General features: G+C 53.5%; 3 protein-coding genes across 6 annotated transcripts; 1 reads left to right on the top strand and 2 right to left on the bottom strand.

Moving 5' to 3' along the window:
• Positions 1–737: 737 nt before the first annotated feature.
• LOC118659651 (ubiquitin D-like) lies at positions 738–3,308 on the bottom strand. The gene is made up of 2 exons (XM_036315911.1): positions 3,152–3,308; positions 738–1,747 (listed from the first exon to the last, which is right to left on the bottom strand). Exons 1-2 carry the CDS (start codon positions 3,176–3,178, stop codon positions 1,277–1,279), a joined length of 498 nt encoding a protein of 165 aa, XP_036171804.1. The 5' UTR covers positions 3,179–3,308; the 3' UTR covers positions 738–1,276.
• Positions 3,309–14,236: 10,928 nt separating this feature from the next.
• Positions 14,237–16,809, top strand: LOC118659652 (ubiquitin D-like). The gene is made up of 2 exons (XM_036315912.1): positions 14,237–14,395; positions 15,800–16,809. The coding sequence occupies exons 1-2, from the start codon at positions 14,369–14,371 to the stop codon at positions 16,268–16,270; spliced, it is 498 nt and encodes a 165-aa protein (XP_036171805.1). The 5' UTR covers positions 14,237–14,368; the 3' UTR covers positions 16,271–16,809.
• Positions 16,810–40,702: 23,893 nt separating this feature from the next.
• Positions 40,703–65,128, bottom strand: GABBR1 (gamma-aminobutyric acid type B receptor subunit 1). Of its 4 annotated transcripts, XM_036315904.1 has the most exons (23): positions 64,801–65,118; positions 64,421–64,520; positions 63,753–63,956; positions 62,866–63,051; positions 61,672–61,692; positions 60,320–60,480; positions 57,234–57,368; positions 56,748–56,918; positions 55,644–55,745; positions 55,275–55,340; positions 54,675–54,866; positions 48,721–48,963; positions 48,104–48,167; positions 46,398–46,475; positions 45,117–45,267; positions 44,593–44,725; positions 43,682–43,798; positions 43,501–43,608; positions 43,124–43,217; positions 42,537–42,664; positions 41,957–42,085; positions 41,664–41,807; positions 41,090–41,263 (listed from the first exon to the last, which is right to left on the bottom strand). In XM_036315904.1, exons 2-23 carry the CDS (start codon positions 64,518–64,520, stop codon positions 41,090–41,092), a joined length of 2,901 nt encoding a protein of 966 aa, XP_036171797.1. In that variant the 5' UTR covers positions 64,801–65,118. The 4 variants fall into 4 exon arrangements, with proteins under 4 accessions (XP_036171798.1, XP_036171800.1, XP_036171797.1 ...); XM_036315905.1 differs by lacking the exon at positions 64,801–65,118 and having other exon boundaries at positions 40,703–41,263; XM_036315907.1 differs by lacking the exons at positions 63,753–63,956; positions 64,421–64,520; positions 64,801–65,118 and adding an exon at positions 62,101–62,162 and having other exon boundaries at positions 40,703–41,263; positions 62,866–62,881.
• Between the last annotated feature and the right edge of the window lie 3,886 nt (positions 65,129–69,014).

The raw sequence follows: 69,014 nt of genomic DNA, 5'->3' as shown, positions 1-69,014 counted from the left end.
GTTGGGAAACTATTCTTCAAGGAGGTGGTTCTTGAGCAAGTTTTAAAGATAAGAAGGGACCAGACTAGTGGATAAGTAGGTGGACATGGCTCAGGTGGTGAGAAAAACATGCATGTGACCAGTAAAGTAACATGAGAGAGGGACAGTAAGATAGAGGATTGAATGAAGGGTGTAAGATGGAGAAAGGGATATGAGATTCCAAGAGAGAACCAAGGCGAAGGAAGCAGAAAGGAAAAAGTTCTATCAGCCAGAAGCTGGGCAGAGTGTGGGTGTCAATCCGGGGACCAGCCCCTAGACCAGTGATGGCGAACCTATGACACGCGTGTCAGAGGTGACACGTGAACTCATTTTTTTGGTTGATTTTTCTTTGTTAAATGGCATTTAAATATATAAAATAAATATCAAAAATATAAGTCTTTGTTTTACTATGGTTGCAAAGATCAAAAAATTTCCATATGAGACACGGCACCAGAGTTAAGTTAGGGTTTTTCAAAATGCTGACACGCCGAGCTCAAAAGCTTCGCCATCACTGCCCTAGACCCTTTACCCAAACTGACACCCCACCGCCAGAGACACGAGCTTTCTAGTCCCCAGCGAAAACATGTATCCATGTCCGCCTTAATCCCAGAAGTAAGAGCCATGGGATTGGGTATGGGACAGAGGGAGCAAGAGGGGCATGGCACCAGGTTTCATTTTATACCAAACAGCTTTGAATGAGGAGAGGAGAAGCAGTTTAATTGAATTTCTAAATTCTTTATTAATTAAACTGTGATCACGTCAGAGTAATTAATTCACTTCATAAGAAATCATTTCATTGTTCCCTACAAGTAGAAATTCAATGTGGTTCAACAGTCATCTAGTGATATGATAGATAGCGCACTGGCTTACACATAGATGAAAACACAGAAATTAGAACATTGATCCCAGCCTAGAACTGACTATGTTGTTAGATAGGAAAGGAAATGGGGGGTTGTCTATAAATCAGGGAGAGCCACACAGGGTCACACTCACGCTGGCTTTGAGTGCTCCCTCATGAGCCTTCACAGTGTTGCCTTGTGTCCTCAGTTGCACACAATCCTGCCACTTAACTACGCGAGAATCAAAGCGTCATGGAGTTAAAAAGTGTTCTGCAGCCTACCACCCCCCTCCAAATCTCCTCTTCCTCCTCATCTGTTTCTCACTAACTGGGAGAAGTCATCAGCGCTGTGGTTGGTGAGTAAGAGCTAAGAGGAAATAAGCTCTCTTTTGCTCCTACTATCACCTCTCCCCAGGATGGTCACCCCCCGATGCAGTGGGGTGTCAAGAAGAGTGAGGTGCCCCTCCTGATGCCATAACGTGCCATGGTCTTCCCATCTTCCAGCCTCTTTCCATTGCAAGTCACAATCTGCTTCTCGGGGGGCACCGCGGTCTTGGTCTCGATCATCTCTTTCACCTGGGCCACTGAGCTGGACCTTCGCACCTGGAGGAGGTGCCTCTGCCCCTCGTCACCCGGCTCCACCAGAACTAAGGGCAGCTCCTCGTCACTGGGCTTCACCACCCGCAGGGTGAGGTGGATGGTCGTCTCGTGGTCGATGCCATAAGATGACAGCGTTCTGTGCGGCTTCAGCGGCTTCGAGCCCAGCAGAAGGACCTGGTCCTGCACGGGAACGTGGGTCTTAGATCGGACGTGTTCGCCGATCTTCTTCACTCTATCCTCCAGGTTGGCAGTGAAGGTCATTGAGCCCCACTCCTCAGAGTGCACATTCACCTGGTCAAGGAAGCCAAGAGACGGTTGCCAGGAGTACCTGCCCTGTTTCCCGCTCCTCCCCCTCCCCTGTGTCTTCTGCCCGTCACTGCTGTTAGGTCCCCCGGCTCCTTCATCACAAGTGGTGTCCTTCCCTGCCTCGAAACGTCTCTTTTGGAATCCCCAGGTTATAACACAAAGACAAACATCAGTTTTATTTCTTATAATAATCACACCTCTTATCCATCCCCAAACTGTCATTAACAATCTCCCACCATATATACCTGCTTCCTATCCAGATAAAGTGTGTCAAATGTCAAGAACTAAATACAGCCCTGGCCAGTGGCGCAGCTGGTTGGAGCATCGTCCCGCACACCAGCAGGCCACAGGTTCCATCCCGGTCAGGCCACAGACGGGAGGCAACCGACCAATGTTTGTCTCTCACACTGGTGTTTCTCTCTCATCAATTTTTGAAGATTATCCTCGGGTGAAGATTAAAGAAAAAAACTAAATACAAGTACAAAGCACCCAAAGGCGTACACCAGACTCTAAAAACAACTTCCAAATGGAAATTCCAAGATTTGGCAGCGTCGTCATCGGGCGCCCACGGGCCTGCCCCGCTTGAGTGCTGTAGGAGGAACCCTGGGGAGGACACAGCCTCTGTGCTGTGGCTTTCTTTTGGAGGCCTTGTTGCTTTATAGTAATAACACATATTACAGCGACACTACATTCGACGCTATTTGTTCGTCTGCGTTTCCTGTGTTTCTCTAGCTACCTGTTGTAGAATATGATCTCTTCCTGTGATTAACACAGGGCCTCACTCACAGAGGGCAGGGCTCTACCTGACGTGAGCCCTGTGCTGTAGCTTGAGAGCCTGGTGGCCCTCCCTCATGCTCTGTCCAAAGGAAACATCTTCCCGACTGAGACTCCCGGGGCTCTCTCCCTGCCCCGCAGATCTGAGCGAGCGCTGCCCTCGCTGGGCTCTCGGGGGGCCTCGCCGGAGGGAGCGCGTTCCCACAGAAGGAAGGCAGCAGGTCGCTCACAGCTGAGGGGACGTGAGTTTGTGGACCTCTCTTTTGGGAAGAGAAGGAAACAGGTTTGAGAGCCCTGGGCCCCTAAACAGGATAAGGGAAAGGGCTCGGGCAATATTTCCATCGTTTTCAATGTTGCCAGTCCCATGGGCACAAAGCCCAATGCCACCTCTCACCATGAATCCCTAACCGTGGCCAGCCCAAGGCCTGACACAGAAGGAACTCGGGAGCCAAATGATCAGCTTTTCTTCCCAGAACCTTCCTTCACACCCTCCTTAGAGACGCCTTCCAGCCACCCCTCTCTGAGCACTGCCCTCACCCATCCCTGAGACCCCCATCTCTTGGAGGTGCCTTCCCTCTCCCCGCCCCTCGTCCCCTTTATCAAGGCCCAACTCACACAGAGGCAGGCAGCATGGGCAGCCATCGCTGCAGCCGAGGGAGCAGCAGAAACAGCCTGAGAGCAGGAGCAGCGCCAGCACCCAGCGTCCACGCAGAGAGCAGGGCAGGAAATCCCCTGGGTGTCTGCTTTCCGTGCCCTTTATTGTGGGTCTCTGGCTCTCTTTCACTTTTGCTGCAGAGTCCACACCCAGAGAGGACTTCCTGACCACGCACCTCCGCAGCCAACCCACGGCCTCCTTCTTCCAGACCTGGGAGGGGCCTCTCTGCTGAGAATCTCTCCTGATTGACAACGCCGCCCCAACCCCCCCCCCCCCCCCCCCGCCCCAGTCCTGACTTATGACTGTCCAGTCTGTAGCCCTGGGCCCTCAATGGCTATAGCCCTTGAACACTTGGTGGTCTGTGGGGAAGCACGGGACTCGGTTAGAAGGTCTGTAAGGAGGATTCTCCGAAAGGTCGGGGGGCCTCTAGGGGGACCTTGCCGAAGGCGGCAGCCCCTGCCTTGACTTTTCGAAACAAGCCCGAGCCCCCGGGTGTTTTGCTGGAATCTGTATGCTGAGTCTTTAGACCCGACCTTATAGACGCATGTGCCTTCTCAAGGGTGCTTGCCCTGCTGATTGTATCTAATAGTTAGTTTACCTCAAGCTGTTGTGACAATAAAAGCCTGAGGAGGCAGGAGAACGAGGCTGCTTGGTGCCTCCTGCCAAGCAGTCCCTTCGCCTCTCTTTCATAGAAACATGTGTCAGAGTCATCATTCATCCGACGCTCAGGGTCTGCTGGTCAGTCCCGGCAGTGGTCCTCTCCTGCTGCTTTAGGAGCCCCATCAGCTAGGCCCTTTCTGAGAGCAGGGCCCCAGGAGCAGCCTGTCCTCCCTCCAGACTGGAGGCTGGAGGCGGGAGGCGGGAGGCGGGAGGCCTGCCCCAAGACATAGGAGACATGACCCTGGCTCAGTCCTGGGTGCCGCCTGCTACATTACCGTGGGCAGATCTGTTCACCGCCTTAGATACTGGTTTTCTGGCCCATAAAATGAGATGACTGGAGGGAACTCCTAGGTGTCTGCCAGCCTCAGACGACATGTGTATAAAATGTCCTTTCTGCGGCTCCCCAGTCCTCCCCGATCCTGTGCCAGAACCTGCAAACCAAATCCTCGACTTGAGAGCAAGCCACAGCCAACAGTGGAACGCTGACCCCGGCTCCCACACGCGGAAGCAGGCCCGCACCCGCTCTGAGGGCCGGGGCCTCCACTCCCCCCACCCTCACTCCCCACTGCCCTGACCCCAGCGACACCTAAGCATGCGCTGGCTCCCTGGCTCTGCCTCCCTGCCGGGAGCTCACCCAACCACTCCCACCCTCCTCCATGCCCCAGGAGTCACTCCCGTCCCACACTCTCAGGGCGCTGCCACCGAACCCACCTGAAAAGGGCACAGCATCGGGCTCCAGATGTTCCCAAGGAAGAAGGCTGTAAAAGGCCAAGTTATCCTTTGTGTCTGCTGTGCTTCCCGCCGCCTTGGACTGCGACTTCATTTCCTGGTAGATCTCAAACCATCTCACTTTATTTCAGGGCTTTTGCCTCAGGAGAGCTGGGACCAGCGGAAGTGCCCACACAGGGCGACGGGGCCCAGGGGCTCCTGCCAACATCCCCCAAAGCGGAACACAGACCGCGTTCTTCCACTGAAGCTCTTGTTGCTCAGCTAATAAAACTGGGAGAACGGACTATGATCGACATGCATTTTGTGGGGTTGGGCACATTCCTTTAAACACACAGGCCCGGTCGGAGGGGGGCCTCGGTGGGAACGCCGCCGCTTCCCGCTCTTCTGCGTGCAGAGGCCTCTCCGGGTCCCGTGGCTCCGGGTGGAGCGACCGATGCTGTGGCCTCTGGGTCCGCACAGCAGGGCGGGCTGCTCTGCACCCCGTGTGCACTAGGCCCTGGGTTTGCTGAAGCGTCACCCGCCCTCCCGCGGGCAGGCAGAGAGTCTGAGGGCAGCTGCCAGGGACAGAGAGCAGAGGCAGGGGCAGGGGCAGGGGCAAAGGCAGGGGCAGGGGCAGGGGCAGGGGCAGGGGCAGGGGCAGGGGCAGGGGCAGGGGCAGGGGCAGAGGCAGGGGCAGGGGCAGGGGCAGGGCCAGGGCCAGGGCCAATGCCAGGGAAGCGCAGTCCCGCTTCCCACTTGTCCGCACCCACTGCCATCTCAGATCCTCAGCCACTTCTGGGAAAGGAAGGTGGAGAGAAAGTGGTCAAGGCTGCTTAACAGCAAACCGCCCTCTTCTCCTTCCCTTTCCTTCTTCACCATTCTCGCCTCTGCAGCCACGCCATCTTGGCGCCAATGCCTTCCTTCTCAGGGGGCGCGAGACCCTCAGCCAGAAGCCGCAGGAGGCCTGGGCTGACGCTCCGGGAAGGGTGTCTGCCCGCTGAGGCCTTTGGCCCTGCACGTCCCAGCCCAGGTGGAGCTGCAGTCTGGGTGTGAGCTGCTTGCACACACGGGTCCCTGCTCCCTGCAAACCCTGCACACGGGCGCCCCCTGCCCCAGGTTACCTAGTGCACCTTTCCCCAACACTGCCCACACCTGAGAGTGTCAGAATGGGCGTCGCAGGCAGCACCTCCTCCAGGGAGCCTTCCCCAACGCCCTGGTCCTGCTCCCCTGTTCCCCTCTGCGGGCTCCGTGCACATTTATGCAGAGGCAGGACCATCCGCTGCTCCTCCTGGGCCCACGGCGCAGAGCAGGCCTTTTGAGGGTCTTGACTATGTCTCATTTAACTGGTATCTTTATTTACTGAATGAGTGAATGACTAAGTTATGAATAAAAGTGGAAAATATCCACTGAGTATTATGTTTTGGGAATTGCACAAGATACTTTTAAATGGTACCTCACTAACCATTTCTCGTACTCTAATGAGGGAAATATTAGTATTCTTATCGGTGAGCAAGGAGCTATTCTAGTAGCTATTCTAGTAGCTGGTAAGCCAGGGTTTCAAAGCAAATGTCTGTTTCCGCAGGCCTTGTCCTCTTGCTACATACATTGTGCTTCAGTGGAAAGAAAAGGGGTGCACGCATACGAAGGCCTTGTTTCCACGGGAAAGGTGCACGGGAACAGACAGGCAAAGGAAAGCCGGGATGCAAGGGGCCTTGGAAGGAGTGAGAGCAAGGGGAGTTTGGGGGTCTGTGTGTTGGCAGGAGTGTCCCTGGGTGGCACACCCTGCAGGGCCACCCTACACTTCCCTGCTCGGCAGAGGTGAGCAAAGAGGCTGTGAGGGCAGGAGGCAGGGCCTGGAGGAAGGCCACCGCCTCCCACAAAAGCCCTGAGAACCACTCTCCCAGGACGGAGTGCTCCAGGGCCCCGTGAGGCAGCTCCACAGGCCGGGGCGGGCGATGCAGGAACTCCCCTGGAGCTGGGGATTTCCACCACAGAGTCAGGTCTAGGCACCCGAAAGCAAAACTAAGTCGGGGGATGCCCTACCCAGGAAGCATCTGGATTCCGAGAAGCAGTGTCCCTTCAAGTAACAAAAATAACAGCCCTGGACTCTGACCTCTGCCCTTTCCCTCTGCCTGTCCTCTGTGAACGTCCCTCCCAGCCCAGAGCCAGGGCAAGGGCTACCCCAGGTCCTGTGCCCTCTGCTCCCCACAGCCAGGCTCTCTCCTGGGGGCCTCACCTCCTCCTGGCTTCTTACCACACATTCCACCTTGCCTGTCTGTGTCACAGTAGATCGCTTCACAAGCAGAAAGATGTCTTCTGGTTTGCCCCTCTAACAGACTCAGAAAACCAGCCGAGGTCAAACACTGTGCTGTGAACAGCCTGCCAGGCTGTAGAACAAAGGCCAGCCATCTGCACACCTCTCCACCTGGCCCTGGCTGGTGGGGCAGCATTGGGCTGCTCGCTGCCCCCGCCGAGCCCTCCCTGGGCCAGCAGCCCTTTCCCATCACTTTACCAACAGCCATGAAAGACTTTGTAAAACTACTTTGAGATCTAGAATATTGGTTCAGAAAGGCACACCAATTTCAATCAAAATGCTACTGTGAATTCTCATTTATTGATGGTTGTTGGAGGCGTGGGGGGGAGTCTTGTCCACTCTCAGAGCACAATTTTGCAGGACCTATCAAAATTAAAAACAGATATGCCACACTAAAACAACCCAAACGCCTTTAATTATAGGGAAATACAGCCCTGACCAATTTGGCTCAGTGGATAGAGCATCGGCCTGTGGACTGAAGGGTCCCGGGTTCGATTCCGGTCAAGGGCATGTACCTTGGTTGTGGGCACATCCCCAGTAGGGGGTGTGCAGGAGGCAGCTGATGGATGTTTCTCTCTCATGGGTGTTTCTAGCTCTCTATCCCTCTCCCTTCCTCTCTGTAAAAAATCAATAAAATATATTTTTAAAATAATTATAGGGAAATACATAACTAAATTGCAGTATATCACTGCAATTGATACAATAGATGGATTATACCTGCAATAGGGATCACTATGCTAGAAACCTATATCTATATATAAAAACTAAAGCGTCCATTCGTTGACCATTGTACTGGTCGCTATGATGCGCGCTAACCACCAGAGGGTAGAGGCTCAACACAGGAGCTGCCCCCTGGTGGTCAGGCAGCTCCCACAGTGGGAGTGCCGCTCAGCTGACTGGCCTGTCCCAGTGGCCCACCAGCCTGGCAGCAGCCACTCACTCCCTCAGCAGTCCTGCAGGTCCAATCTCCAGAGAAGGAGCCAGGCAGAGGGACCTCTCCCTTCCTCTCTGAAATCAATACAATAAAACAAACAAATAAGCAATCTAACGGAGAGACAGAGATAGAGATAGGCTACTTTGAAATTCAAAGCATGCTAATTTAAAAAAAATAATAATGAGAAAGCCCAATGTAAATGCTGACGTGAGTTACTTGAAGATATTGCGTGGAGAATAAGGCCTTTGGAACCTCTGGCCTCTCATCTTGACATAGTGAGAGTCTACAGTTTAAGAATGGCAACTTAATATTTGGTGAAAGTATTTTATCGAGTGGCATGAATGTATGTTACTTTGTTATATAACTTAGAGATGTATGTGGACTTACTCTGTTAAAAGTAAAGTAATGTAAATAAATAAATAAATAAATGCAATGTTATGGCCTGAAACATAAACGCTCTACAGGGAAATAAACACAAGCAGAACTGAGCAGCAGAGTGTTCAGGACTGTATATGTGTGCAATGAAGCTACTGTCAGATGTACCAGCCCTGAGTGTCGTAGGTACACAGTCATGCTCTAGAGTTGACCATTTTGCAGTACCTACCAAAATTAAAAACAGATATGCCACACTAAAACACATATGTTATATATATGTTACATATATTCACTTGTGGTATCAAAGTTTGTGATAAAAATATAATTTTAAAAGTGTTCATGTACATATCCTCTAACTCAGAAATTCCAATTTAGGAATTTATCCTATTAACATAGCCATATATGTATAAAATAAGCTAATTATGAAATATTCATGTGCCATTACTTATAATAAAAAATGAAAACAATATATGTCGATAAGGAACTCAATAAATGAACGTATATAGAGTGGAATTAACTTTAAAAATCAAGTTGCAAAAGTATATGTATAATATTCCGCTATTTAGAAGAAAAGAAAATCTACAGAGATACTGAAATATCTCTGAGAGGAGACATTGCCTCTGGGGAGGGAACTGAACTGCCTACGGAACAAAAGCGGGAGAGATATACTTTTTTACATGCCTTGTCTTATTTTCTTATTTTTTAGTTTTTCACCCTGTGTATAACTTACCCTGCATCTGGCACCCGTCCCAAGGCGGGAGGGAGAGGCCCGGGATGCGATCGGCCCTCCAGGTGGGCGGTGGGACACCTTTACTGGTCTGGGATCCAGACCCATCCCGCCGACGTTCACGCTGGTTGTCAGGAGTCACCTGGCAGACACTTTTATATCCTTTCTTCCTTGTGGAGCATCTACAAAGGGGAAGTGGCCCTGGTGCCAAGGCCGACTTCCAGCAGGCTGGCAGTGCTGACGGATCGTGCCGGTGGCGCCAGGTCCCTCTGCCTGGCTCATTCTCTGGAGATTGGACCTGCAGGACTGCTGAGGGAGTGAGTGGCTGCTGCCAGGCTGGTGGGCCACTGGGACAGGCCAGTCAGCTGAGCGGCACTCCCACTGTGGGAGCTGCCTGACCACCAGGGGGCAGCTCCTGTGTTGGGCCTCTGCCCTCTGGTGGTCAGTGCGCATCATAGCGACCGATTGACTGGTCAACTGGTTGGTCACTTTGGTTTTTATATATAGACTAGTGGCCTGGTGCATGAAATTCGTGCACATTAAAAGGGGATTAATTAGAGGAAATATTTTAATATTGCTATTTGCCCTTTCTCTATAATAGAAGTGTCAGAGATGAAAGAAAATTAGTAAAATGTATATGAAAATCTTCCTCCTGTCAGAGTCTGAGGTGCACCACGGGACGCAGAGTCAAGTCCCCACCCACCCATGTGTGCCTCGAAATCGTGCAAGATCCAGACCCAGCCAGTCCCCCCTCATTGGACTAGATCCAGACCTGGCTGGTCCCACCCCTGTCAAGCCCCACTGGGTGGGGGCACAGCCTCAGGTCCCCTGGCCCGGTGACAGGGCAGGCGGTGTGGCCTGAGGTCCCCCGTCAAGCCCTGCTCAGTGGGAGGGCGCAGCAGCGGGTCCCTACTGATTGCTCCTTAAGGCTCATTATGGGAACTAGGCCTCAGCCGTGGGTGCAGCCATCTTGGGGTGGAGGGACGGTTAATTTGCATGTTTCTCTCTTATTATATAGGATATAGGTTTCTAGCATAGTGATCCCTATTGCAGGTATAATCCATCTATTGTATCAATTGCAGTGATATACTGCAATTTAGTTATGTATTTCCCTATAATTATTTTAAAAATATATTTTATTGATTTTTTACAGAGAGGAAGGGAGAGGGATAGAGAGCTAGAAACACCCATGAGAGAGAAACATCCATCAGCTGCCTCCTGCACACCCCCTACTGGGGATGTGCCCACAACCAAGGTACATGCCCTTGACCGGAATCGAACCCGGGACCCTTCAGTCCACAGGCCGATGCTCTATCCACTGAGCCAAATTGGTCAGGGCTGTATTTCCCTATAATTAAAGGCGTTTGGGTTGTTTTAGTGTGGCATATCTGTTTTTAATTTTGATAGGTCCTGCAAAATTGTGCTCTGAGAGTGGACAAGACTCCCCCCCACGCCCCCAACAACCATCAATAAATGAGAATTCACAGTAGCATTTTGATTGAAATTGGTGTGCCTTTCTGAACCAATATTCTAGATCTCAAAGTAGTTTTACAAAGTCTTTCATGGCTGTTGGTAAAGTGATGGGAAAGGGCTGCTGGCCCAGGGAGGGCTCGGCGGGGGCAGCGAGCAGCCCAATGCTGCCCCACCAGCCAGGGCCAGGTGGAGAGGTGTGCAGATGGCTGGCCTTTGTTCTACAGCCTGGCAGGCTGTTCACAGCACAGTGTTTGACCTCGGCTGGTTTTCTGAGTCTGTTAGAGGGGCAAACCAGAAGACATCTTTCTGCTTGTGAAGCGATCTACTGTGACACAGACAGGCAAGGTGGAATGTGTGGTAAGAAGCCAGGAGGAGGTGAGGCCCCCAGGAGAGAGCCTGGCTGTGGGGAGCAGAGGGCACAGGACCTGGGGTAGCCCTTGCCCTGGCTCTGGGCTGGGAGGGACGTTCACAGAGGACAGGCAGAGGGAAAGGGCAGAGGTCAGAGTCCAGGGCTGTTATTTTTGTTACTTGAAGGGACACTGCTTCTCGGAATCCAGATGCTTCCTGGGTAGGGCATCCCCCGACTTAGTTTTGCTTTCGGGTGCCTAGACCTGACTCTGTGGTGGAAATCCCCAGCTCCAGGGGAGTTCCTGCATCGCCCGCCCCGGCCTGTGGAGCTGCCTCACGGGGCCCTGGAGCACTCCGTCCTGGGAGAGTGGTTCTCAGGGCTTTTGTGGGAGGCGGTGGCCTTCCTCCAGGCCCTGCCTCCTGCCCTCACAGCCTCTTTGCTCACCTCTGCCGAGCAGGGAAGTGTAGGGTGGCCCTGCAGGGTGTGCCACCCAGGGACACTCCTGCCAACACACAGACCCCCAAACTCCCCTTGCTCTCACTCCTTCCAAGGCCCCTTGCATCCCGGCTTTCCTTTGCCTGTCTGTTCCCGTGCACCTTTCCCGTGGAAACAAGGCCTTCGTATGCGTGCACCCCTTTTCTTTCCACTGAAGCACAATGTATGTAGCAAGAGGACAAGGCCTGCGGAAACAGACATTTGCTTTGAAACCCTGGCTTACCAGCTACTAGAATAGCTACTAGAATAGCTCCTTGCTCACCGATAAGAATACTAATATTTCCCTCATTAGAGTACGAGAAATGGTTAGTGAGGTACCATTTAAAAGTATCTTGTGCAATTCCCAAAACATAATACTCAGTGGATATTTTCCACTTTTATTCATAACTTAGTCATTCACTCATTCAGTAAATAAAGATACCAGTTAAATGAGACATAGTCAAGACCCTCAAAAGGCCTGCTCTGCGCCGTGGGCCCAGGAGGAGCAGCGGATGGTCCTGCCTCTGCATAAATGTGCACGGAGCCCGCAGAGGGGAACAGGGGAGCAGGACCAGGGCGTTGGGGAAGGCTCCCTGGAGGAGGTGCTGCCTGCGACGCCCATTCTGACACTCTCAGGTGTGGGCAGTGTTGGGGAAAGGTGCACTAGGTAACCTGGGGCAGGGGGCGCCCGTGTGCAGGGTTTGCAGGGAGCAGGGACCCGTGTGTGCAAGCAGCTCACACCCAGACTGCAGCTCCACCTGGGCTGGGACGTGCAGGGCCAAAGGCCTCAGCGGGCAGACACCCTTCCCGGAGCGTCAGCCCAGGCCTCCTGCGGCTTCTGGCTGAGGGTCTCGCGCCCCCTGAGAAGGAAGGCATTGGCGCCAAGATGGCGTGGCTGCAGAGGCGAGAATGGTGAAGAAGGAAAGGGAAGGAGAAGAGGGCGGTTTGCTGTTAAGCAGCCTTGACCACTTTCTCTCCACCTTCCTTTCCCAGAAGTGGCTGAGGATCTGAGATGGCAGTGGGTGCGGACAAGTGGGAAGCGGGACTGCGCTTCCCTGGCATTGGCCCTGGCCCTGGCCCTGCCCCTGCCCCTGCCCCTGCCTCTGCCCCTGCCCCTGCCCCTGCCCCTGCCCCTGCCCCTGCCCCTGCCCCTGCCCCTGCCTCTGCCCCTGCCCCTGCCCCTGCCTCTGCTCTCTGTCCCTGGCAGCTGCCCTCAGACTCTCTGCCTGCCCGCGGGAGGGCGGGTGACGCTTCAGCAAACCCAGGGCCTAGTGCACACGGGGTGCAGAGCAGCCCGCCCTGCTGTGCGGACCCAGAGGCCACAGCATCGGTCGCTCCACCCGGAGCCACGGGACCCGGAGAGGCCTCTGCACGCAGAAGAGCGGGAAGCGGCGGCGTTCCCACCGAGGCCCCCCTCCGACCGGGCCTGTGTGTTTAAAGGAATGTGCCCAACCCCACAAAATGCATGTCGATCATAGTCCGTTCTCCCAGTTTTATTAGCTGAGCAACAAGAGCTTCAGTGGAAGAACGCGGTCTGTGTTCCGCTTTGGGGGATGTTGGCAGGAGCCCCTGGGCCCCGTCGCCCTGTGTGGGCACTTCCGCTGGTCCCAGCTCTCCTGAGGCAAAAGCCCTGAAATAAAGTGAGATGGTTTGAGATCTACCAGGAAATGAAGTCGCAGTCCAAGGCGGCGGGAAGCACAGCAGACACAAAGGATAACTTGGCCTTTTACAGCCTTCTTCCTTGGGAACATCTGGAGCCCGATGCTGTGCCCTTTTCAGGTGGGTTCGGTGGCAGCGCCCTGAGAGTGTGGGACGGGAGTGACTCCTGGGGCATGGAGGAGGGTGGGAGTGGTTGGGTGAGCTCCCGGCAGGGAGGCAGAGCCAGGGAGCCAGCGCATGCTTAGGTGTCGCTGGGGTCAGGGCAGTGGGGAGTGAGGGTGGGGGGAGTGGAGGCCCCGGCCCTCAGAGCGGGTGCGGGCCTGCTTCCGCGTGTGGGAGCCGGGGTCAGCGTTCCACTGTTGGCTGTGGCTTGCTCTCAAGTCGAGGATTTGGTTTGCAGGTTCTGGCACAGGATCGGGGAGGACTGGGGAGCCGCAGAAAGGACATTTTATACACATGTCGTCTGAGGCTGGCAGACACCTAGGAGTTCCCTCCAGTCATCTCATTTTATGGGCCAGAAAACCAGTATCTAAGGCGGTGAACAGATCTGCCCACGGTAATGTAGCAGGCGGCACCCAGGACTGAGCCAGGGTCATGTCTCCTATGTCTTGGGGCAGGCCTCCCGCCTCCCGCCTCCCGCCTCCAGCCTCCAGTCTGGAGGGAGGACAGGCTGCTCCTGGGGCCCTGCTCTCAGAAAGGGCCTAGCTGATGGGGCTCCTAAAGCAGCAGGAGAGGACCACTGCCGGGACTGACCAGCAGACCCTGAGCGTCGGATGAATGATGACTCTGACACATGTTTCTATGAAAGAGAGGCGAAGGGACTGCTTGGCAGGAGGCACCAAGCAGCCTCGTTCTCCTGCCTCCTCAGGCTTTTATTGTCACAACAGCTTGAAGTAAACTAACTATTAGATACAATCAGCAGGGCAAGCACCCTTGAGAAGGCACATGCGTCTATAAGGTCGGGTCTAAAGACTCAGCATACAGATTCCAGCAAAACACCCGGGGGCTCGGGCTTGTTTCGAAAAGTCAAGGCAGGGGCTGCCGCCTTCGGCAAGGTCCCCCTAGAGGCCCCCCGACCTTTCGGAGAATCCTCCTTACAGACCTTCTAACCGAGTCCCGTGCTTCCCCACAGACCACCAAGTGTTCAAGGGCTATAGCCATTGAGGGCCCAGGGCTACAGACTGGACAGTCATAAGTCAGGACTGGGGCGGGGGGGGGGGGGGGGGGGTTGGGGCGGCGTTGTCAATCAGGAGAGATTCTCAGCAGAGAGGCCCCTCCCAGGTCTGGAAGAAGGAGGCCGTGGGTTGGCTGCGGAGGTGCGTGGTCAGGAAGTCCTCTCTGGGTGTGGACTCTGCAGCAAAAGTGAAAGAGAGCCAGAGACCCACAATAAAGGGCACGGAAAGCAGACACCCAGGGGATTTCCTGCCCTGCTCTCTGCGTGGACGCTGGGTGCTGGCGCTGCTCCTGCTCTCAGGCTGTTTCTGCTGCTCCCTCGGCTGCAGCGATGGCTGCCCATGCTGCCTGCCTCTGTGTGAGTTGGGCCTTGATAAAGGGGACGAGGGGCGGGGAGAGGGAAGGCACCTCCAAGAGATGGGGGTCTCAGGGATGGGTGAGGGCAGTGCTCAGAGAGGGGTGGCTGCAAGGCGTCTCTAAGGAGGGTGTGAAGGAAGGTTCTGGGAAGAAAAGCTGATCATTTGGCTCCCGAGTTCCTTCTGTGTCAGGCCTTGGGCTGGCCACGGTTAGGGATTCATGGTGAGAGGTGGCATTGGGCTTTGTGCCCATGGGACTGGCAACATTGAAAACGATGGAAATATTGCCCGAGCCCTTTCCCTTATCCTGTTTAGGGGCCCAGGGCTCTCAAACCTGTTTCCTTCTCTTCCCAAAAGAGAGGTCCACAAACTCACGTCCCCTCAGCTGTGAGCGACCTGCTGCCTTCCTTCTGTGGGAACGCGCTCCCTCCGGCGAGGCCCCCCGAGAGCCCAGCGAGGGCAGCGCTCGCTCAGATCTGCGGGGCAGGGAGAGAGCCCCGGGAGTCTCAGTCGGGAAGATGTTTCCTTTGGACAGAGCATGAGGGAGGGCCACCAGGCTCTCAAGCTACAGCACAGGGCTCACGTCAGGTAGAGCCCTGCCCTCTGTGAGTGAGGCCCTGTGTTAATCACAGGAAGAGATCATATTCTACAACAGGTAGCTAGAGAAACACAGGAAACGCAGACGAACAAATAGCGTCGAATGTAGTGTCGCTGTAATATGTGTTATTACTATAAAGCAACAAGGCCTCCAAAAGAAAGCCACAGCACAGAGGCTGTGTCCTCCCCAGGGTTCCTCCTACAGCACTCAAGCGGGGCAGGCCCGTGGGCGCCCGATGACGACGCTGCCAAATCTTGGAATTTCCATTTGGAAGTTGTTTTTAGAGTCTGGTGTACGCCTTTGGGTGCTTTGTACTTGTATTTAGTTTTTTTCTTTAATCTTCACCCGAGGATAATCTTCAAAAATTGATGAGAGAGAAACACCAGTGTGAGAGACAAACATTGGTCGGTTGCCTCCCGTCTGTGGCCTGACCGGGATGGAACCTGTGGCCTGCTGGTGTGCGGGACGATGCTCCAACCAGCTGCGCCACTGGCCAGGGCTGTATTTAGTTCTTGACATTTGACACACTTTATCTGGATAGGAAGCAGGTATATATGGTGGGAGATTGTTAATGACAGTTTGGGGATGGATAAGAGGTGTGATTATTATAAGAAATAAAACTGATGTTTGTCTTTGTGTTATAACCTGGGGATTCCAAAAGAGACGTTTCGAGGCAGGGAAGGACACCACTTGTGATGAAGGAGCCGGGGGACCTAACAGCAGTGACGGGCAGAAGACACAGGGGAGGGGGAGGAGCGGGAAACAGGGCAGGTACTCCTGGCAACCGTCTCTTGGCTTCCTTGACCAGGTGAATGTGCACTCTGAGGAGTGGGGCTCAATGACCTTCACTGCCAACCTGGAGGATAGAGTGAAGAAGATCGGCGAACACGTCCGATCTAAGACCCACGTTCCCGTGCAGGACCAGGTCCTTCTGCTGGGCTCGAAGCCGCTGAAGCCGCACAGAACGCTGTCATCTTATGGCATCGACCACGAGACGACCATCCACCTCACCCTGCGGGTGGTGAAGCCCAGTGACGAGGAGCTGCCCTTAGTTCTGGTGGAGCCGGGTGACGAGGGGCAGAGGCACCTCCTCCAGGTGCGAAGGTCCAGCTCAGTGGCCCAGGTGAAAGAGATGATCGAGACCAAGACCGCGGTGCCCCCCGAGAAGCAGATTGTGACTTGCAATGGAAAGAGGCTGGAAGATGGGAAGACCATGGCACGTTATGGCATCAGGAGGGGCACCTCACTCTTCTTGACACCCCACTGCATCGGGGGGTGACCATCCTGGGGAGAGGTGATAGTAGGAGCAAAAGAGAGCTTATTTCCTCTTAGCTCTTACTCACCAACCACAGCGCTGATGACTTCTCCCAGTTAGTGAGAAACAGATGAGGAGGAAGAGGAGATTTGGAGGGGGGTGGTAGGCTGCAGAACACTTTTTAACTCCATGACGCTTTGATTCTCGCGTAGTTAAGTGGCAGGATTGTGTGCAACTGAGGACACAAGGCAACACTGTGAAGGCTCATGAGGGAGCACTCAAAGCCAGCGTGAGTGTGACCCTGTGTGGCTCTCCCTGATTTATAGACAACCCCCCATTTCCTTTCCTATCTAACAACATAGTCAGTTCTAGGCTGGGATCAATGTTCTAATTTCTGTGTTTTCATCTATGTGTAAGCCAGTGCGCTATCTATCATATCACTAGATGACTGTTGAACCACATTGAATTTCTACTTGTAGGGAACAATGAAATGATTTCTTATGAAGTGAATTAATTACTCTGACGTGATCACAGTTTAATTAATAAAGAATTTAGAAATTCAATTAAACTGCTTCTCCTCTCCTCATTCAAAGCTGTTTGGTATAAAATGAAACCTGGTGCCATGCCCCTCTTGCTCCCTCTGTCCCATACCCAATCCCATGGCTCTTACTTCTGGGATTAAGGCGGACATGGATACATGTTTTCGCTGGGGACTAGAAAGCTCGTGTCTCTGGCGGTGGGGTGTCAGTTTGGGTAAAGGGTCTAGGGCAGTGATGGCGAAGCTTTTGAGCTCGGCGTGTCAGCATTTTGAAAAACCCTAACTTAACTCTGGTGCCGTGTCTCATATGGAAATTTTTTGATCTTTGCAACCATAGTAAAACAAAGACTTATATTTTTGATATTTATTTTATATATTTAAATGCCATTTAACAAAGAAAAATCAACCAAAAAAATGAGTTCACGTGTCACCTCTGACACGCGTGTCATAGGTTCGCCATCACTGGTCTAGGGGCTGGTCCCCGGATTGACACCCACACTCTGCCCAGCTTCTGGCTGATAGAACTTTTTCCTTTCTGCTTCCTTCGCCTTGGTTCTCTCTTGGAATCTCATATCCCTTTCTCCATCTTACACCCTTCATTCAATCCTCTATCTTACTGTCCCTCTCTCATGTTACTTTACTGGTCACATGCATGTTTTTCTCACCACCTGAGCCATGTCCACCTACTTATCCACTAGTCTGGTCCCTTCTTATCTTTAAAACTTGCTCAAGAACCACCTCCTTGAAGAATAGTTTCCCAACGTAACCCCACCCAGCACAAACCAGACTGGTGGGCGTTTCTCATTAAACTGATGGGGCAGGCGCTCTGTGGTGGGCACTGGTCACCTGGCCAGGCGGCGTTGGATGGAACTGGTTCCCTGTGTGAGAGGCCCTGGCTCCTTCTTCGGGATGGGGTGTGCTTCAAGGTAGAGGCTAGGATTCCCTCGTCCATTTGGAAGACTCCTGATGGCAGACTCCCGATGCCAGGGAGTGTTCCGTGGCATCTTCCGCCAGACTGGGAGAGAGCCACGCTAAGCATCGCGGGCCTCATCTCACCACCATGGGGGAGGTCACAGTACCTGCTGAGCATGCGGAAGGTCTTCCCCAAATCATGCTTCCTCTCCTGCTCAGCCCGGGAGGAACCCCGAGGGCCATTTCCAACCTCCAGGCCTCTATTTGCAGAGGATGCAGGGGTTTTCCCTGAAGCACATGAGCACTTCCCAGTGGGGAAGGGTCTCCCTATTAGCCTTGGACTCCGAGGGCGAACTCTTGCAGATTCTCACACAGAAATGAAGAGCCTCAAGGCTAAACGGACTAACCTGCCAATGGGCATTCCCAGGCTTGGCCCTTGGGCTCACAGGCTCCTGCCTACCCCGCTCCTCACTGCCCAACCTGCCCTGTCCACAGACTGACTTCCCGACGGCCCCCTCGCTGCCCTGTCACTCCCTGTTCCTCAGGTTGCAGGTGAGTAGGCCGAGGGCCGGTGAGACTATGTTGTAGAAAGTGAAACGCGCTTGCCGCGCCTCTGGCTGTAGCTGTGTGTGGGTCGCAGGAGGTGTAGACAGCCGAGCTGTAGAAGAGGCAGACACGCTCTTCCGCTGGGAACCCACACCTGTCCACCGCTTTCCTGCGGAAGATCCCAGAGAACACCCGAGTGCCAGTCCCTGGTGCCTGGGTCCCCAGGGAGCTCTCTGGGCGTAGGTGATCCGGGCGCAAGCATGGCAGGTGCGATGGGGTGGGAGAGAGATCCCCGCTCAGAGGCCCGTCCTGTCCTCTGGGGCGTTTACTCCCACTCCTGGGGGACTCAGAGGAGCACCGGGTCTCCCTCGTGGGCGATGCTGCAGACGCCAGAGAAGCCGGCCCCCTTCCGAGGTGTCCTCCTCTGTTTCCACCCGAAGCGAAGCGACCTCGTGAGCTGCGCAGCCAGGTGCCCTCCTGTGCATCAGCCAGCCAACTCGCCCGCTCCCGCCCCAGCCCTCCGCGCAGTTTGGAGGCCAGGCCATTTTGGCCTTTGGTGGCCCAGGGGTGGGATGTGCATTAGATGGCGGTGCGATGGGGTGGGAGAGAGATCTGCCTTTCCTCACTGGGGGCCCTCCTGCCCAGGCTCTCCAGCAGGGCAGGGCCCGGTGGGAGTCTGGGCGATCGGAAAACCATAAGACAAACACTTTTTGTTCCTCCCAGCACTCAGGGCGGAGGTCAAACCCAGGAAGCAGTGGTGCTGGTGCTGATGAGCAGGTCCCCTCTGGAGCTCCGGGTTTCAGGGGAAGAGGTGGGGAGGAGGGAGGGGGGATGGGAACACCAATCTTTGCGCAGGCCCCCACCTGGAAAATCTGAACTTGTTTTTGACAGTTGCAATTTGCTCTTATTATTTTGGACAGTGAGACTAGTGTATGCAGGAAAAGATGAAAAGATCTTACCTGAACTTACTTTAATGTGGAAAACACAGAGCATTTATCTTGAGTAATATTACATTCTACAATTTTTAAAGAAAATGAAGCAAATGGGCATGCGCTAGTTATTGGCATCAAAATTAACAAATTTATCCATGCAACTCTACATTAATAAAAATAAATGACATTTTCCAAAATAGATATTATTATGCATTGCTCTCAATTCTAAAATACTTTAGAAACAACAGGTAACAACTCAGGGCCTTAAACAGAAAGCGAAAGCTAAAATGGGGTCTAGGCTATGTTCACACACATACAAATAAGGTGAAATAAGATGAAGAGTAAATATGCCCTATTTTGTTTCTTAAAACTTCTATTTAATGTAAATAGTGCCAAAAACAACATAAATAAAAATTGAAACTAATATTGAAAATGCCAGTTTGGATGCAATATGGTATACTATTTGTGTGTAAAGATTTTGAATTGGGTGAAGCTTTAAATAAATTATAATTCTCACTCGGAATATTGCAAAGGAAATAATTTAAATATATGTATTACTTTTTTCCATTAAGGAGAGTTCATTTATTACTCAACCAATTGTAAAAATGATCTCTCTTTCACAAATGAGTAAAGTTATTATAAATCTACTAGAGGCCCGGTGCACGAAATTTGTGCACTGGGGGTAGAGTAGGGGGAGGGGTTGTCCCTCAGCCCAACCTGTACCCTCTCCAATCTGGGACCCCTCAAGGGATGTCCGACTGCCCGGTGTGAGATCGGGCCTAAACGGGCAGTCGGACATCCCTCTCACAACCCGGGACTCTGGCTCCCAACTGCTTCTGCCTGCCAGCCTGATTGCCCCCTAACCACTCCCCTGCCAGCCTGATCGCCCCCAACCGCTCCCCTGCCGGCCTGATTGACGCCTAACTGCCCTCCCTGCCGGCCTGGTCGCCCAGAACTGCCCTCCCCTGCAGGCCATTTTGTGACCACATGGTGTGGCCATCTTGTGTGAGGGTGTGATGGTTAATTTGCATATTATATCTTTACTATATCGGATTTCTTTCATGATCGCTATTATGCACGTGAGCAAATGTCACTCATCCTTCTCTTTCCCTTCTACTATACCTAAAGAATCATTCTTTAGTTTGCCCAGTTTACTGATTTTAGAGCTACTTTTGAGTGTATTTGTCTTTCTCTCTTCTTTCTTTCTTCCTTCCTTCCTTCCTTCCTTCCTTCCTTCCTTCCTTCCTTCCTTAATCCTGTCACCCTTTTCCCCCTGCCCTGCAAACCCCTCCAACTGACAGCTGTCAGAGGGAAAATCAGAAGTTTTGAAGGTGGAAGTTATTACAAAATCCTGATGGACTCACTTGCTGGAGGTTAGGGCTGCCTGTGTGTTTGCTTGTACACAGCTATTCCCTTCAATAAGCTGTCTTTTTTTTTTTTTTTTTTTCCTTTTTTAAATTTAACTTTCTTAAGTATTCCATGACTTTTTAAAAATATTTTTTGGCCGAAGCCGGTTTGGCTCAGTGGATAGAGCGTCGGTCTGTGGACTGAAGGGTCCCAGGTTCGATTCCGGTCAAGGGCATGTACCTGGGTTGCGGGCACATCCCCAGTAGGAGATGTGCAGGAGGCAGCTGATCGATGTTTCTCTCTCATCGATGTTTCTAACTCTCTATCTCTCTCCCTTCCTCTCTGTAAAAAATCAATAAAATATATTTTTTAAAAAATATATTTTTTGTTTTTTCCTTAACAATGGTTTATCCTCCTTCATGCTATTTCCAAATCTGCCTTCATTTTTGAAATACTTGAATTTTTCTCCCACCATTTAATTTAAGTTTTTCTTTTTCTTAAAAAAATTCATTGAATTTGTTGGGCTGACATTCGTTAATAAAATTATACAGGTTTTAGCTGTACGATTCTGTAATACATCATGTGTATGTTGTATGTTGTGTGGCCACCACCCCAAGTCAAGTCTCCTTCCATCACCATTTATCCTGCTGTACCCTCTCCTACCTCCCCCTCCTGCCCCTCCCTCTGAATAACCTGCCTTTTCACTGGAAGAAGGGTTTTTTTTCTTTGTTTTTTTGGGGTCTCCTTGTGTTTTTTTTTAAATATATTTTATTGATTTTTTACAGAGAGGAAGGGAGAGAGATAGAGAGTTAGAAACATCGATGAGAGAGAAACATTGGTCAGCTGCCTCCTGCACATCTCCTACTGGGGATGTGCCCGCAACCCAGGTACATGCCCTTGACCGGAATCGAACCCGGGACCCTTCAGTCCGCAGGCCGACGCTCTATCCACTGAGCCAAACCGGTTTCGGCTCCTCGTGGTTTTTAATTTTACTTTTTATTGTTGACAGTACTAGAGATGTCCCCCTTCTCCCCTCCCCCTCTGTCTCCCCTCCCCCCCCCCCCACGCCTCCCAGCCTTCCCCAGGCTGTTGTCATATATAGTGCCCATGGGCTATGCATACATGCATGTAAGTTCTGTGGTTAATCTCTTCCCTTCGCCGTCGCCCCCACCCCCTCCCCTCTGAGAGCCCTCAGTCCGTTGCATGCCTCCATGCCCCTGGACCTATTTTGTTGGTGAGTTTATTTTGTCCATTAGATTAAGAAAAGTTATTTTGAAGTTTGGTGGAAACTAGCATTTCTCCTTCTAGATGATTTGGACCTCCTTCACGTTCCTGGGCTGGCTTTGGAGATCGGCTTAAAGCCATTGTTCACAAACACCTTCTTGTCTTTCCAATTCTTCTGGACTTTTCTGGAGACCACCACCTGGCAGAGGCCTTTCCCTTTAGCAAAGCTAACAGCGCTCGTCGTGCCCCCGTGTGGCGGAGAGCGGGAACTGCATCTTCCCCAGGACCCGGAGGGCACACCCCGGTCCTGAAATACCCAGGCAAACACCCTTGCGCTAAGGCAGCGGCTTCAGACTTTAAGATGGTTTTTACCCACAGAATTCCTGATGTGGGGGGTCTGGGGTAGCCCTGACTTGCTCCTAGAACTGCCCTTTAAGCTGTAACCGATGACACACACGTGCTGCACCTCTTAAGAAACGACTGAAGGAAAAAGGTGCGATCCCCAGGGAAGGGCTCCCGAGGCGCGTCTTCCGAGTGTAACTGCAGGCCGGTGGTCAGCAGGCGGTGCGCCCGGTTCCCCCGCCTGCGGCTGGGGGCCGCCTGCGAATGGCGCCGCGGGTGCTGCTGAAGCCCCGCCTCTGGGGACGCGTAGACCGGACGGAGCTGCCCGCCCCGCCAGCCGGGCCGCCTGATGCGGGGGCCAGGCGAGGCGGGGCGAGGAGGGGTGGGGGCGGGGCGAGGAGGGGCGGGGGCGGGGCGGGGCGGGGCGAGGAGGGGCGGGGCGGGGCGGGGCGAGGAGGGGCGGGGCGGGGCGGGGCGAGGAGGGGCGGGGCGGGGCGAGGCGGGCGGGGCGGGGCGAGGAGGGGTGGGGGCGGGGCGGGGCGGGGCGAGGAGGGGCGGGGCGGGGCGGGGCGGGGCGGACGCCCTGGGCCCGGAGCAGGGGCGTCTCGTTCCGGGCCCCTCGGCTGCGGGAGGTGGCGCTGGGCGCCCACAGCTCCCTCCGCTAAGTAGGCGGCCTCTCCCGACTCCCTCTCTCCTGGGGAGCACGCGCCTGCCCGCTCTCCGCGGGACCTCTCTGCGCAATGAGAGAGCAAGTCCGGCTGCTGGGCTCGCTGTGGATCCAGGTCCTAGTTCTGAATTTAGAACCTGCTGCCGATGTGACTGGTGCTTGCCATGGCAACCAAGTGAACTGCTTGCATCCGGCCGGGATGAATGCAGTTCAAAATACCCTGGCAGCGCTGGCGGGGAGCATTCACCCTCATCTCCTCTATGTAAGGGAACCAGCCACAAGAAGCACAAAGTCCTCGGGAAGATGGGCCTAGAGTGGAGCTTGGACCTAACCTAGAGCTCATTTGTTCAGCCCCCACCCCCGCCCCCCGTCCTGCTCATTGAAAAAGCTGAAAGCCAGAGAGATGAAAGGAGTTTGTGCCAGGTCATGAAAGACTTTTTAAAAATTCTTGTATTATTATTTATTAATTATCATATTATTTTCTCCTTTTCCCCCTATTTTTTTCAGTTCCCTTTTCCCTTTTCCTTTTATTATTTTTTTAAAATATAATTCATTGATTTTTTTTACAGAGAGGAAGGGAGAGGCATAGAGGGTTAGAAACATCATCAGCTGCCTCCTGCACACCTCCTACCGGGGATGTGCCCGCAACCCAGGTACACGCCCTTGACCGGAATCGAACCTGGGACCCTTCAGTCCGCAGGCCGAGGCTCTATCCACTGAGCCAAACCAGTTAGGGCTCCTTTTCCTTTTAAAAAATTTCTATTGAGCCCTAGCGGGTTTGGCTCAGTGGATAGAGAGTCGGCCTTCGGACTGAAGGGTCCCGGGTTCGAGTCTGCTGGGGGCACATGCCCGGTTAAGGGCTCGATCCCCACCCCTGCTAGGGTCTTTCCACATTAAGGTTCAGGAATCTGGAGAAGGGCTGCGCATAAATGGATATACTAGAGACTAGAAATAGAAATCGGGGAGCCAGGGGAGGCTCCACTTTCTAGGGAAGTGGGCTCTCCCGAATCTCCATCTCCAGACCCAGGCTTTTTATTCACATTTTTTGCCCCCCAGCAAAGCAGATATACATATCAAAGGTAAGGTCCGGTAAACAATGAAGGACCATCAGGTTGGGGGAACTGCCCTGGGCTGTTTTTCAGCCCTGTTGCAAGAGTCCATTCAACCTTCGGAGGACTTCTCGCCTTTATTATGACCCAAGACCCTGGACTTAGCCTCCAGCACACCCCCACCCCAGTAGGAGGCGTGCAGGAGGCAGGCAGTCAATGATTCTCTCTCATCGTTGATGTTTCTCTCTCCCCCCCCCCACCCCTTCCTCTCTGAAATCAATTAAAAAATTTCTATTGAATTTATTAAGATGACATTGGTCAATAAAATTGCCTAGGTTTCAGGGGTACAATCCTATAACACATCATCTGTACACTGTACTGTGCGTTTACCACCCAAGTGGTGTCCTTCTGTCACCACTTATCCCCTTACCTCTTCTTCTCCCCCGCCTCCGTCAATCACACTGTTGTCTGCATCTATGAGACTGTTTTTTCTGCTTGATCCCTTCACCTTTTCCACCCAGCCCCCCAACCGCCACCCCAACAGCTGTCAGCCTGTTTTCGGTATCTACAAGTCTCTTTCTATTTTCTTTATTTTGCTCATTAGATTCCACTGTAAGTGAGATCATATGGCATTTGTCGTTCTCTGACTGGTATATTCCACTTAGCATAACGCTCCGGGTCCATCCAGGCTGCTGCAAAGATGAGTTCCTTTCTTATAGCCGAGTAATATTCCATTGTGTAGACGGCCCACAGCTTTTTTGTGTCCTCATCACTGGTGGACACTTAGGCTCTTCCAGACCTTGGCTATTGTAAATAACGCCGGGATGAACATAGGGTGCGTGCAGTCATTGGAATCATTGTTTCCGGTTTCTCAGAAATGGAATCGCTGGGTCAAATGGGAGTTCCATTTTTAGTTTTTTGAGGATACTCCATACTGTTTTCCACCGTGGCTGCACCAGTCTGCATTCCCACCAGCAGTGCACGAGGGTTCCCTTTCTCCACATCCTCCTCAGCACTCATTGTTTGTTGATTTGTTGATGGCAGCCATTCTGACAGGAGGAGATGGTACCTCATTGTGGTTTTAATTTGCATCTCTCTGATGGTTAGTGACTTTGAGCATTTTTTCATGTCTCTTGGCCACCTGTATGTCCTCTTTGGTGAAGTGTCTATTCAGGTCCTTTGCCCATTTTTCAAATTGGATTGTTTGTCTTCCTGGTGTTTAGTCCTATATGTTCTTTATAAATTTCGGATATTAACCCCTATCAGATGTATCATTGGCAAAAGTGGTCTTCCATTTAGTGGGTTGTCTCTTCATTTTGTTGTTGGTTTCCTTCGCTGTGCAAAAACTTTTTAGTTTGATGTAGTCCATTTATTTATTTTTTTTCTTCTGTTTCCCTTGCCTGAGGAGACATATGTACCAACCTTGTATGCTGGAATAAAGCTGACTTGATCATGGTGTGTGATCTTTTTTAATATATTGCTGGATCTGGTTTGCTAATATTTTGTTGAGGATTTTAGCATCTATGTTCATCAAGAATAGGGGCCTCTAATTTACATTCTTTGTAGTGTCTTTACCTGGTTTTGGAATTAGGATGATGCTGACCTTGTGAAATGAGCTGGGAAGTCTTTTTTCCTCTTGGATGTTTTGGAATAATGTGTGGAGTATAGGTGTTAATTCTTCTTTGTTTAGTAATATCCACTGTGGAAGCCATCCGTCCATAACTCTGATTTCATTAGTTATAATCGATACACATAGAGAGATAGGTAGGTAGAGAGATAGCCATGTTTTTATTGATTTTCAAAGAGAGTAAGGGAGAGTGAAAGGGAGATAGAAACATCAATGGAAAGAAACATCAATTGGCTGTCTCGGCATGCCTCCAACTGGGGATCAAGCCCCCAAATAGGATATGTGCTACAACTGGGAATCGAACCAGCGGCCTCCTGGTGCATGGGAGAACATTCAACCCACCGAGCCACACCAGTCAGTCCATGTATTCATATTTTCTGAATCGTCCTTATTTAGTTTTGGAAGGTTGTATGTTTCTAGGAATTTATCCATTTCATCCAGGTTGTCCAATTTGTTGGCATATAGTTGTTTGTAATATTCTGTTACAATCTCTTGTGTTTCTGTGGAGTCAGTTGTTACTTTGCCTCTTTCTTTTCTGGTTTTATTTATTTTTGTCCTCTTTTTTATTGATCAGTCTGGCTAAATCTTGTTTACCCTTTCAAAGAATCAGCTCTTGGTTTCATTGATACTTTTTAAAAAATCCCTTTTTTGTTTTTGAGTTATAGTTGACATAAAAGATTATATTAGTCTCAGGTGTCTGGCACAGTGATTAGACATTATAAAACTTACTAACTGATCATTCAAAAAGAATGTCATAACCATCTGACACCAGACATAGTTATTAGAATATTGTTGACTTTATTCCCTATGCTTTACTTTACACCCCCATGACTATTTTGTAACTACTAATTTGTATTTCTAAGTCTCTTCACTTTTTTCACCCATCTCCCCAAAACCTCTCCCCACCTCAATCTGGCAAGTGTCAAAATGTTCTCTGTATCTATGAATCTGTGTCTCTCTCTCTCTTTTTTGAAATTCACTGTTAACAACTCATTCTTTTTTATTTTTAAGGATATTTTATTGATTTTTTACAGAGAGGAAGGGAGAGGGAGAGAGAGTTAGAAACATGGATGAGAGAGAAACATCGATCAGCTGCCTCCTGCACACTCGCTACTGGGGATGTGCCCGCAGCCAAGGTACATGCCCTTGACCGGAATCGAACCCAGGACCTTTCAGTCCGCAGGCCGATGCTCTATCCACTGAGCCAAACCGGTTACGGCAATCTGTGTCTCTTTTTGTTCTGCTTGTCTATTTTGATTTATAGATTCAATTGAATATAAATATGTATTTATTGCCATTTTATTGTTCATATTTTTTATTATTTTCTTCTTCTTAAATAAGGCCTGTTAACATTTCATATAATACTAGAGGCCTGGTGCACAAAAATTTGTGCACTCGGGGAAGAAGGGGGTCCCTCAGCCCGGCCTGTGTCCTCTTGCAGTCTGGGACCTCTCGGGAGATAACGACCTGCTGGCTTAGGCCTGCTCCCGGGTGGCAGAGGGCAGGCCCAATCCCTAGGTGCAGCCCCTGGTCGGGCTCAGAGCAGGGCTGACTGGGGAGTTGGGGCACCGCCCCTTTCATGCACAGAGCAGGGCAGATTGGGAGGTTGCGATCCCACCCTCAGTCACGCTCAGGGTAGATCCAATTGGGGGGTTGCGGCGCCACGCCCTATCACGCACAGAACAGGGCCCATCAGGGGGGTTGGGGCTCTATACCCTGTCATGCACAGAGCAGGGCCAATCAGGGGGTTGGGGCGCTGCCCCCTGTCACGCACAGAGCAGGGCCCATCAGGGGGGTTGGTGCTCCGTACCCTGTCACGCACAGAGCAGGGTCAATCAGGGGGTTGGGGAGCTCCCCCCTGTCACTCACAGAGTAGGACCAATAGGGGAATTGGTGCACTGCCCCCTGTCACACTCAGGGCAGGGCGGATCAGGGGGTTGGGGCGCCGCCCTCTATCACCCACAGAGCAGGGCCAATCAGGTGTTTTGGGCGCCACCACTCTCACACTCAGGGCAGGGCTGATGGGGAGGTCATGGCTCTACCCCGTCACACACAGAGCAGGGCCCGTGGGGGGTGAGGGGGGTTGGGGCGCCGCACCCTGTCACACAGAGAGCCGCAGGGCGATCAGGGGGTTGGGGAGCTCCCCCCTATCAGGCACAGAGCAGGGCTGATCAGGGGGTTGGGGCGCTGTCACGAACAGAGCAGGGCGGATAGGGAGGTTGTGGCCCCGCCCCCTGTCACACTCAGAGCCGCAGGGCAATCAGGGGGTTTGGGCGCTGCCCCCTGTCACGCTGATCCCGGTGCCGGGAGGCCTCGTGGCTCCGCTGATCCCGGTGCTGGGAGGCATATTACCCTTTTACTATATAGGATAGAGGCCTGGTGCATGGGTGGGGCTGGCTGGTTTGCCCTGAAGGGTGTCCTGGATCAGGGTGGGGGTCACCACTGGGGTGCCTGGCCAGCCTGGATGAGGGGATGATGGCTGTTTGCAGCTGGTCACACACCCTTCAGGGTGGGGGTCCCCACTGGGGTGCCTGGCCAGTCTGGGTGAGGGGCTGAGGGCTGTTTTCAGGCTGACTGAAGCTCCCAACTGCTCCTTTTTTTCTTTTCTTTTTTTTTTTTATTCTGGGCCAGCTTTAGCTTTGAGGCTTGGCTCCAGCTCTGAGGCCTCCGCTGCTGAAAGAAGGTATCTGGTTTGTTTGCGTTCTAGAATTGAAACTCGGTATCACCTCCAGCTCTGAGATCCCGGCTCGCTGAAAGCAGGTTTCTGGGGTTTTGTTTAGCTTCTATATTTGTTACAATGTTTCTTAAACTGCAGGCTCAGAGGCCGGCAAGGCAGGCAGGGAACATTGGAGTCCCCCGTCACTGAAGCAAGCAAGCTCATGTTAGTTTCAAGCTGCCTGGCTGCCGGCTGCCATCTTGGCTGGCAGATAATTTGCATATCTCGCTGATTAGCCAATCGGAAGGGTAGGGTGGTACACCAATTACCATGTTTCTCTTTTATTAGATAGGATGGGTTTAATGGTGATGAACTCCTTTAGCTTTTTCTTGTGTGGGAAATTGTTTGTCTGACCTTTGATTCTAATGACAGCTTTGCTGGGTAGAGTAATCTTGGTTGTAGGTCCTTGCTTTTCATCACTTTGACTATTTCTTGCCACTCCCTTCTGGCCTTTGAAGTTTCTGTTGAGAAATCAGCTGATGTACGGGTGCTCCCTTATAGATAACTGACTGCTCTTCTCTTGCTGCTTTTAAGATTCTCTGATTGTCTTTAACCTTTTGCATTTTAATTATAATGTGTCTTAGTGTGGGCCTCATTGGGTTCACCTTTTTTGGGACTCTCTGGTCTTCCTGGACTTGTATATCTATTTCTTTTACCAACTAGGAAATTTTCTGTCACTATTATTTCATATAGGTTTTCAATTCCTTGCTCTATATTTTCTCCTCCTGACACCTCCATGATATGAATGTTGGTACACTTGAAGTTGTCCCAGAGGCTCCTTACACTCTTTTCATATTTTTGGACCCATTTTTATTTTGCTGTTCTGATTGGGTGTTTTTTTTCCCCCATTGATTTCAGATAGGAAGGGAGAGGGGGAGAGTGAGATAGAAACATCAATAATGACAGAGAATCATTGATTGGATGACTCCTGCACACCCCCCACTGGGGATTGAGCCTGCAACCCGGGCATGTGGCCTTGACCAGAATCAAACCTGGGACCCTTCAGTCCGTAGCCTGATGCTCTATACACAGAGCCAAATCAACTAGGGCTGATTGGGTGTTTTTAAAATATTTAATTAATTTAATTAATTAATGTATTTTTTCTTTATTGATTAAGGTATTACATGTGTCCTTATCCCCCTATTCCTCCCCTCACCCTCTCCGCTTGTGCCCTCACTCGTCTAGTGTCTGTGTCCATTCGTTATGCTTATATGCATGCACATAAGTCCTTTGGTTGATCTCTCCCCCTTACCCCCACCCTCCCCTGCCCTCCCTCTGAGGTTTGATGGTTTGATCAATGCTTCTCTGTCTCTGGATCTGCTGTTGTTCATCAGTTTATGTTGTTCATTATATTCCACAAATGAGTGAGATCATGTGATATTTATCTTTCTCTGACTGGCTTATTTTGCTTAGCATAATGTTCTCCAGGTTTATCCATGCTGTGGCAAATGGTAGGAGTTCCTTCCTTTTGACAGCAGCATAGTATCCCATTGTGTAGATGTACCACAGTTTTATAATCTACTCATCTGCTGATGGGCACTCAGACTGTTTCCAAATCTTAGCTATTATAAATTACTGCTATGAACATAGGGGTGCATATATCCTTTTAGATTGGTGTTTGTAGTTTCTTAGGATATATTCCTAGAAGTGGGTTCACTGGGTCAAATGGGAGTTCCATTTTTAATTTTTTGAGGAAACTCCATACTGGACTTCACAGTGACTGCACTAGTCTGCATTCCCACCAGCAGTGCAAAGGGTTGCTTTTTCTCCGCATCCTCGCCAGCATTTGTCATTTGTTGATTTGTTAATGATAGCCATTCTGACAGGTGTGAGATGGTACCTTATTGTCGTTTTGATTTGCATCTCTTGGATGATTAGTGACTTTGAGCATGTTTTCATCTGTCTCTTGGCCTTCTGTATGATCTCTTTCAAAAAGTATTTATTTAGGTCCTTTGCCCATTTTTTGATTGGATTGTTTATCTTCCTTTTGTTAAGTTGTATGAGTTCCCTGTAAATGTTGGAGATTAAACCCTTGTCGGAGATAACATTGGCAAATATGTTCTCCCATGCAGTGGGCTCTCTTGTTGTTTTGTTGATGGTTTCTTTTGCTGTGCAGAAGCTTTTCATTTTGATGTAGTCCCATTTGTTTATTTCCATTGCCTAAGGAGCTATATCGGTGAAGATATTGCTTTCCCATATGTCTGAGATTTTGCTGCCTGTGGAAACATTTTTATCGTTTCCAATCTTTTGTTTAAGTCCTTTATCCATTTTGAGTTTATTTTTGTGTATGGTGTAAGTTGGTGGTCTAGTTTAATTTTTTTTGCATGTATCTGTCCAAATTTACCAGCACCATTTATTGAAGAGACTGTCTTGACTCTATTGTATGCTTTTGCCTTCTTTGTCAAATGTTAATTGAGCATAGTGGTTTGGGTCAATTTTTGTGTTCTCTATTCTATTCCATTGATCTATATGTCTATTCTTGTGCCAGTACCAGTCAATTTTGAGAAACGTAGCTTGTAATACAGCTTGATATCTGGTATTGAGATCCCTCCTTCTTGGTTCTTCTTTCTCAGAATTGCTACAGCAATTCGGGGTCTTTTTTTATTCCAGATGAATTTTTGGAGAGTTCGTTCTAGGTCTGTGAAATATGCCATTGGTATTTTAATGGGGAGTGCATTGAATCTCTAGATTACTTTGGGTAGTATGGACATTTTAATGATGTTGATTCTATCAGTCCATTAACACAGTATGTTCTTCCATCTGTTTATATCTTCCTCTATCTCTTTTTTCAGTGTCCTGTAGTTTTCTGAGTACAGGTCTTTTACATTCTTAGTTAAGTGTATTCCTAGGTATCTTCATTTTTTTTTTGGTGCAATGGTAAATGGGATTTTTTTTAAATCTCTCTTTCTGTAAGTTCACTATCTGTATAATAAAGAGCCAGGGTGTAATGACCGTTACCATCAAAGCTGTTAGTTTTATTGATCTTTTGTACTATTTTTTCGCCTCTATGTGATTTATTTCTGCTCTAATCTTTATTTCCTTCCTTCTACTTACTCTGGGCTTTTCTTGCTGTTCTCTTTCTAATTCCTTAGGTAGTATGGTTAGATAGTTTATTAGACTTTTTTTTTCTGACATGGTCCTATAGTGCTATGAACTTCCCTCTCAGTACTGCTTTCACTGTGTCCGATGGATGTTAGGTTGTTGTGTGTGTGTGCGTGCGTGTGTGTGTGTGTGTGTGTGTGTGTTTTCATTTATTTCTGGTAAGTTTTTTATTTCTTTCTTGATCTCTTTGGTAACCCATTCATTGTTTAATAACATGCTACTTAGACTTCATGTGTTTGAATGTTTTTGAGTGTTTTTATTGCAGTTGATTTCTAATTTCATGCCATTGTGATCTGATGCTTGATATGATTTCAACCTTTTGAACTTGTAGAGACTAAGTTTGTGTCCTCACATGTGGTCTATATTTGAACATTACCCTGTGCACTTGAGAAGGATATATATTCTGTAGCCTTGGGGTGAAATGTACTATAAATATCAATTAATTCCATCGGACCTAGTGTGTCATTTAGGATCATTATTTCCTTGATTTTTGTTGTTGTTGTTGTGGTCTAAAAGATCTACCCAGTGATGTCAATGGGCTGTTAAAGTCCCCTACTATGATTGTATTGCTGTCCATCTCTCCCTTAAAGTCCTCCAGAAGTTTTAAATATATATATATATATATATATATATATATATATATATATATACTCCTATATTGGATGCATATATATTTACCAGGGTTATATCCTCTTTTGTATCAATCCCTTTAATATTATGAAGTGCCCGTCATTGTCTCTTGTTATGGCCTTCATTTTTATATATATTTTGTCAGGTATTAGTATTGCTACCTCACCTTTTTTTTTCTTTTCCATTTGCACGGAAAATTTTTTCCCATCCCTTCAGTCTCACCCTTTGTGACTCTTTTGTTCTGTGGTAGGTCTCTTATAAACCACATATATATGGGTCATGTTTTCTTATCCATTTAGTTACCCTGTTTTTATATTGGAGCATTTAATCCATTTACATTTAAGGTTATTGTTGACAGGTACTTATTTGTGTCCATTTTCTTTCTTTATGCTTGTGTTACTCTCTCTACTTATTCTTCTTACAACAGTCCTTTAGCAATTCTTGCAGTGCTGGTTTGGTGATAATGTACTCTTAGTCTTTTGCTGTCTGAGAAGCTGTTTATTTCACCTTCCATTTCGAATGATAGCCTTGATGGATAGAGTAATCTTGGATTGAGTTTTGTGCTTTTCATCATTTAGTATACTTCATGCCACTCCCTTCTGGACCAAAGTCTTTCTATTGAGAAATCAGCTCACAGTCTAAAGGAAGCTCCCAGGTAGGTAACCTTCTATCTCTTTCGAAAGCTTTCACGATTCTTTTTTGCCCTAGCGGGTTTTACTCAGTGGGTAGAGCACTGGCCTGTGGACTGAAGGGTCCCAGGTTCGATTCTGGTCAAGGGCACATGCTGGGGTTGTGGGCTCAATCCTCAGTGGGAGGCATGCAAGAGGCAGCCAATCAATGAGTCTCTCTCATCATTGATGTTTCTATCTCTCTCCCACTCCCTTCCTCTCTGAAATCAATTTAAAAAAAAAAAAAAAGATTCCTTCTTTAAGGAAAACCAAGATGGCAGCTTAGGTAAATGCCTATACTTGCCACCTCCCACAACCACATCAAAATTACAGCTAAAACAGAACAACCATCATTCAGAACCACTGGAAACCATGCTGAATGGAAGTCCTACAATAGAGAAGTAAAGAAGAAAGCACAGTGAGACTGGTAGGAGGGGTGGAAGTGTGGAACAGGCTGGTCCGACACCCAAGTGTGCCATTATTTTATTTTTTAAAAAATATTTTATTGATATTTTACAGAGAGGAAGAGAGAGGGATAGAGAGTTAGAAACATGGATGAGAGAGAAATGTGTGCCGCAACCAAGGTACATGCCCTTGACCGGAATCGAACCTGGGACCCTTCAGTCCGCAGGGGATGCTCTAGCCCAGGGGTGGGCAAACTTTTTGACTCGAGGGCCACAATGGGTTCTTAAACTGGACCGGAGGGCCGGAACAAAAGCATGGATGGAGTGTTTGTGTGAACTAATATAAATTCAAAGTAAACATCATTACATAAAAGGGTATGGTCTTTTTTTTTTTTTTTTTTTTTTTAGTTTTATTCATTTCAAACGGGCCGGATCCGGCCCGCGGGCAGTAGTTTGCCCACGGTTGCTCTAGCCACTGAGGTAAACTGGTTAGGGCTGCCATTTTTTTAATCAGGAGGAAGATTGTCCCTGCCGAGGCTGCCTGTGAGGAGCAAGGGGTCCCAGTCCCACATGAGTTCCCCCAGCCCAGTGAAAGAAATCCCCACAACTATGGTCTGTAAAAACCAGCAGGGATTGTGGCTGAGTAACATGGAGGCTGCTGGAGACCCAGGTGTTCCACTTAAAGAGCCTGCGCATGACCTTACTGGGACTCCCAGCACTGGGTGGCTTTGGGGGACCCAGACACATATGGGGAAGAACTGGGTTTCTGGCACTGGGGCAGGAACTCAGCAGCAACTTTCTCCCAAATTGGGGTGCTCTCAGGGGTCATTGTTTCTGGGCTGGACTACCAGGACTGACTGGTAGCCATAGCTGAGTCTCTGTCAGCCTGGAATACACTGTTTGCTCCACCTGGGGATTCCCTGAGACCCCATTCAAGCTGTTTGTAGCACCTTATCCTGTCCTGGCTCATGCCTCAGATTTTGCTAATATCTCTCAAACAAGCAGCAGCTGGTGACTGTGCCCCCAAACTATCAATAAAATGTCCAAGACCCAGCACTAGCACAGCCTGCCTTGCTTCACAGCTGGGCATCACCAAATAGCAACCGTCTGCAGATTCTTCCATAGCTCCTGCAGCATGGCCCCAGGCACTGGCTAACTTTGCACCTTCCTGGAGGCCCTAGAGCCAGTGCACCTGGTGGGCAGCTTCAGACCATAGAAAATTACAACTATACACATCCACAAGTGACACACTCAAGGGGCAGACTCAGAGAGCACCAAAGCCTCACTGAAGCAAGTCCTGCTCCATAAGGGTGTTTCCTGCACAGCAGCTCTGACAGACTAACACATCTCAGAGAGATGGGGGAAGAGGGGTGGGAAAAGATAAACCAAAGATATTATCTATGGATGTTAGTAATAGGTAATAGGGTGGTGAAGGCCTGGGGCTGGGTGGGAACTGAGACATCTCAATAATGAAGAATTTTTAAAAATACATTTTGTCTTTAATGCTTGCCATTTTAATTATGATGTGCTTAGGTGTGTATCTTTTGGGGTTCATCTGATTGGGACTCTCTGTGTTTTGTGAACTTGAGTGACAGGAAAGTTTTCTGTCATTATTCCTTGTTCAGATTCTTCTCCTTCTGGATCCCCTATGATGCAAATATTGTTTCATGTTGTCCCAAAGCCCCCTTAGACTTTCTTCCTATTTTTTAAATTTTTTCCAGTTGCTGCTCTGAAGGTTTTTTTTTGTTTGTTTGTTTTCCTACCTTATCTTTTAATTCACTAATTCAGTCCTCTGCTTCTACTAGTCTATCTGTTGATTCCTTCCAGGGTATTTTTTATTTCAGTTATGTCTTTCTTCATTTCCACTTGATTCTTATTGATGGTTTCTATGCCTTTTTTTATGTTTTTATTTATTTCAGAGAGGGAAATGGAGAGAGAGATGGAAACATCAATGATGAGAGAGAATAATCAATTGGCTGCCTCCCGCTTATCCCCTACTGGGAATTGAGCCTATAACCCAGGAACATGCCCTGACCAGGAATTTAACCATGACCTCCTGGCTCATTGGTCAATGCTTAACCACTGAGTCACACTGGCAGGGCTACCTCTTTTTTTTTTTTTTGCTGCTCTAGTTCTCATTAAGTTTCATAATATGCTCATTAAGTTGCTTGTAGTTCTAAGTTGTTTGAGCACCCTTAAAACCATTACTCTGAATTCTTTATCTAGCAAATTGCTTGCCTCCATTTCATTTAGTTCCTTTTCTAGCAGTTCCTATTTTTCTTTCATTTAGGGGTCATTTATCTCCCCATTTTTGCTGACCCTTTGAATTTGTTGCTACATATTAAATCAAACTGCTATGCCTCCCAGACTTTGTGAGGTGATCTTATGTAGGAGGGGTTCTGTGGGACCCAGTGGTGCAGTCTCTCAGATCTCCTGAGCTGGGTGCTCTAGGAAAGCCCCTTAGTTGAGTTACTTGGGTTTTCCTGTTGTAGTTGGTCTTGAATGTTGTTGTCCTGTTCACAAATGAAATCTCCTCTCAGGCTGGCTATGAGGCTCACCCCTGACCACATCATGCAAACTGTTGTGGAGATGCTGACAGAACAGAACAAGACACACAACAAAACAAAAACATTCACAAGACCCTACAGCACCAACAACAGCAGCCACCAGAGAAGAGAGAATTAGGAAAGAGAAAAGAGAGCAAAATTGATAGAAGAAAAGAAAGAAAAAATATGAGGGGAAAGAAAACAAACAAAGGAGGGGGGAGGAATATGAAGGGGCAGAGATGAAATAAAGAAAATAACAATAATGAATAGGGGAAGGAAGACAGTTTAAAATAAAAGAGGAAGAAAAAAATTTGAAAAGGAAAATAGAGAAACCAGATAGACCCAAAATAGGAAAAGAAAAAAAGATGTGAAAGGACAAGAAAAAGAAGAAAAAAAAAATGGGTAGGAAAAGGTAGATATATGAATGAAACAATAGAGATTAACGTAATAAATAAGCCAATAATGCAAAGAGATAAATTTAAAAAAAGAAAGGGAAGAGTGAAGTGGTGTTCATCTCAGCAGTTTAGTGCCTCCTGGAGCTCCCTCTGGATCCTGCTCACGTAATGACTGAGGCTGACTGTGCTGCTGGTGCTGGGCTCCCGGGGCACTTGGGTGCTAACCAGTCAGACATGGTCCTCCCTCAGATTCCAGCACCGGCTCGATGCTCCAAGCGATCCAGCTTGTGTCTGTCTCCATAGGCCTTGGCTGCACACTGCACGTGGGAGGGCCAAGCTGTCCTCTAAGGCAGGTCTGTTGGCCGCAGGGGCCCAGGGCTGGGGCAGTAAGCTTCTCCAGAGTCCCGCCTTAGCTTGCCAGGCAGCTGTCAATCTTAATCACTCAAGTCTGTTTTGAAAGGGCGTTAGGAGAAATGGGGGGTCTAGACCTCTGGTCTCCCGTGAGGAGAGGTGCTGTTCAGATCTCAGGGACTGTGGTGGGGTGTTTCTGGTCCACGAGCTTCTCCTCTGCCAGTGGCCCAGAACATGACTCTGCTCTCAGCTGGGCAGAGACCCTCCTATGCAGGCTGTGGGATCAGCTGGAAACCGGGGGAGTCTACCAGCTCTCCCGCCTGGGAGAGGCACCAGTCAGGCTCCTGGGATAGTGGGGTGGACGGCCCCTCCCCCCCAAGCAGTCAGACCCGTCCTGAGGCTGTTCAAAACTGTAGGTTTGGCCTCTGTGGCTGTCGATGCAGGTCTGGCAGGCAGGGCTCCTGAGGGTGGGGTGCGCTGTATCACCTAAGACGGGGATTTTTCCTTTTCCTGGAAAATGGCTGCTTCTGTTTGGAGGAGTGCGATTAAATAAATGCAGGTCTCCCACTGCTGCTTTCCCCTCATGCTTCCCACCCCAGCCTCTCCTTTGGCACCTCCAGTCTGCACTGCCTTCCCTCCACCAAAGGCTGCAAATGAACTCCTGGCCCTGGGAGGAGGTGCAAGGAAGGTCTGCCTATGGCGCCCCCTGCTCCTTTATTAATAACTAGCTAAGATGGCGACAAAAATGCCAGAGAGAACACTATGTAAAGTATATGATATCTAACCACTGTGCTGTACACCTGAAACTCATACAAACATTAAATGTAAACTGTAGTTGAAAAAGATTAAAAAATAAATGATGACCCTGGCTGGTTTGGTTCAGTGGATAGAGCATTGGCCTGCGGACTGAAGGATCCTGGGTTGGATTCCTGGTCAGGGCACATGCCCAGGTTGCAAGCTCAATCCCCAGTAGGGGCGTGCAGGAGGCAGCCAATCAATGATTCTCTGTCATCACTGATGTTCAAAACACATTCCTCTGCACCTGGGGACCAGGACAGCACAATTGCTTTAATTGCTTCAGTGGCTCCAGAAAATGTGTTTTCTGTTGACTCAGTGGCTCCAAGACCTAAAACTATAATTAATCTTTGTAGATAACTAACTTGCTCAATTTAGCTTCTGTAACAGACTGCTTTTGCAAACCAGGTTCCCCATTCCAAACCTAGAGATGTAATTGATACCTTTGTGATATTTGCCTATATAAGCCTGATGTTACTGTCATTCGGGGCTGCGAGACTTAGAGAGAGCATTTGCCCCTTGTAGCCGCTGGCTCTGAAATAAATGTGGCTCCTTAATTCGATTTCTTGAGGCGTCCTTGTGTGATTCGTGGGGTACAACAATAGAAAACTACCTTGTTATCAGACTTCAAGATCCTGCAGAGAGATACTCGGGCTAGGGACCTGCAGCCCTTACCTGTCCCCCCTTCCCCCCACACAGCCTTTCTCCCTTATCCTGCACAATCAGCCGCCAGGAGGGGAGGGACTTCTGTGGCTGACCTGCTGCTCTCCCATGCTGCTGGCATTGTTGGAATAAATGCTCAGATTATCATTCAACCCTGTCTGCTTAATTTGGTTCAAGTAGTGACAGGCAGCCAAATTTTTTATGTCCAGTTTCAGCATCACTCCCCAAACAGGCCCCTCGGACCCACAGATTATTTTGAGTGAAAGGCTATTGAGAACCAGCAGGTTAGGAAAGCTCTAAAAGCAAGACCCAAGTCGCCCTCTCGAAGGGAAAGATGTTTGTAAAGGTGCCTCTCTCCCCGGCAGCAGGGAGGCCTCAACTTACATCTGCGCAGCCATCCTTGCGCAGACCCTGGCTCACCGCTTCTCCTGGCCACCGGTACATGCCAACCCTTCTCCTTTGGTCAGCCTGGGACAGCCCCACTTTGACCCCTTTGGGTTATTCATCAGTGGGGGCTCCCGTGTGTGGGGGGGGCAAGGGGCACACGTTAGTATAGGTCTCTGTTTCTCTCTTGCTGACCTGGCCTTTGCCAGCCCCGTGTACAGGCTCCAGCTGGAGGATCAGGTGGAAGGGAAAACGACACCCCCCCCCCCCCCCCCCCCGGCATGCACCTGGGAAGGTGCCTGTGTGCTGTACCCAGGGTGTGGCTTCAGTGTGTCTCTCTCCCTCAACTGTCGGTCCTGGTACCTTGCGGCCCACATCGACTACAATGTGTCACCACATAGGCCAGTGGTGCTGGGCTCATCCTCTAGGAGATGGTCTGTGGGTGAAAAGGGCTAGCTCAGGGGAGGCGTGCATGGCAGGGAGCACAAACTGAGACCTACCGTAACCACATAGGCTGGTCTGCAACTAAAACTCCCCAAGTAAAAGCGAGTCACGCAGGTGGTCACGTCCTAGGCCTGTAGCTTGCTTGGCAAAGGGCAATCTTTACCGTAACTGAACCTATTGTCTTTTACATTTACAGCCTGCCCATCTCCCAGGCGTCTCCTGCTGCTCCGTGTTTCCCACCCACAGAAATGGTGAGATGATTATTGTTTTTTCAGGCCACTTTTGGGGGGTAACAGGTTAGGCAGCCACAGGTCACAACACGTTCAGCTGGATGCTGGCTCTACTCCTTGCTGGCTAGGACCTGGACAGCAGGAGTCCTGGCCGAGCCAGGCTCCTCGCCAGGTAATCGGTGAGCAGGCGCCTTCCCCATGGGCTGGCCTAGCATCTGAGCCATGACCGGATGCCCACCAGTCCTGGCTGCCCATCTACCTCGTTCACCTATTCACCTGCTCACTGACCGGCATCTCCCACGTGAAAACGTGCCCTCACAAAGCCATCTTGCTCACTGAGCTACCCGAGTGCCTACAGGAGTGCCTGTCTCAGCAACTGTCCCAACCAAAATATGTTGACTGAAAACACAACTCACAAAAGCAAGTGCTCACTGTGTGCAAAAGTGAGGACGGGGCCAGGGCACAAGAGGCTGGAGGCCTGGTGGGCACTGGAGCCCCAACCCTCTAGACCAGGGGTCCTCAAACTTTTTAAACAGGGGGCCAGTTCACTGTCCCTCAGACCGTTGGAGGGCCGGACTATAGTTTAAAAAAAATTATGAACAAATTCCTATGCACACTGCATATATCTTATTTTGAAGTAAAAAACCAAAACGGGAATACAATATTTGTATTTGCATGTGGCCCGCGGGCCGTAGTTTGAGGACCCCTGCTCTAGACAGAGAGGTCTGAAGCCCAGGGGGCAGAGGCAGGCCTAGGATGCTGGGTGACTCCTCCCAGAGCTGCTGAGCGGTGGTCTCCCCACTGGGCAACACGCCCCACCCCCCAGTAGCCCTACCACCGGCTTGCATCCTGCACTCCTGTCAGCAAATGTCCAGCTCACCCCTAGCCGCAGGAGAGCTTCTGACCTTTGGTAACATACACTGCGCTTCAGTGCAGAGCAAGTGCAGGTGGCGATTCTGGTCTCAGGCTCTGCCCAGGGCTGGGAGGCAGCTCCTGCAGACAGGGCCCCTCTCCACGCTGCAGCCCAGAGGCCCCCGCCTCCGAGGGTGTCATGTTGGGAAGAGGGGAGACGAATGTAAGTCCAAGCAGTCCACAGCAGATAACCCCAGAGTGCTTTTCCGGTCCTGGTCTGAGGTGTAGCCATGTTGCTTTTAGAGCCTGGCTCTGAAACACGATAATGAAACCACAGGGCCCATCCAACCTGGCAGCCCTTTTGCAAAAATCGCTTAAAAAAATCAGTGGCAAAGGGAGAGAAGCTGAGCTTCAAAAAAGCACTTCAGTGGAGCACTCGCGCTCTTGCTCCCGGGCGCATGCTGGCAGTCTGACTCAGATAAACTTATAAAGTCTCAAAGCCTCCCCCAAGGAATTATTACAAAAGAATTACTATGAAAGTCCTAGGCAAGTTTGTTTTTTCCATTGACCATCCGCCACTTCCTTTCATTCGGATAGCAAGTCCAAACACCCAGAGCCCTTAGCCAGACTTCTGAGGTGCGAGGACTTGTCTCCCAGCGGCCATCACCTCGCTGTTGCTACCCCTCAGTCCTAGGAATGGTCCTTGCAGGTCAGCTCCTCATGCGTGCCCCTCAGTGAGAGCAGCGGCCCTGGCCAGCATTTACCCAGCATCTCCGTGGCCAGGGCTATCTGATGCACAAGGGCCTTGCACCTGCCGCTGGAGAAGGGTGTCATGCTGCCAGCAGGGGGGCTGGCGAGGGAAGGTGGTCACCACTGTCTTCACAAATGAGCGCTTAGCGGGTAGCATGGGCTGCAGTTCTGCGTGAGGTGGACTCTACACTCAACCGCTGATGTCCTCGCAGGAATCTCAGCCCTAATCGTGTTGGGCTGTGCCCTGCTGAGCCCTCAGAGGCGGAACAGACACCTCTTCACGCCCTGCCGGCGCCAAGAAGCCCCAGGCCGGCGGAAGGCGCACACTCTGCTCACAGTGGGGACAGGTGCTCACTGGTTTATTGAGACTCAGGGGGGTCGTCCCCGAGACACACATGTGCAGGGACACACCCGCTCCCCATGGCCCATCGATCCAGGTCAGCAGCCAGGGATGCTGCGTCGGTCAGAATTCTCACCAACTACCCACTGGAAGCAGCTCCCAAACCTGCCCACGCTGCTTCTCCTTTAATCACCCCAGGACACAGCCCGGGGAGACTCCCCGAGGGGGCAGGAAGGGAGAGGGTGTGGTGAGGCTGAGGGGAGAGGTGATGGCATCATATGGACGAACCAGGACAGCAAGGTCTGTGCCCAGAGGGCTGTATTTACAGGAGGGTGGGAGCCTGGCTTCTCCACTTCCCTCCCCTACGGGCCTGTCCTCCCCACACCCGCTCACTTGTAAAGCAAATGGACTCGACTCCCATCACAGCTCAGCCGGTCGGGGAGCTCAGGGGGGCCCCTGGGCAGGCCCCCAGAGGGGCCCGGGGGTGTGGGAGGGGGGCGCCGTGCGCGGAGCTGCTGCCGAGACTGGAGCTGGCGGCGCAGTTCAGAGACACGCTCCTCTTTCTGGAGGAAGGAAGATGGGAGCCGAGAGTCAGGGGGGGGGGTGGGGGCAGAGGAAAATAGAGGATAGAGGGTGGGCGGACAAAAGAAATGAAAATGAGAAACTGAGAAGAAAAGCCCAAAGGCCAAACTGGGGCACCATGAGGACGAAATCAGGCAGGAGAGAATGGGGAGGGGAGGGCAGCGCAGCGTCCAATCAGATCCCCTCGCCCAGTCTGAGCGCCTGTCACTGCGTGGCCCCTGGGCCCGTCCACCCGCTTTAGAGGAGGCTGTGCGGAGGGCTCCGGCCGGCAGAGCCCCCCGCCCAGCAGAGCCCTTCCTCCCCTGGGTCTCAGGGCAGGGAGTCCTCTCGCTGGGTCCTCCCTCCCCGCCTCCCCGCCTCCCGCACTCCTGGGCCTCACACCTCGGCGATGATCTTCTCCAGCTCCCGGTTCTCCTTCTCCAGCAGCCGGGACTTCTCTTCCTCGTGGTTGTTGGTCGAGGACCCCGTCTTCATGGTGTCCTGAGCCTCCGACTGCCATTCCCCTCGGGTGATCAGTCTGCGCATCTGGGGGCGGGTGTGGGGCGCCGGAGGGCCAAGCAAAGACCGTGAGCTACCGGCTTGGGGGGGGGGGGGGACCGGAAGGAAGGGAGGGGAGGGGAGGGGAGGCGGCAGGGAGCGGTCTGGGAGGAGCTGGTGGGAGACAGCGAGCTCACCTTGGGCACAAACAGCACCACCAGAGTGATGTAGGAGGAGAAGACGATGGCGAGAGAGGCGAAGGCGAAGGCTGCGTCCTGCTGGCTGGACAGGATCATGGTGACGGGCGCGGTGATGAGGCACAGGACCTGGGGGCGGGCAGGGCGTCTCAGGGGACGGCCCGAGCCAGGCTGCCCTTCCCCCAGGAGAGTCTGCGCTCAGGCTCCTGGTGGCCTTCCCCTTGAAAAGGACTCGCACTCGCGCACACAGACTGCCCCAAAGCAGCCCCCTCCAGTCCCGTCCCGCAAGGCCGAACCCTGAGCTCAGACACCCCTGGAGTCCCCCAGAGCACACCTGCGGGAACCTAGCCTCCGACTCCCCTGTGAGCCAGAGACAGGGCCGGGCTTCCGGTCCCTTCCCCACCGGCGGGGGCAGCCACACCCAACCCCTCCGGCGGATGTGCACACGGACATGGACAGACGGGGCCTTGTGCATGTCGGGTGCTCCACAGCCCCGAGGCGTCACAGCACCCGTCACTCCACCCGGGGTCCCCATCCTCCCAGGCCGCCCCCTGGGCCCATGCCAAGCGCCGGAGCTCACCGCCACGTTGTAGATGGCCATGCCCACCGCCCGGTGGTCATTGATCTTCTCGGTGGACACACTCTTGGTCTCATAAGCAAGAAAGATACCCAACAGCAGCAGCAGCCCCTTGTAGCCATAGAAAATGCCTGCGACAGCGGTGGGGGTCACTGGGCAGAAGCCTCGCGCCCCAGCTCCGAGCTCCCCGTGAACAGGGAGCCCCTCTCCGTCACCCTCACCTGCCCACCTTCCCGGCCTGGGCGCCAGGTCACAGGGGAAGGTGATGGTCATGACCCTTACCCTCCGGCTGGGAACCCAGCTTTGCATACTGAGGAGTCTGCCGTTTGTGGCCAGAGGAGAGTGAGCTGAAGGCGGAGGGACTGAAGCCCGCGGGCAGCCGGTGACGGAAGACGGAGCCCATCCCCAGGGCCCTCCCTCCCCGGGCAGGGGGGCACAGCTCTGCCGCGGCCCTTCCTCAGACCCTACGCTCCTCCCAGCGACACCGCTGCCCCCTCTCAGGGCAGTCCAAGACAGAAGGTCATAAACTGGGCTGCCGTCCCTCCAAGCCCCGCCCACACCCCCACCTCCACACCCCACACCCCACACACCGAGCCACGTGTTCATCTTGCGGGAGCTGCAGTGCTCCAGCTGCGGCAGGATGGACACATCGATGTCTTCCTTTGGCTCCTCCTTGGCGAAAGTCTAAAGGAGATGAGGCCGCAGGAAAATGGGTGTCATCCTATGCCCGCCCCCAACTCTGCTGGTGCCTGACTCCCAGCTCTGCCCCGTTTCCTACGAGACCCCAGTGCTGAGGCCAAATCCCACTCTAGGCCTGGACAGGCCCCCCACACCTTAGGGATGGCTACCCTCCCCACGACCCGGGGAGCGCACAGCCCTCCTGGCGCCGCTGCCCCGCTCCAGATGAGCCCTGGGCCTAGCAGCTCAGCCTGCAGCCCTGCCGCTCGGCCGCCTGACCCTGCGGTACCTCGATGGTCCGGTGCAAGGGGTCCACGATCTGCCACACGGCGAGAGTGAGGAGGTCCGTGCCCACCAGCAGGCCCACCGTGGCGTACAGTTTCCAGGGCTCCAGGGTCTGGCGGGTGAGCACAGGACAGGGTCACCCCTGGGCCTGGCGGCCAGGCACAGGGGAGGACGCCAGCACTCACCTTCCTCCACTCCTTCTTCTCCTCCTTCTTGGTGAAGACCGTGTGGACCCACCAGATCTTGGTGAACATGGAGCCGTAGCCCAGACTGAAGCCCAGGCCGAGGAGCCAGAGGCGGGCCTGGAAGGAGAGGGCGCTGGGGCTGCAGGGAGGCAGCCTGGGGGGGGGGGGGGCGGGGGAGGCACCAGGGAGAGTGGAGGAAGGGGCTCCCTACCTTCAGCAAACCCCTCCCATCCATCGTCTACTCTGCCACGAGGGGATCTTCCTAAAACCTCTGGTCTAATGCCAGTCACTTCTGACCGCTCCCCAGGCCTCCGCTCTGGCCTGTGACACTGCCCTGCCACCCTTTACTCCTCCAGCTGACAAACCGAGCCCCTCAATATTCAAACACCGCTCCTCTGCGTGTCCACAGCAGCCTGCACCCCGCTGCCTCCTCCCCCTGGAAGCGGCCTGCTGGTGGCCTGGGTGCAGGTGAGCAGACCCCTGTGCACAGCGTGGGCCAGAGATAGGCACCAGGCAGAGGAGAGGGGAGAGTAAGGTGGGCAGGGAACACGGGGTGTTTCCTACCAGCACAACACAGAACCAGAGATGCTGCGGGCAGCAGCCCTTCCCCACAGCGCCAGGCTCCTCCCTGCACTGCATCCCGAGGGCCAACCCCTGTAGCAGGGCTGCCTCCCCAGTCCCGGCTGTGGGTCCGGATCTTTGTCGTCATCCTTCCCATCCCCCAAGGCTCCACAGGAAATCCAGTTCCTGTTCTCAGCCCAAAAGCCAAGACAAGCCACGGCTGTCCCTCCGTGGGGACCCTGGCAGCCTTGGAGCCCACAGTGAACTGACAAGCGAGCTCCAGAATGAACGCACCTGGAGGCACAGGACAGGTGGGAAGAAGGCAGGGCCGGAGGGGAGCTGCGCCTCACCTGGCAGACAAAGGGGAACTGGTTTCTCCCGATGTGGTACCCGTCCAGCCCCAGGGGGAAGACGGCAGCCAAGGCCAGCGAGCAGCCCACAGCCGTCAGGTTGTTCAGGGTGGGCTGTGAGTTCTGGATGTAGCTGGAGCCCCGGCGGGAGCAAGGGAGAGGAAAGCAGAATCAGCCCCTTCTGAAGGGAGGTCAGTCTCCAAAGGCCACAGGACAAGGAAGACAGGCCTGGGCGGGCAGCAGAGCTGGGAGAAAGCCGACTGGCCTGGCCACTGCAGGGCTGGGAGGGCCTCCCGCCCAGACCAGCTCACCCCACCCCGAGCCCTGCCCGCCTGCCCGGCCGGCCCCTAAGCTGCAGGGACGGGAACTCTCTGGCTTCACCTTTCGTGCAGTGACCTAGGGAAGCGGTAGGTCAGTGAAAACCGACACGTGGCCTCAGTGACACAGGTTTGACTCTCTCCCTTCAATGATCACCATCTTGGAGAGGCAGACAGGACAACAAAAATGTCAGAAGATACACTTACCGGACGTGGGAGTTGTAGATGTTAAAAGACAGACAGACAACAGCTAGGACAATGCCCAAGCTGGAGAGAACCGAGACGGAGATAAAGAGTTTCTGTGACAGGAAGCGGAATGTCTTGATTACCAGGGTCTGGTCAGCAGGAGGAGACCCTCCTACAGGGGGAGGAGGGAGAGAGGGAAAGAAGGAGGAAGGAGGACCCAGGGAGGCAGGTGGACGGGGAGGCAGCGGCAGCTGCAGGCGGACAGCGCTGCGGGCCCGGCTCTCAGGCGCCAGCAGACATGCGCTCAGAGGGGCGGCTGCGCTGTCCACAGGCTGGCAGAGCCGGGCCTCATAGTCTTTTCTCTTATTGTTTGTCCCGTTTTCCTGTCTTTCTTGTAGGAAAGGGAAATGGGAAGGGAAAGGGGGGATAGCTGAGAAAATTATGAGGTTTCTTACAACTCAAATCAAAAGCTTTATGACTGTAGGATCATAAAGCTAAGAGCCTCCAAGCGTCTGGTCTGGCCTCTTAGCTCCAAGAAAGAGGAAAAAGCTGACCTGTGACTATTAGCCCTGGCTGGGGTATCCCCAAAGGTGTTTCCAGTATCGAGAGGAAGCTTAAATTTGTCAGAGTTCACAGGGGAAAAAGCTAATTTCACTGTGTAGCCTGGGAAAGGTGTAATTCAGGCCATGCAGCATTTATAGCCCGGGCCTGCCCCACATCCCAGGAAGTAGCAGCGGGGGGCCTCCCGGGGTGGCAGGCAGGCCCCCTTGCTGTGCCTCCGCCGTCCTCACGATGCCCGCCTTTGGTGTCTTCCCCACTCCTACTACTTTAGCCACCAAGCCCTCAGAGAGCGCCGCTTACTGTCCTCTTTAACGGTACGTTCCAGCAAACAACACTCCTCTCTCCTGGAGTTTAAGCAACTGCTTTCCTTCTTTTTTTTTTTTTTTTTGCAACTGCTTTCTTGACAAATAAAGAGGCAATTCCAGGCCTGATACATCAAGGCATCAGACATCGGGGAGACCCGAATGGAGTGCCCGTCTCCCACACCTGCCTGCCCCTGCCTCCAATCCCCAGTGACTGTTTCTAATAGTGCGTGCTACCAACTGCCTATTCCCTCTCACGATACACCAGCCGCCTCTGCCCAGATCTTGGACATTCTATTCCCTTTCTCTTCACCCAATCCTGGTCCACCCCCCGGAGCATTTCAACCTCATGGCACCTGCCACCCACCTTCATTCAAGTGCATGACGCTGCTCACGATTGTTCAGGGGATTGAAGGAAAACATAGATAGGACCACTTACCAATCCACTTATCTGTTTTCGACCAGGAGAGGTCATCCTTGGTGCTGTCATAGTAGCCGATCTTCTTGTAGCTGCCACCTGGGCAGACAATAGGAGCGCCGTGGGGTGGGGAAGACTACTTCCGGCACTCCCAGCCTTCCACTTCCCTAAGGCGGCTTTCTGTGGTTGCAACCAATTCCCTTCACCCGCGCCCTGAAGAGACTTGGAAGGGTCTGAGCGGTCACGTGGATGAGCAACCTGACGTAAAGGCAGTGTAAACGGTCCCACAGACCAATATCTGTATGTGGGAAGCCGCCATTCATCGCACAGCCCACCTCTCATAGCAAGATCTCTCTCCCTGTGGGTCCAGCTTTAAAGCGTTAAACATGTTTATCCTCCCTCTCGTGACAGAATCATGGCATCTGTTTTCCCAGTGGCTTCCACTTTCGTTTTATAAATTCCTCCCTTGTTGGTTGGCTTGGGTTCTAATTCCACAGATAAGTTGTACCTGCCTCTCAAAGTGCCGCCGAGTGCAACTCAGTCACTCCTAAGGTTCTATTCCAGACTGTCCTAGTTACCCTGCTCTCCCATCAAAGGCCGACTCGCGCCCCCTTCCCCATGGCCGCCGGCCATTCCCGCTCCTCCTGGTACAAAGAAGCTCTGAGAGAATGTGGGAGATGGGAGCCAGGAAGAAACTTTTCACAGGGAGCCAAGGAACGGCTCTCCCGGCCATGCTGAGAGGCTGAGCCGGGAGAGGTTGGAAAATTAACTCATGGGAGTTTTGCAAATACATAAGTGGGCCAAGCTATAAGAAAACATGACCTGGAAAAACCAAACTACACATACTAAAAAAAAAAAATTAAGAATGTTTACTTATGCTCTAGCCAGTTTGGCGCAGTGGATAGAGCATCAGCCTGCGGATCTAAGGGTCCTGGGTTCGAGTCCGGTTAAGGGCACATATCTTGGTGGCAAGCTCCTCCCCAGCCCAGGCCCTGGTCAGGGCTCGTGCAGGAGGCAACCAATCAATGTGTTTCTCTCACACTAATGTGTCTCTGTCTTTCCCTCTCTTCCACTCTCCATAAAAAAAAATGGAAAAATATCCTCAGGTGAGGATTAACAACAAAAAAGAATGTTTACTTATGTATGTAGGAAGAAAATTCTGTAAGTTCCCTTTAAAAACAACAGGTTTCTGCCCTGGCCAGTTGCTCAGTGGTTAGAGCATCGGCCCTTGGACCAAAGGTTCATGGGTTTGATTTCTGGTTCAATGGAGGCGTGCAGGAGGCAACCAATCAATGTTTGACCCTCGCATCGCTGTCTCTCTCTCTCTCTCTCTCTCTCTCTCTCAAAACCAATTTTAAAAATATGCTCATGAAATTAACGCTGAAAAAAAAATAGCAGGTTTCCTAGATTCAGCTTTCCTTGAGTCCATGGGTATGCAAATGACAGGTCAACTTCTCACCCCAAGCCAACAAAGGGAAACTCCTGAAATCAGAACGGAAGCCGACGTGGAACAGCGCACACCCCCTGAAGAGCACGACCACTGCAGCTCAGAGACACTCACCCACACACAAGCTGCTTTCACTATTACTGTCACTAGTATTAGTTAAAAGCTTGACGAACAGTTAAAAGAGAAGGTAGAGAGGCACCAAGGCCATCTTGTGATGACTCCTGGTTTCCTAGCCCAGCCCACCTGCCCCTCGCTTCCCCGCCCCCGCCCCCAGGCTCACCCTGGAGCTGCTCAATAAGCGTCCATGCCATCCGAGAGCCGCTGGCATCAAACACCACGTGGCCCTGAGGGAGAGGAACAGGCAGAGGCACAAGGGTGATAAAAGCAAGTGTGAGAGATCTCGGGACTCACGCTTTGAATCCTGGTGTTTTTGAAGCTAATTGAGGTTCTGAATGAATTCTATTTATGGCATTTGCCTGCATATAGGACATACCCCAGATACCCATACCCTGGATTTCAGAAACATTATTCTTTTGAGAAGCTTCACCATGAGATCTGGATGGAAGAATCCCCACAGAGCACCAGGAGCCTGGCTTCTGGGTGTGGGGCCTGAGCAGGTCGCTGAGTCCCTGGGTGGTTTTCCCACTTTAATGGAATAAGCAAACGACCTCTTTCCTCTTTCAAAGCCCTATAGTTCTTATCTGACAGACATATCTGGGCTGAAAGGAATGAGCAGAGGGCTGAAGCAATGGGACGGCCTTCCCCCTTCTAGTCTCAGGTGGGTTTGGGGTCCCTACTCCTTGGACTGAGACCAGCTGCTGCAGGGAGGCAGCTGAGAGGAGGCGTTTCCAGAGGGGCTCCCAGGAACACGCGTGTGGAGGGGCCACTGGCACTCACGGAGACGCCCTCGAAGGACGAGGAGTTCATCGCCCGGTAGATCTGGTCGGTGATGGTCTGGTTGTTGTAGTTGAAGTCTTCCAGGCGCACGCCCGCGTGGCCACCCCCTCCCGAGGTCTTGTTCAGGGCCAGGGCCAAGGCCCAGATGGCATCGTAAGCCAGCGGGGCCTCCTGGAAGCCCCCCGTCTCCTCGGGGTGTCTTTTCAGTCTCTTGGTCAGTTTTTCCACAAATTCCTGGGATGTCTAGGGAGGAAGGGGTTGGAGGGTGGGAGGCCGGGGTAACACCGCTTCTGGTTCCCCCATCTCGACTTGAATAGATGGTTTATGTTCATGTTGTCAGGTCGGGCAAATGTATACATAAAACCTTGAGCTACACCCGTGTCTGTTTTACATCTGAAGCCACTAGACTAGGGCAGGGAGCAGCTGGGACCAACACCTTCATGTGCACAGCTGCTCAGAACGACACACAGAGCTGACACCGCATGATAAATGGTGAAGGTTAGAATGTGGAGGGCAAAGCAAGAGAATGGCTGTGCTCTCAGCTCCAACCTTCCCAACAGAGCTCCCCGGCCACACAGCCCCTCCGACGCCCAAAGCCCCAGCGGCGGAGGCACCCAGCTTCCTCACGCGGCCTGTCCCAGGGCGCCTTCTCAGGGCCGGACTCCTGCCCCGCAGGCTTGCAGTTCACGGACTCGCAGACATCCCCTAAGCTTCAAGGTCTATTATTCAACCCCTACCCACACCCTTCCAGCCCTCTTTTTCTTGGAAATCTTTTTCCAAGAAAGCTAAGTAACAGAATGACAGTTCTTTTACCTCTGTTGTGAAATGGGTCAGAAACCTGAGTTTCCATACCTGGCAGTCACTTAGCTAGAGGATCAGAGGTGAATTCCCGTAAGAGTTTGGAGATGGCTCCCACATAAAGGAGAAAATCACACCTGCCCTTCCCTACCTCCTAAAACCACACTCAGTGGTGACTTCTCAGCAAGACACAGGTTCCAGGGGTGGGCAAACTTTTTGACTCGAGGGCCACAATGGGTTCTTAAACTGGACCGGAGGGCCGGAACAAAAGCATGGATGGAGTGTTTGTGTGAACTAATATAAATTCAAAGCAAACATCATTACATAAAAGGGTATGGTCTTTTTTTTTTTTTAGTTTTATTCATTTCAAACGGGCCGGATCCGGCCCGCGGGCCATAGTTTGCCCACCCCAGTAGGAGGTGTGCAGGATGCAGCTGATCGATGTTTCTCTCTCATCGATATTTCTAACTCTCTATCCCTCTCCTTTCCTCTCTGTAAAAAATCAATAAAATATATTTTAAAAAAAAGTCTTCATTCCCCATGCGGTGCCCACTTTTCTTTCTATTCAACTTTCTGGACACAAAGGAGTAGAAAACGCAAAGTCCAGGCAGTGTGGTGCAGTGGGAACAGCCTGGCTTTGCAGACAGACAGGCTGGCTCTCCTGCCCTTGAGGACAGGACCAGGCTCCACCCCTCTCTCCTTCCTCAGAACCCAGCACTGTGCCCTCCCAGATGGATGTCCACTGGATTAGGGCACTGAAGATGCTCTGTATGATTTCATGAGGGGTGTGTGTGCATGAAATACAGAATGCACAACTCCAAGAGTGAGCCCTCATAAAACTACAGACTTTGGGTGAAAACAATGTGTCAATGTAGGTGCATCAGTGACCACTCGGGCATGCTGACAGTGAGGGTTCTACGTGTGTGTGAGGGCAGGGACATGTGGAAAATCTCTGCTCCTGCCACTTATCTTGCTGTGAACTTGAGCTGCTTTAAGAAATAAAGTTAGGCCCTAGCTGGTTTGGCTTGGTGGATAGAGCGTCGGCCTGCGGACTGAAGGGTCTTGGGTTTGAGTCCAGTCAAGGGCACATGTCCAGGTTTTGGGCTTGATCCCTAGTAGAGGGCATGCAAGAGACGGCCGATCAATGGTTCTCTCACATCACTGATGTTTCTATCTCTCTCTCCCTCTCCCTTCCTCTTTGAAATCAATAAAAATATGTTTTTCTTAAAAAGATACTGCTCAGTGAATAGCTTTAAAAGAAAAACAAAGTATTTGTTGCCCAGCTGGTGTGGCTCAGTGGTTGAGCATCGACCTGTGAACCAGGAGGTCAGGGTTCGATTACTGGTCAGGGCACATGCCCTGGTTGTGGGCTCGATCCCTAGTAGGGGACGTGCAAAAGGCAGCCAATCAATGATTCTCTGTCATGTTGATGTTTCTCTCTCTCTCTCTCTCTCCCTTCCACTCTGAAATCAATAAAAATATATTTTTTAAAAACTATAAAAAAATAATACCTAAGACTAAAAGCTCAATTTTCCTCACTCCCTAACACTTCTCAGCACATAAGATTGAATCCTTAAAATCACCTTAGACTCCTTCAAATCACCAAATTTCTTAATTCTTTTGTTGAAATGTGTCATTAATCCCATGCATTCCTACACAGAGCACTGTTAATAGTAATAACAATAGCTAACATTTACATTGTCTGTAACAGGCACCTTCCTAAGGTACATGTGTCACTTACTTATTAGCCTTTAAATGAGGTGTATGGCCCTTTTAGAAATAAGGAAACTGACACAGAAAAGTTCAGCTGCCTGAAGGTGCATGGCTAGTGCGTGGCAGCAGGACCCACAGCCCGCGCCTGCGCCGAGTCCCTGAGCCCTGTGCTGCCCGGGCGCCCAGGCCTCGCAGAGCGCCGCTGAGAGGACGGCAGCGGCTGAGGCTTTTAAAAATAATTGTAATTGATTTTTCAGAGCGAGCGAGAGAGAGAAACATCAACTGCTGTTCCACTTGTATATGCGTCCTTGGATGCTTCTTCCTGTGCCCTGAGCGGAGATGAACCCACAGCCTACGTATCAGGACAAGCTCCAACCTGTCCTTCTGCCTCCAGGTCTATCCAATCTGCAGTTCACAGTAATCACTAAGTCAGAAAGTCACCCCAACAGGCAGGGACTCCCCCAGCTCTGCATGCTGTGCCCCTGCCCAAGCCCTGCCCCCCTTGCCCCCCCCCCCCCCCCCCACTGGCTCGGCCGCTGCTGGCACCCCTGAGCCCACATAACTAGTTACCAGAAACAGCCCCTCTTGGGCCAGCAAAGGTATGGCTGCCACTATTCAAATAAAAATGTTACTAGGCAGCTCAAGGAAAACAGAACAAAAGTTCCATAATGCATAGAAATTAGTTAAGTAACCAAGTGCAAATTTATGAAACTAATTTTCTAACAGCCCTGTCTGGCAGTTTCTATATGTAAGAGTGGATGCTCAACAGTGACCTAAAATGCATATAATGAGATAAGTTTTATTTTGTATTTTCTCCAGATCTGATGGCACCTCTATCGCTGTCAGAATTTACTCATTTAGCCCCAGCCTCTTTGGCTCAGTGGGTAGAGCCTCCACCCACAGATTGAAGGGTCCCAGGTTCAATTTCTGTCAAGGGCGTGTACCTCAGTTGCAGTCTCGATCCCCGGCCCAGGTCAGGGTGGGTGAGGGAGACAACCAATCAATGTGTCTCTCTCACATCGATGTTTCTCTCTGTGTCTCTCCACCTCCCTTCCACTCTCACTAAAAATCAATGGAAAAATATCCTCAGGTGAGGGTTAACAACAACAAAAAATTTACTCATTTTACTCACAATCTTGCTCCCACCGCCTGCTTGCCCCTCTAGCCCAGAGCCATCACCATTCTCCCGAACCGCTCTCACCCACTGCGCACGGCTGGCTCCGAAGCCGGGGCTTCTCGGTGCCGCACGACTGGCCTTTGCAGCAGGATAGCTCTTTGTTGCAGGGGACTGTCTGGCACATGGTAGGATGTTTTGGAAGCATCCCTGGCTTGTCCACTAGACAGCAGTTGTGACAACCAAAATCACCCCTAGATATTGCAACCTCTGGTTGAAAACCACATCTCTAACCAATGGTACTCAAAATACGTCCCCAAGCCAGAAGCATCAACATCCCCGGGAATTTGTCAGAGATGTAAATCCAGCGGCCTACCCAGACCTCCAGAATAGGAACTTCCAAGGGAAGAGGCCAATAATCTGCATACTAACCAATTTCCAGGTGGTTCTGGGAGCTCGTTTCAGGACTATTCACCTAGATTCAAGGCCACCAACTCAGCTCCTTTTCTAAGTCGCCGTGACTCTGGGCCCCGAAGACCAACCCTTGCTTCTGATCCACCTGCCTTGTCCATTTAACTCGCCTATAATCCCCTCCCTAGTTAGGCATTACGGCTGCTTCTCCCCTGGTGCTGCAGGCTGCGGAGCAGGCCTGGTGTCACTAGAGCCCTGGGAGCTCGAAGGCAGGCAGCATCTTTCTCTAGAGACCAAGAGAAAGAAGACCTCCATCCAATGGACAACTCACCGGTCAAGTGACCTTTCAGAATTTTTCCAGGGAACTTTTCAACCAAGATGCCTTACACATAGAATCCCTCAGACTGTCCCAGGACAGTGTCCATAGCAGAGTCCACATGACAACTGGCCCTTCAGCACAATCCACGGCCAGAATAAACTTCTCGAATCTTCTTTCGCTCTCACTCAAAAAGAGTGTTAGCCAATCAAAGTAGGAATTTTTTAGTCAGACTTCCTGGTTCCCTGGAAGGTGATGGGGACACGGGTTTGGAGCGAGCCTGCCCACCAACAGTTACATGACCTGAGACAAGTATGTCACTACCCTCTGTGAGCCTCAGTTTCTTGGCCTATAAAATGGAAATGAAAAACTAACATCAGAGTACTGCTGTGAGGATCACTAAAATTATGTATCAAGCTCCTGGTTTACTACACAAAAGCAATTACTACCAGAACTTTGTTTTAATGAGATATTTGGGGGTTTTATAACCATTAACTCACCCTCAGCTTGCTGCCCAAAGCAGGCATTCCAGACCTGGGACCGCCCTGGGCACAATAAGCAGACACTTAGGTAGTCCTATCCAGCTCACCCAAGACTCTGTATTCCTTATGCTGTAGTGCCTTGCCCTGGCTGGTGTGGCTCAGTGGACAGAGCGTTGGCCTGCGGCCTGAAGGATCCCGGGTTCGATTCCAGTCAAGGGCACATGCCTGGAATCCCCAGTAAGGGATGTGCAGGAGGCAGCTGATCAATGATTCTCTCTCATCATTGATGTTTCCATCTCTCTCTCCCCCTCTCCCTTCCTCTCTGAAATAAGTAAAATTAAAAAAAAAAAAAAAAGATGTAGTGCCTCTTGCCCTCACACCCTCACCTGTGGCCCTCACCTGCAGGGTTGGGGCTAAGTGACTTCAAAAGTCCCCTTTGCACCTGCAATTCTAGGAGGATTATCCAGAGCAGCACCGGGAGCACTGCTGATTGAGCACCAGCTGGAAAAAGCTTTGGAGTCACCAAGAAAATAAACTATATTCACGCCCAGAATGGTGCTCCTTAGAGGCGTGCTTGCGTGTGCAACACCTGTTATTATTAACACCTCTCCCTCATCTCACTTCTTTTTTTTTTCTTTTAAATATATTTCATTGATTTTTTACAGAGAAGAAGGGAGAGGGATAGAAAGTCAGAAACATCGATGAGAGATCGATCAGCTGCCTCCTGCACGCCCCCCAGTGGGGACGTGCCCGCAACCAAGGCACATGACCTTGACCGGAATCGAACCCGGGACCCTTGAGTCCGCAGGCCGACGCTCCATCCACTGAGCCAAACCGGTTCAGTCCTCATCTCATTTCTTGCCAACAACTCGTTTCCATGGTAACAGCCCTTCCACTCATCAGACCACCCTCATTGAACCACCCCACTGCCTCTCTTTCTTGCCCAAGGAAGTCAGAGCAGAAGTGGAATCCAGAGGAAACGATATAAACAAGTTCAAGGTGGGCACAGGCCCCCTGCGCCCCTGTATCTCCAAACTCCACACCTGCTCCCCTCCCCTTCAAGGCTCCCTCAGGGCTCCCCACCTGCCCAGGTCCGGCCGCTAAGTCCCCACACTCTCACCATGTTGGAAATGCTGCGGGTGTTGGCAGGGTTCAGCATGACAATCTCAGTGGTGATGTGGCCCTCCACCGCCTCGGTCATCTCGTCCACTGTGCAGTTGATGGACGGGTCATAGGTCTTGAACCAATTGTCCGCGTACCAGCCAATGAGGAACCACACATACTTCTTCCCGAAGAGCCGCTCCTTGTACACCTGGATGCAGAGGAGGAGGGCTGGGTCTGTCACTGTTTTCTGGTCCTGTCTCGTATGTCACTATCCAGCCTCTGGGGAATCAGAGAAGGGCCGAGAAATGAAGAGAGAAATCTACAGGTTTGGGGCGGGGAAGAGGAGAGGCTCGCCGCCTCCTCCTAAGCTCCTCCCAGTCTCCGGCATCGCCCAGCCCGTAGGAAGGACCGGAGCTACAGGCCCCCGGAAACAGGAAGGGGTGGAAAAAGAGAGCTGGAGAGTGTCATGTGTGTGAGAAGCCAAAGATGGAGTCAGAGCCAACCGCCTGGGACATCATGTGAACCATCACCTCAGACCATCTGCTGTCAACTTCAGCAGAGCCATGCCCAGGGCCAGAGCCCGCCCAGGCCCTCCCTCTCCAGACTCCAACTCCACCTCACAGAACACTTTGCGGGCTTCAGTCTCATAGAAAAGTCCCACGATGATGCGGGCGTCCTGGCGCTGCAGGAAGGAGGGAGAAACAGAGTTCTGAGCGGGTGAGTGTCACCTGCAGCGTGGAGACAAGCTTCCAGGAGAGGCTACCGTCTCACAGAACCGAGGTGAGGTGCCTGACGGAGGCGTCAGCCAAGGCCAGGGGATGCCTATTGCAATCTCTACGTGTATCAAATCCACATGCTGGGCACCTTAGGCTCACACCCGTCAATGTCAGCTACATCTCAATGTAAAAACAAAAACCCAACATCCCCCCACCCGGTTCTTCTCACCAACCCAAACTGTGGCCCTGGCCATTCTCGGCCACCCCACCTTCAGGTTCTTGACAGGCACAGCTGGGTCTGAGAAGAAACTCTGGCGGAAAGTAATCTCAATTCCAGCCTCCTTCACGCGCTCCTCCAGATCATCCAGAGTCTTCAGCAGGAATGAGAACAGAAACACAGGTGCACAGGAGGTGAAGACCAGAGATCTGGCTGGGATCGCACACCCACAGGGAACAGTGTGTGAGCCTTCCCCGCCAACATCCTCTGCCCTGGGCGGGAGTGGTCAGAGGACGGCCCCTGGAGCCTCAGGAGGGAGCTTCCAAGCAAGGAGGTGCACAGGGAGCCCCCCTGCACCTCTGTGTCCGACAGATCACCCCACTCCGCCCTCTCACCACTGACAGCAAACATGGGGGAAGGAAACAGGAGCCATAAAAGACAAGGCAGGGCCTGGACAGGCGGGACGATGTCAACCTCAAGAGGCACGTGAGCAGACAGTCAAAGGACAGAAAGGAGCGTCCTGAATCACTAAGAGATGGGGGGGGGGGGGGGGAGGGTTAAAGGGCCATGAAAGTGAGAGTAAAGAGAGGATTCAAAGAACATAATAAAGGAGAAGAAACCGACTGTCTTCTCTCCCTCAGAGCTCCCCTCCCCTCCACCTGGCCTCGTCAGCATCCTTGAGTCAGCTACCTGACCCATGTTCATACTTCTCTCTCTGTCCCTGTCTCCATCTTTCTCTCCCTCCCTCTCCCTTGCTGTGCCTGTGCCATCTTCATAGCTCCACCCTCTGCTCCCATTCACACACACACACCAGCCCTTGGAGTGCGCGGACCCTGCTGCCTCCTAGGGTTCCTACCGCACATGTTCTCCTTATTATGTCCCGACTTTGGAGTGAACCTACTTTGGTAGAACGGGATCACTTGGGGACTACCTGTCTGGGGAACAAGGCATCAAAGGGGGGAGCCCTAAAACCACAAGGTTGAAGGATCCTGAAAATTCAAGGTGCTCATTCCTCTGGCATAGAAAGTACATGCATTCAACCCCCGGGAATGTGTTCTCTTGTGATAAAGAATCCAGGTCTCTCCCAGAATGAGTCCCAGGTCACCCCTTTCCGCCCGGAGCTGGAGCGGGCGCCCGCTGCCCAGTAACCCCTCACCGACGTGAAGACTTCGGTGGTCTGCTGGATGGTGGCGATCTTCTTCCAGCCCCACTTCTCAAAAAGCTTCACACGCGTAGGATTGTGCAAGGTGGCTGACGGGTGAGTTCGAAAGAACGTAGGGAAGCGCTGCCGGTTCGACAGGGCTGGTGAGCTGGAGCCATAGGAAAGCTACGAGGGACAGGAATAGGGTGACAGGGACGTCATTCGACAGGGACGTCATCCATGGGCTCCGCCAACAGCTGCCCAGAGCGTCTCCAACTCTGCCCACTCTCTCCAAGCACCTCTGCCCCGCCCTAGGAACGCCATGGTCAAAGGCCTGTACACCCTCACCGTCTGATGCCAGCGCCTTCTAGTGGCTGCGGAGGGTCGGGCCTGGTGCTAGGAGGCCGATTAGTTCAGGTCTGCAAAGGGCTCTGAATCTTGGAAGCCATCCTCTCAAATACACCCAAAAAAACGGCTGGCCTCTGGCCCGCCCCCACTCACCACAATGAGATTCCACATCCTGGCGGCCTCTGCCACCAGCGTGGAGACGGAGCTGCAGCCCGGCATGAGGATGATCTTGATGGGGTCGTTGTAGAGCAGCTCATACAGGTACTTGGTGGCCTGGCCTGGGTCACACTAAATGGGGGGAGACCGTGAGGGTTGGCTCCCCTAGCATCCTCCATCCCTGTAACTCCTACTCCATTTCCCCCCAAAACCGAGTTACTTCCCCCAACTACCCACCCCTCTGCTGAAACCCTTTTGTCATTATTGCCATGTTCTTCTCCCTCTGAGCGTAGTCTCCTATCTTCTCGGTTTCCCTCACCCGTTAAACAGCTGCCTTCCAGCGGCTGCTTACCCATACCCTCCTCCACCTGCAGTGCCATGTCCAAAGCTCACCCAGACCCTGGCCACCTTCCCTCCTCCAGCTCACCCAGACCCTGGCCACCTTCCCTCCAGCATTCCTGCTTCCTACCACGTTTCTACGCTCCAAACATGTATGCGTAGAAGAGTCCGAAGGAATATGAATAAACTCTCCCCGCGTCCCAGGCAGCCTCCTCAAAGCCATTTTATGAAAATCCCTCCCTCACATCTGCAAACTCCCTCTCTCCACCTTCCTTTTTCCTCCCTCTTCTCTTCACTGGGCCAGTGACACAGAGCACAGAAGCAGGCGCACTGGGGGGCCAGCTCAGCATCCAGCCCTCCTGCTGGGCCTGACCTTTCATGGGTCCATCAGAAAAAGAGACACTCGGGGCAGCCATGGGTGAAGAAACAAAGAGGAGGAAGAACTGGGGAGAATAAATAGAATGACTCTCAAGCAACGAGATGACTTTTAGGGGTGCCTGAGGAGGGGCATGGGGATGGGGAAGTAAGCACGCAGAAAGCCTGAAAAGAAAAGAACGCGGGGGGGGGGCCTCTCTGCCCGCTGCCTCCTGCTGACAGATGACCTTTCAAAAGCTGCTGGAGCCCCAGGGAAGCCAGGCCAGAGGGACACAGACTGGAGGCTCAGGGGACAGAGGAGGGTGAAGTGGGGAGCGAGGTGCAAGGAAATAAAGGCCCCCTAAAGCTTGCTCACTCCCCACTGAGGCCTGACCTCGGGGACACTGTGGGAGCTGCAGGGCAGGGGGGGGAGGGGCTGGCAGAGTCTGAAGCGCCACCTGCCCCCACGCCAAGGGCAGTGCTCAGTGTCCACTCAGTGGCTGATTTTTGAAGCAGCTTCTTCCCTCCCACTGGGTCTCCCAGGAGCTGTCACTCCTGCCCCTGCCCCAGCTTCCCCAAAGCTCCTCCATGCCCCTCCCCGTCTGAAGGAAGGTGGTTAGGAACGAGGACATACAACACGGAAGATACATACAAAGAGGGCGATGCGTGCTCCTCAATGTCTCTTCCTTGGTGCCCACATCCCTCCCTGCTGCTTCTCACACCCTCTCCCTTCCACACCCAAAGCAGCCCGCAGGCTTCCTCCCAGCACACCTCCCGCCCAGCTCCTCTGCTCCGCTCTCGCCAGGATCCGACACACCCGTGTGTCTGCCTGTCCGTCTCCCCGCTGCTACTTCCTCCTCCACCTCCCTGCTCTCAGGTCTCCCCACCTCCGGGGCCTCAGTTGGTCTGGTGGGTGCATCTGCACTCCCCGCACGCCCCACCATAAAGCCCACACCACCCTTCCTGGGCTCCCACCGCCCACAGCAAAGTGCTTCTCTTGTCCTCCGAAGCTGGGCCTTCCCATCAGCTGACCCTCTTCCCGCCCTGCGGCTCCCAGTCCAACACGCACTCTCTCCCTGTGCCCTGTTGCTCTTCCCACGCACATCGGGGCTTCGCTGCACAGGCCCCGCAAGGGCAGGGTTTCTTGGTAAGAATGCAGGTCCTTGGGTCCATCCCTAACCCAGGAGTTAGACTGCACATTGAGCGGCCTGTGGTGACCCTTAGGGATGCTGAAGTTGGAGGGTCACTGTCAGAGGACCTCAGGTTCTGGCTCCAAGCTCCGGACAGCCCTTGCGCTCTCCCCACTCTGCCCTCCTCGCTCACTTACCTGTGCCTGGGTGTAGATTACGGCAGGAACAGAAACCCTCAGCACACCCCAGGGCGAGGTTGCCAACCCTCCCCTCTGGGCTCTGTCTCACTCCCGGCACAGGTCAGAGATCAGTGTGAGCCGCCAAGCTTCCCTCCTCCCGGGGCCACAGCCGTTGAGTCTCTGAGGGCCACCCCTACCACACCTGGACCCAGATTTCCTTCCCTTCCCTGCTCCCTCTCCTCACCTCTTACCCCACATCCCCTTTCCCGGCTCACATCTTAGAGCCACATGCTGTGAAGCTGTGAAGACTAGCTCCAGACCCAAGCTCCCAGGACCTGCCAGCTCTCCCTGCCCCGCCTCCTCCCAGCCCCCGCTCAGGCCCGGCCCCCCCCCCCCCCCCACCCCCCGCCAGCCCCTGTGTGCTGCTGTGCCCTGCTCCCCAGCCCCCCACCCCCGCCACTGCGGGGGCTCCCTTGTGGGCCTCTAATCCAGTTCATTCTCCTAGCGCCTCTGACCACCAATGAGCCTTCCCAGCCACACATTCCTCAGCCCCGCAGCCCGGGAGTCCTGCACGGCGGGCTTGGAGGGAGGAAGTCAGATGGGACTCACAGTGACCCTTCTGGTTTTTGTGATAAAGGAACTCCAGAGCCCAAGTCCCTCAAAATGTTCTTCGTTTGGTCCCTATTCCTTCCAGCTCCGACCTGATGCCAAGATGGACCTTGCTCCCGGGGTAAATGTGAGCCCCATCCAGTTCCTACCTCTGACGCCCCCCCCCCCCCCCCCCCGCCCATCCCAGGGTCAGCTCACTCCCCAGAGGACCTGGATCAGCTGGTCCCCTAAATCCGTCCAGCTTCCCCAAGCCCAAGCACGTCCGTGGGTCTCTGGGAGCAGAAGGGTCTGCCTTGCAACAGGGCTAACTACTGTGAACCCCTAAACCCTCATCCTGAACCCCCAGCCCCCGGGAATCCCACACCGCTGCACTCCCAGCCCTTCTCTTGCTGGTCACGTGGGAGGGGTCGGCCCGGAACCAAGTGGTCGGGACTGAGGCCCCCAGACCCCTGCCCCCCAGGCCCGGGGCTACCTGGCTGTCGTGGTGGATGAGCTTGAGCTCATAGTCCGGCAGGATGTCCCTGCGGCTGTTCACGTCCTCCAGCGCCATCTCCACGGCCGGCTGGCAGGCCTGGCCCCCGGGCCAGCCCCCGCTCATGGGAAACAGCGCCCCGATGTACACTGCGCGCCGTTCTGCGGAGGGGCGCGGGGGGACCCGCGGATGAGGCCGCGGGAGGTGGGGCGAGTGGGAGGCCCACACCGCCGGAGCCACCCCCACCGCCATCGCCACCAGGAGCGGCAGCGGCCACCGAGCCCGGGGAGAGGCGCCCCCCGGACCCATGGCGGGGAGGGGCGGCAGGCAGCGGCTGGGGAGCGCGCTCAGGGGGGACCCTGGTCCTGGGGAGGGCTGCGGAGGGGGTGCCGCGGAGGCGCCTCCATCCCTGGCTGCGTGGGGCGGAGGGGACTAGGGCCTCGGGGAGGCAGGGAAGATGGGCTCCCCACGCCCCCGGCTCCAGCTCCGCTCCCGCCGCCGCCGCCGCCGCCGACTCTCCTCGCGGACTGACTGACCGACCGACCCGGGCGGGGGGGACGCGGCTGGGAGGGGCTCTGACGTCACGGAGCTGGGGGCGGGGGGGGGGGGGCGAGGTGGGAAGAAGGGGGCGGGGAAGGAGGCGGGCTCTGCGAACGGAAGGACCCCGGAGCGGAGGGGGGGCCGGGGGGAGAAGGCGACCCCCTGGGAGGAGGAAACGGACGTGGGGACGTGGGGGGCAGGAAAGAGGGGAGCAGCGTGCCGTGCAGGAGGGCGGAGGGTGCCGGGAGGCAGGAGCGCGGAGGGGAGGGGAGGAGGGGGGGAGGGGAGGAGGGGGGGAGGGGAGGAGGGGGTTGGAAGGGGCCGGCCACAGAGTGGGGGTGCTGGGAGCGTGTGGGGGAGGGGAGGGAGCGCGCCGGGAAGGAACGAGACAGTGGGGGGGGGGGGAGGGAACGAGAGGGAAGGGGGGGAGGCCGTGAAGGCGCCGGGAGGCGCCGAGGTGCGGGGAGAGGGTTGGGGAAGCCGGGGAGGAGGGCGGGCGGGCGGGCGTCCTCAGGTGAATCCCGGGGAAGGGCGGGCAGGGCAGGGCAGGAAGGTGCTGGGACCGGGGAGCCGAGGAGGACGGGACGGGTCTCCGCGCCCCCTGCCGGGCGGCGCAGTCTGGGAGGAGGCGGCGCCCGGGAGGTGCAGCCAAGCGGGGAGGCGGCCGCGCAGAAAACCGGGACTGGAGGCGGAACCCGGTAGGCGACGAGGGGCTGCGGACGGTGGGGGCGGGGGAGGACCCGGATCCCGTCCCCGCAGAAGCCGCCGGCCGCGGGTGGGGGGCGGGGTGGGCGCGTGGGGTTTCCTCTCACCTGAGTGCGGCGGTCGGGTCACTGGCAGCGGGAGAGACGGGATCAGAGAAGAGTTACCACGGGCGCCCGGCTTCCCCGGCCTCACCCCCAGCCCCCCACCCCTGTCCGGGCCGGGGGCGGGGAGCGGGAGCCCGCCTCTCAGGGGAGGTGCCGGGGGAGGAGAGCGAGGCGGACTGTGGGTCAGGACTTGGGCTTTTTTACTTTTCGTAGGACGACAGAATTTGAGACAGAAATGCCTACAGTTAAGACATGGGCAGATCCTGATTGGTGGAGCCTAAATATGATCAATTGTGGGAGTCTCTCTTTAAGAGAAAACAATTACAAATACAGTTGCTTTTAAGCTATTGCTGTTAAAATATCCTATGCATTTTACAAAACACCTATGGCCATGCGGACACATTGTTAGAGCACAAGGATCCCGAAGCTTGCCTCATTCGCTTCGTGGTTAATCCAGCCTCGGGGACTCCTACTTGCCAGAATGGAATGACAAACTGCAAGCAGAATAATGGAGTGAGAACCTGAGGATCCGAAAAGAGTCGAAAGTGTAGGGGAAGCGAAGGTGTGCCTGCCCGCCAGGGAGGAGGCTGCGGGGGAGGTGGGATGCCGGGGAGGCCTGCAGGCCTGGGCGGGGAAGGGCTAGGAGGGTGCCCGGAGCGAGGGCGGGAGGCTGTCTGGGCCGGGCAGAGGCTCCTCCTTGTGCTCTGACAGTTCTGCCCCCAGTTTTAAGCCTTTTTAATTTTATCCTGATAACTTTCCACCCAGATATTCTTCCCAATCTTACCAACTTCTCTAAGTATGACATGATTTATTTCTGAGTCTGTACAATAATCCAGTTATGCAATAAATGGGGAGGGGTTGGTTCTAGACGAGGTTTATGCATAGAAAGTTCAAAGTTTAGAAAAAGGGACTGGAGCTAGGAAAACTGGGGTATTTAAACCTTAAGGAGGGTGATGGAGGGTGAGGTTCACAATGGAGAAGAGGAAAGGTGAGGCCAAGCACTGGGAGCAGGAGACAGAAGAGGAAGGTGCATAAAGGAAGCTCCACCCAACTCCGGCTCCCGGGGAGCGGCTGCTGCGGGAGGGGCCGGGACCCGTGGGTGAGGAAGAAGCTGAGCCTCGGCCTCGGCCTCCCCAGAGCCCTCCTTCCCCCCACCCACTCCCAGCTCAGGCGGCAGGCAGGCAGCGGCCCCCTCACCCTGGCAGTGGGGCTTGGGGCTGCTCCACTGGCCCTGACTACACGTGCTGCGGGACACCCCCGCCAGGTGGAAGTCAGGGTCACACCGAAAATCCACCCGGGCTCCGTCCAGGGCTGGGAGGTCCCCGCCCGTCAGGAACACCTTCCCATTTTCCAGCATCAAATAAGACTTGGAGCAGATTCGGACTGTGGAGAGACATGAACAGAGGCAGGGTGAAGAAGGCTCCTGCCCTTAGAGAGCAGGCGGTTGAGCTGTGGATTGGGGCCCACAGGCATCGCACAGTGCAGGAAATCAGCGCAAAAGGGATCGGTCTCCGGCTTCCAGGCCCCCCTTAGGCCTGAAGCACCCACACATTCCCAGGGAGAAAAGGAAGAAGCACTGCCACGTAGGGACCCAAGGTGGAGCTATAAGCACGGAAAATGCACTCCTCAGTGGGCGGTTCTGGCTGCGCGATGGGAGGAGGCAGGTGACTTGAGATGCGATCACATTTGCCTTTCGTGTTTTACCTGCTTGTATTCATGCTAGACGGGACTCTGTTTCTTGGGGGTGCAGTCTCTGCATTAGAGACAGGTATTCGGAAATGTGATAAATCATTTTAGAATGTTTTTGCATAATCTGCCACTAATAGTCCTTGAAGAGAATAAACTCACAAGATGAGTAATCAGGTTATGGGATCAATGTGCGGCGGCCTGGGGAGGAAAGGTGACGGCACGGCGCAGGCTGCTAGCCGCTGCCTCTCACTGCGCACGGCAAGTCCCTCCTGCAGCGCAAGTGTTTGTGAACTAGTTGCACGAGTCCAGGTGCCGGCTCACCCACGGTAACGCTAGAGTCGGAGGCAGTAAGAGGAATGGTCTTGACCAATGAGGGGCACTGGGAGGCTACTCACCACAGCGGCTGGGGGTGTCCATCTCTGTCCAGGAGCCGTTGGCCAGGCACTTGCGGACCTTGGGCCCCACCACCTCGCGCTCTCCGCGGCACACGTACTCAATCTCGTAGTCCACGGGCAGGAAGCTGATAGCCTTCACCTGGTCCCGAGTCAGGCCCCGGTACCTGATGCCCCCTTCCCAGGGCGGGTGTATGATCTGGCAACCTGAGGGGAGTGGAGGGTTGGGGGGGAGGCGAGTCAGCCGCGGGGAGGAGAGGCTAGGGCGCGGTCCCCGGGCCGGGAGGACGGGGGTGGGGGTGGAGGCGGGAGGGAGAGGGTACCCCGCAGAACTCTGCTCATAGAACCCAGAAGTGGGGAGGAAAGGAGCCGGTCGGTAAGGAGAAAAGTAACGGAGAGATCGTGGGGGGGTGATGTGCGAGTGAGCCGGGAGGACATCTAGTTGAATCAGGATGTGAGAAGCTCTCACGAGGCCACCTGGGAGGGCTGGGAGGACCAGGAAAGGGCAGGGCTGGGTGGCGACGGGGGCCGGAGCGGGCGGAGCTGAGGCCTCGCGCGGGTCGCAGGGAGGGGCCCAGCGGGCGACCGGGTGGCCGAAGGGCAGCGGGAGTACAGGGGGGCAGGCTGGCGGGGCCGGAACGAAGACCCCGAGGGCTGGGGGTGGGGTGCACCTTCCGCGCTGGCGTTGGGGGTCTGCGCCCCGCCCGCGTCCTGCGGGCCGAGGAAGAGCGGCGCCAGCAGCAGCAGCAGCAGCAGCGGCGGCGGCGGCATCTGAGCGAGAGGCGGCGGCGTGAGCCCCGCGGGGCCGGCACTGCGCGCCGGGCCGGCCTCCCCGTAGCCTCCGGGCTCCGACCCGCTGCGCCGGGAACAGGAGGCTCCCCGCGAGGAGGCGGGGGCGGAGCTGGTGGCCAGGGGCGAGGGGAGGACGCCGTCCCACCGCCCGCAGCCCCCCCCACCCGGGCCTCCGCCCTCGCGGGGCTCCACCTCCCCGCCCCCGCCCCGCCCCGCGCGCCCGGCCCCGGCGGCCTCCCCGCCCCGGCCCGGCTCTTACCTCGGCGGCGGCCCAGCTCCCCCGCGGTCCCCGCCTCAAGGCCCCAGCCCGGCCGCTCCTCCCCGCTCCCCTCGTCTGTCCCCCACCTTCCTCTTCTCCACCTTCCCCTCCTCCCGACCCTCCGGCCCTGGAACCCGGGCGCCGCCGGCCTGGCTCTCGGCCTCTTCTCGTTCCCGACCCCACCCCCGTCTCTCCTTCCCCGCGGCGGCGGCCGTGGGAGCGGGGAGCCCGGAGCGAAGGAGGCGGCGCCGGGGACCGGGAAAGCTCGGGCGGAGGGAAGAGGGAGGGCTCGGAGGGAGGCCGGGCGGAGGGAAGAGAGGGGAGAGCGGCGAGGGCCCTCCCACTGCCCGACCGGGACCGGCGCCCCGCCCCGCCCCACCCCCACCCCCGCGGGGAGGCGCGCGCCTGGCGGGCCCTGCGCGCGGGAGCGGGGCTGGCGCGGAGCCGGGGAGCCGGGCCGCGGAGAAGGTGGTGCACAAAGGGAGGCAGCTCGGAGCTGGGTGAGGAGAGAGCCAAGGGCCTGCAGGCGCCGGGCGGAGGGGAGGGAACGGAGACGTCTGGGTCCGGCGGCGGGAGCGGGCGCGAGGGGGCGGGGACTGAGAGCCGGGGCCATTCGGGCCGCATTGCTGCGCGGACTGGAAGCCAAACACGGGAGGGGGCTACCAGGGGAGGAAGGAGGCAGGAGGTTTTTAAAAAGCAAAGACAAGAGTCTGCGGAGGAGGGCCGCAACCCGAATCATTTCTGGGTCCCGCGGGGCCATCGGTGCTTCCCGGCGGAGGAACCGCTGGCCTCTCGGGAGCAGAGGAGCCGGGCCTCGGGGGCCCTGGGGCCCTGCGCGGGGCTGGGGAGAGGAGCCGGCGTCGGATGGGCCCGCGAGGGGCGGGAACCAAGCACTGTGCGGCCCATCAGCGCCGAGGGCTCAAGCTTCACGTTTTTCATAACCAACATTTCATGATGACCACGTCCCTGTGCGGCTCTGCAACCATCGGTAATGTCGCCTAACTCCATACGTACCAGTGTCAGAGCCACCCGCGGCTCTGCTGTAACAGGAAGGGAGATGGAAAAACGTAATTTTTAGTAAAATAACATGCACAGTATTCTGCTGTGTGAGTGCTGAGGCCTGACTGGAAGCGGCGGGAGCTCCGTGGAGTGGGGGTGGCGCTGCTGCCCGCCCACGGGAGCCGCCGCCTGCCCCCTCGGTGCCCAGATGTGAGAGGTGGTGAGCACTCCTAGCGGCCTCCTCCCCTACATTCGCACGCAGCTGTAATTGCATTCCTAGAAAGTTCACTGTATATTAAAACCGGTTTTTTAACCGTATTAAATTTTAGACTCAGATAATTAAACAGTTTTCACCTACATGAATGTCCCAGGGGACGTTTGAGGACCTGGGCAGGCAGTGCTTCCCTGTGCAGGCTGCTCGGGAACATCTTACCCCACCATAGCCAGGGGCCGGTGCACCCCTCCGTGGCTGCAATTACAAAAAGAAAGCCCACACAGTTATAAACGCTCCCTAGGGGCCGGGTGAGGACCGCTCAGCTAGAAAATGGGCAGAAGAGAAGTGGAGTCCGCATGTGGCTCAGTGGTTGAGCATGCACCAATGAACCAGGAGGCCACGGTTCAGTTCCCAGTCAGGGCACATGCCCAGAATGTGAGCTCCATCCCCAGTGGGGGACACACAGGAAGCAGTGCATCCATGATTCTCTCATCATTGATGTTTCTATCCCTCTCTCCCTCTCCCTTCCTCTCTGAAATCAGTAAAAAATATTTTTAAAAAAAGGAGTAGAGAGTGGGGCAGGGTTTCTAACCACTCAAAAGGACAGCCACCTCGTCACTGAGTGGCCTGCCTCCTGGCAGGGCAGAACCAAATTGCACCAGGAGAATGTCCTATGGATGGGAGGTTTCCTAGACTGTGGCCTCTGTGCCCCGTCCACAGGCGAGCTCAGCTGCCTGGCCAGTGGACACCCTCCTTCAGGGCCCTGGCATGGCTGAGTGCCAGAGGACACCTTCCCAGACCAGAGGGCCTCCCTGTGGGGGAGATCTGAGTGGGGCTCTCCAGGGAGCCTACAAACAAGTTCCCAAGGTGCTTCGTTCTGGCAACTCGTCTGGCTTCCCTGCATTCCCGCCTGAAATGAGGGGAGGGGATGATGGAAGCCCCCGGAAAAGAGGGATCTGTATTCGAGGAAATTGAAAATTATCTTGGTGATATTCATTACCACCAGAAAAGGAAACAACCTGAATTGTCAAATCACAGACACTGGTTCAGTACACTGGAATGTATCTATTCAAAGGAATAGTTATGAAAATACTAGAGGCCCGGTGCACAAAAATTTGTGCACTCGGGGACGGGGGGGGGGGGGGGGGGGGGGGAGGGGTCCCCTCAGCCCAGCCTATGCCCTCTTGCAGTCTGGGACCCCTCGGAGGATGTCCACCTGCTGGCTTAGGCCCGCTCCCTGGGGGATCAGGCCCAAGCTGGCAGACATCCTCTGGCAGCCCTCAGGGGATGTCCACTTGCCAGCAGGGAGCAGACCTAAGCTGCAGTCGGACATCCTTAGCGCTGCTGAGGAGGCAGAGTAGGCTCCTGCCACCACCGCTGTGCTGGCAGCCATCAGCCTGGATTGTGGCTGAGCAGAGCTCCCCATGTGAAAGCGCACTGACCACCAGAGGGCAGCTCCTGCATTGAGCATCTGCCCCCTGGTGGTCAGTGTGTGTCATAGTGACCAGTCATTCCCAGTCATTCTGCTGTTAGGGTCAATTTGCATATTACCCTTTTATTATATAGAATAGAGGCCTGGTGCACAGGTGAGGGCTGACTGGTTTGCCCTGAAGGGTGTCCCAGATCAGGGTGGGGGTCCTGCTGGGGTGCCTGGCCAGCCTGGGCGAGGGTCTGATGGCTGTTTGCAGGCTGGTCAAGCCCCCCACTGGGGACCCTCACCCCATGGGGGTTTGGCCAGTCTGGGTGAGGGGCTGATGGCTGTTTTGAGGCTGGCCACAGCCCCTTCAGGGTGGGGGTCCCCGCTGGGGTGCCTGGCCAGCCCGGGTGAGGGGCTGAGGGCCGTTTTCAGGCTGCCCACACCCCCTTCAGGGTGGGGGTCCGCACTGGGGTGCCTGGCCAGCCTGGGTGAGGGGCTGAGGGCCGTTTTCAGGCTGCCCACACCCCCTTCAGGGTGGGGGTCTCCACTGGGGTGCCTGGCAAGCCTGGGTGGGGGGCTGAGGGCCATTTTCAGGCTGACCAAGCCCGCGGCAACCAAAGCTCCCAGCCTTTCCTTTTTTTGTTTTGTTTTTTTATTCGCTCCAGCTCTGTGGCCATGGTGACTGAAAGCAGGTATCTGGGGTTTATTTACCTTCTATAATTGAAAATTTGTTGCCTTGAGAGGAGGAAGCAGCCGGCCAGGAAGCTTGACTTCTTCCATTGCTGGGGCAACCAAGCCTCCTGCTTGCCCCAACTCTGTGGCTGCTGGCCGCCATCTTGGTTCAGTTAATTTGCATACAGTCACTCTGGCTGGTGGGCGTGGCTTGGGAATGCAGCAAAGGTACAGTCAATTAGCATGTTTGTCTATTATTAGGTAAGATGTTTAAAAGAGTATCTTCCTGCCCTGGCTGATGTGTTCAGTGGTTAGAGTGTCAGCCAGCACACCAAAGGGTCATGGGTTTGATTCCCAGTCAAGGGCAAGTACTTGGGTTGCAGGTTCCTTCCCCAGCCGGGGGTTGGGGGGGAGCAACAAATCAATGTGTCTCATATCAATGTATCTTTCTCCCCCTCTCCCTCTCTCTCCCCCCTACTCCCTGCCACCATCCACTCTATTGAAAAGCAATGGGAAAATATCCTTGGGCGAGGAGTAACAAAAATAAATTTTTTAAAAAGTATCTTCCAATGATATTAACATTTAAATAAAGAGAATTTGAGAATAAAAAAATTCAAGATTCATACAGCTGTGGCATACATAAGTTAAAAAGCTGGAAGAAAATTCATCAAAATGTTAGTAGGATTGCCTCTGCAGCCTGAATTATTGTGCAACTTCTTTTGTCATATTGGTTCAATTTTTGTTCAAATGTTTTATGAGTTTTACCTTTACAACTATTTTTTTTTTTTTAGTTTTTAGTTTGGGGTTCCGAAACCCTGAAGGACGTTGAGATAGTATGCCAGCCCCTGTCACTGGGCAGAAGCTCGAATCATATTTACCTCACAAATGTTCAGCTTCTCCACCAGTCGCTGC

This window comes from Myotis myotis, unplaced genomic scaffold, assembly GCF_014108235.1.
Source record: "Myotis myotis isolate mMyoMyo1 unplaced genomic scaffold, mMyoMyo1.p scaffold_m19_p_64, whole genome shotgun sequence".
NCBI lineage: Eukaryota > Metazoa > Chordata > Mammalia > Chiroptera > Vespertilionidae > Myotis > Myotis myotis.
Note: the sequence above shows the minus strand (reverse complement) of the source record. Positions and strands in the feature narration are given on the sequence as shown.

Bases quoted from the DNA above. Each gene is read 5' to 3' on its own strand.
- LOC118659651 (XM_036315911.1), bottom strand. From the start codon at position 3,178: ATGGCTGCCCATGCTGCCTGCCTCTGT. The intron at 1,748-3,151 runs GTGAGTTGGGCC...TTCCTTGACCAG, and splicing joins CCCATGCTGCCTGCCTCTGT to GTGAATGTGCACTCTGAGGA.
- LOC118659652 (XM_036315912.1), top strand. From the start codon at position 14,369: ATGGCTGCCCATGCTGCCTGCCTCTGT. The intron at 14,396-15,799 runs GTGAGTTGGGCC...TTCCTTGACCAG, and splicing joins CCCATGCTGCCTGCCTCTGT to GTGAATGTGCACTCTGAGGA.
- GABBR1 (XM_036315904.1), bottom strand. From the start codon at position 64,520: ATGCCGCCGCCGCCGCTGCTGCTGCTGCTGCTGCTGGCGCCGCTCTTC. The intron at 43,218-43,500 runs GTACCGCAGGGT...CATCTCCTTTAG, and splicing joins CCTTGCACCGGACCATCGAG to ACTTTCGCCAAGGAGGAGCC. The intron at 42,665-43,123 runs GTGTGTGGGGTG...CCGCTGTCGCAG, and splicing joins CAAGATGAACACGTGGCTCG to GCATTTTCTATGGCTACAAG.